This window comes from Gymnogyps californianus, chromosome 16 (assembly GCF_018139145.2).
Source record: "Gymnogyps californianus isolate 813 chromosome 16, ASM1813914v2, whole genome shotgun sequence".
NCBI lineage: Eukaryota > Metazoa > Chordata > Aves > Accipitriformes > Cathartidae > Gymnogyps > Gymnogyps californianus.
In genome coordinates, this window is record NC_059486.1 from 7,834,524 (window position 1) to 7,906,612 (window position 72,089).

The 72,089-nt window shown below is 38.2% G+C and overlaps 1 protein-coding gene across 3 annotated transcripts; it reads left to right on the forward strand.

Annotated features, from left to right (window-relative positions):
• Positions 1–17,930: 17,930 nt before the first annotated feature.
• On the forward strand, positions 17,931–60,423 carry TANGO2 (transport and golgi organization 2 homolog). 3 transcript variants are annotated; one of them, XM_050906602.1, is made up of 9 exons: positions 17,931–17,947; positions 30,829–30,950; positions 37,155–37,243; positions 39,191–39,310; positions 40,313–40,427; positions 50,276–50,346; positions 52,545–52,698; positions 55,515–55,619; positions 57,054–59,924. In XM_050906602.1, exons 2-9 carry the CDS (start codon positions 30,895–30,897, stop codon positions 57,172–57,174), a joined length of 831 nt encoding a protein of 276 aa, XP_050762559.1. In that variant the 5' UTR covers positions 17,931–17,947; positions 30,829–30,894; the 3' UTR covers positions 57,175–59,924. The 3 variants fall into 3 exon arrangements, with proteins under 3 accessions (XP_050762559.1, XP_050762561.1, XP_050762558.1); XM_050906604.1 differs by lacking the exons at positions 17,931–17,947; positions 57,054–59,924 and adding exons at positions 21,067–21,096; positions 60,243–60,423; XM_050906601.1 differs by lacking the exon at positions 17,931–17,947 and adding an exon at positions 21,067–21,096.
• Positions 60,424–72,089: the final 11,666 nt, after the last annotated feature.

A 72,089-nucleotide genomic window follows, 5' to 3' on the forward strand; every position in this document is an offset into this window, starting at 1 on the left:
AGACATGCCAGTGTCAGACAATATCTGTTACAATCAACTTGGATTTACTATTCCTACCATCTGTCTTAAGTCTAACCAATAAAGTAATACTGAACAAAAAAAGGGGATGAGAGGAAGAAGGGAATCAGAATACCACAAAGATAAGCAGGCAGTTATTTCTTACTCTGAATGCAGTAACAAGAATTCTAGAGGCCAAAATGTTCCAGCTGAGCTAACTATGGCTTCCTGCTGCTGTTACTAACATGGTATTGTAGAAAAGTAATTGCAAATATTACTGAAAGTACAAAACACCAAAAAGAAACAAACAAGATAATGGAAGAAACATGTATCTACAGGCAAAGCCAAAACTCATTCGAAGATTATATTCAATATGCTTTGAAGCCAGCTGTATAAAGTGACAGTGGAAGCCTTTAAATTTAAATAAAACTTTTAAAATACTTTATTTCACTAAAGGCAGAAGTTTGACCTTAAGTCTTAATTTAAATTGGTTAATTTAACTAAGTCAGTCAAAAAACCCAAACAAACTGGAGTTTCATAAATGCAGCTGCTAATGGTACCCTCAGAACTGCAGCCACATCCCAGCCTGACCCACAGCTCTGTCCATCCAGCTCTCCCTTCACAGCCCTTGCCCATGCTGGGAGATTCACTGATGGGTTATACTCACTGATGAGAAATGTAAAGGGAGATTGTCGTGCATCCCTGAAACTCCTTTCTGGGCTTCCTGCCCTTTGCACCATCAGGATCCTTGCAACTTTGCTTCTTCTTGTAGAAGACAGAATAATTTGAAGGATATTCAATTATTAACCATCTTATTTTCACAGAATCACAGAACGGTGGAGGTTGGAAAGGACCGCTGGAGATCATCTGGTACAATTCCCCTGCTCAAAGCAGAGTCAATTATGAGCAAGTTGCTCAGGATCTTTTCCAGTCAGATTTTAAAAATCTCCAGGAATGTAATCTCCACAGCCTCTCGCGGCAACTTGCTCCAGTGTTCAGTTCACCCTTACAGTAATTTTTTTTTCCTCAGTTTTTGATCGAAATAACACTTCTCCACTTTGTACCTATCAGCATATTAGGCTGTGCTGCCTGTTGTAGTATTCTTGATCAGTGGGAGCTGCTTAAATCAATGAGCTCTGAAAATGACAATGAGATGTATAACCATGAAATTTATTGAACATGCCTGCATGCATTAGTAATGACACAGTATGGCCTCTGGGTCCAATAACGCAGAAAGCTGGATTCCTTCGTCTTCCAATGACTGCACTAAATTCCCTAGTCACAAAAGGACATACAAAACAGGCATACATTTTTCACTCCTGGATATTACACCTACTTTAAACCAGTTGGGTTTTGTCTTGTTATTGTACATACCTGATAAGTTTCTTTCAATTTCATAGTGTTAAAGATATTTTAAATAATTAGTTTCTCACAAAGAATCTACTATTAATATTCCTTGCCTCCAAAAATACATGCAAGCAGTTATTCTGAGGTGGAACAGGGAGAAACCTGTATAAACTCAATGCTCTTGAGATTTCTATTAGAAATCAGTCACTTGATTTCATGTGAAATGACAAGAATGCACAAGCATATTTTTTGTTCTTTATTACAAAAGTCTCAGGTGATATTTGCTGTAAGAAAGACAATGTTAATGGGCAGTGAAATGTCAAAGGTTTCCCAAGGAGAAGTCAATTCTGTTCATGATTCTCCTCTTAAAACACGTAAGTAATGCAGGTGTATTCAGTCAAACGACATCTGTGTGAAGAAGAGAGAAATGAATACCAGGCAGTTAATCACTAATACTAAAACTGTGTAATTGTTATATTTGTGCATAATTCCTTTCTCATTTTATATTCTCTAGAAGAAAATGTCTTGAGAGATTTCCTTTCCCCATTAGAATTCTCCAACTTGCTGTAAATATTTTATATCTGTGCAGCTACTAAAGTCACTAGATTATCAATCTTGTACTCTAAAATAAGTCAGGCTATTCCAGGGTCTTGCCCCCCCCCCCCCCCCTTCTTCACTACAGCTATTTTCATTCTGGAGTCTCTACACACTGTGTGCACCTGTAGTCTGTATCCACATTGTATTAGTAGGATCCTTCTAATTAGATTTAATTTCTTCAAGTGAGAAAAAAGTGACATCCTAAGCCTGCCAGTTCTTTGAAGAATGTCCTAGAAGGTCAAATGGTATGTATATAAGGGCTTTGTGATCTGTTTGACACAAGTAAGATAAGGTTGGTCAACATTTCAGATGCCTTCGGTAATGAAAAGCAAAGTAACTGGTATTGATTCCATTCACATCAATCTCAAAATGGTAAACAAAATAATTATATTCTCTGTATAGCAGTCTCATGGGTACATGCAGATATACTTAATAGATCTACTGACAGTAGAAAGCTCATTTAAATCAGACACTACGTGAAATTCTAGTTTTCTTAACTGAGCTACTATGCAAACAGTAAAGCTTCTGACATCTCTACATCACTTAGCCTTTTGAATTTAACCAAAGGCAGAAACTCTCCAAAGATCGGGACTTTACCTACAGATTACAGCTCCGAAGTTTGTCTACTTCTGAAACAATAGCTCTGTTCTTTAACAGATACACCTGTATCACTGTTTTTGAAGCTTTTACAATACCAAAATATGTTGGTTTACTGCTTAAAAAAAAAAAAATTAAAAAAATTTAAAATAGCACTCTCTCCTTTGTGAGACCAGCTGCTTTCCCCTAGACTTCAACCTCTTCACAGGAAACAGTTGTGTTTATTCTGTAATTCTTATTAGTCTTTCCCTTCTTTTGTGGTACCATGACAAACTACAGCCTAAACTATTTTTTTTTTAGGTCTCTCAAGAGCTAAAAGGCTTCTCTCACCGGCCTTGCTTCCTGCATCACTGGTGGAACCACACAGTACAATCACATATACACTAAATCTCTAGCCTATAGCCTCCTTTTTCCAGCTGCATTACTGCAACAGACACATCTGCATTTGGCACCTGTAAGTTCTTTCATCGCAGTGATCAGTAACCAATTTGTTTAATGAAGTAAAACACAGCACTTTCAAAATGCAGCAGTATTTATTCATTATCGCACAGGTAGTAAGCCTGTAGCACAAAAGATAAAACCAATAAAAAGCCAATAGTCTTATTTATGCTTAAAATGTCTATTGCCAATTATTGCAGTTCTCTCAGTCCAACTAATGCCCATCTCCTGATGGGGAAAACAACCTCAATCTCTCTGTTCCCTGGCTAGTACGCCAGCATTCTCTAACACCCTGAGTAGTCTCTTAGTTCACATAAATCTCTCTGTCTTTTCTAGACATAGGGTCCTGAAATGGTTAGTGTTACTAGAATCCTCTCTCAAACTGGCCACACTAAAAGCAAAATGTCACAGTAGTGAGAAAAGGAGCAGAGCAGTATACTCCCTCTTAGATAAGTCTTAGTTATTTTATTTGAGTGTTAGTTGGGATATTCCCTATTTACCTAAGCTATTGTTTAATCTGTAGTGTCTGGTTCTTTGTACAAGCCCCTTCATCAAGTCTCATGGAAAAAGCAACAAAACACACTATATTAGATTATATCTGAGAACCAAAAAGATTTCTTTTGTAAGATATTTTTCATACATTTTCAGTAAGCTTAGGAACTGTAGACCTAGCCTGGATTTCTTCAGGAGAGAAGGAAAAAAAAAAGTATTAGTCAACTACATAAGAACTGGGAGAGCTCTACGTGAAAAAGGACAACATAATACTAAGATCTAACAGCGAACTATTTTCAGTAGAAGGAGAGAATTGCCAACACCAGTGGATGTGACAAAAGAAGAACTGCATCTGGAATTTAGCATGATATTCCAGAGATCCATATTAGAGAAAGACTGACTCAGCACAAATATGAACTACTGAAACTACCTGGGCATGGACTGCCCATTTTATGAGCAGAGAATAAGAGTTTGGATTATTCAGCCCAGCAAAACAAAGGCTGAAAGGAGGTAGAACTGTCCTCACTAAACATACTGAACATGCAATTCTCAGAGAGAGAAAAAGAGAGAAGCCATTGAAACACAAAACCAAATCAATATGAACTGGCTAAATAAAAAAAACAAATAAGCTGAAGTACAGAGAAATTTTTAACCATCAGAATGATCAGTTCTTGCAAAGCTGACATTATGTAGAAGAAGCTTAAAATGCAGAACAGCATAGCTGTCCAGACTCAAAGGAAAGCCCACACAGCTAAACTTCAGTGGAAGTTCCAATGTGAAATAATTTGCTTACTCTACAGCTCAGGTTTCTGCGATGACAAAGGAATGATGTAACATGCTGGCAGTTTAGAGAATATCCTTTTAGACGTAACTACTATATATTACTTTATTCCCCTAAAATACCAAAGCCAGGCACTTGGCTGTAGGAATGCAGATAGAGGTTATGGTATCTACACAAATTCATATTTGAAAGAAAAGGAAATAGTATTTTCCTTAAGTATAAGGAAGGGAAGGAAGTGCTAAACTCAGACTACTGTCCCACACCTACGAGGTTCAGAGGTGCAGCTGATGCAGGAAACATGACATATGCTATGGTAAGTATTATACTACCAAAATGAGTATTATACAGTTCATCATAATCTGAGGTCCCAGGAGCAGTATCTCTGCCCTTAAACACTTAAATCTTGAGAAACAGGGTACTCAGAAGTAAAAATAGCAGAGGCAAGTGAAATAACTTTTTCTAAAATTAGCAGAAGGGGTACTGGAATGAAATTCCAAGGTCTCCTCCTTGAATTACTATACAACATTACAGTTTGAAGCAAAGATTTTGTATGCTATATGAAGAAATCTTGCAAAAGATGGACCAGATGATCTGACAGGTCTTTATGATTTAACTTGCTCTGACTTGTTTTCTGTCCCTCTAGTTCCAAAGCTTTTCCACTCAGTGCTCTATTTCTTTAAGATTCATTGCAACATTAAGTTTTGCATCTTACTTTGACATGCTGAACAATGTGGTGAGTTCAACAACTAAAGATTATTCTCTATAAATCAATGTTAAACTTATTTCCTGATGAAAACAGAGAAGGAAAGAAATTAATTTCATGAAAACCTGTGTCTATTCTTGTTCTGGCTTCAGGTGGATGGGAGTTCAGAACACATTTCTTTCCCAATCAAAAAAAAAAAAGGGGGGGGGGGGGGGCGGCGGGGGGGGGGGGAATTCACACCACTTACTTTCCGAATCTAAGAGCTACAAGGTCTCCCTACTGAAACACATCACCTCCATGTAGCAAGAATGAGATTAAATACTTACTCCTGTTTTCTTAAATTGAAGTTATTTAGGAAAATGATGCAGATTATACTGTGAATGACTGCATCTTTCAAGCCTGCCAGCTACAGCATCAACTTCAATACATATTTGGATAACACACAAGTTTACGAAAGGAAACTGCAAATATCAATTAAGAAAACTAGACAAACTGTGAATTCAGTATCTTCTAAAGGTAATGCTATGTAGAAAGCTTACTGCATTTTAACAAGAGGCATTGTAGTCCTTGAAGTATTGATACATAAAGTGAGGTAAAAAAATTACAGGATCTATAGCTTTGGTTTCCATAAAAAGGAGATTTCTTTGTATTGCCCCTCTGCCTTGGTTGTATCTTTCATAAGTTTCAGAACATTTAACTTGTGAAACTTTCAAGTTCTTCCTATTCCTCTGTGGCACAGAGAACTGGCTTCTACTTATTTCTATATTCAGATGGAGAATGTGAAGCAAATTTCTTGTTTAGGACATAAAAAGATTTAATCCAAAAGAAAGGGAGAGAATACAAGGTCAAAATATAATGGGAAAGTAAAACATCTTGTAGGACAGGGCTTAAGACACTCACAGTTCTGTTGGCCAATGTTAAGGTTACCAACATCACTACCCTCCTACAGAGAGGGAAATGAGAAGAATTTGCTAAATATAGCTAGAACTGTTTGGAAGGATGCCTATCCTTATTTGTGCATTCATCTGTTTAATTGTGGGCAATATAGTCCACTAGACAGCCTGAGGCAAGTGTGGATGTTCAATATTCTCTGAATTATACAATCTCAACTGGAGATTGGACTTAATTACACAGTTTACAATAGTATAAATGGAAACTGTATTTTGAAACTCTTCACAGTTGTGAGTACCTCTGAACTTTTTTTACTCAGGTTTGGGAATGTAGTAAATGCCTTCAAAACTGTGTGCAGTTTTAAACAAGCATGGTGAAAAAGGCCACGGAATTCTTGTGTTTACTGTATAACCTCAAGTCTTCCAAATCCAAATGTATACAAATATACATTTATATTTTGACATCAAAAATCAAGTTTTATGCTAAAAGCTCCTCTTAGTTTGGTAGTCTGAGGAAACTGACATTTTTTCTCAAATTGATCTGCAAGTGCATTTTTAAAATAATTGCAATAATTTAATTCTTTAAACATACCTGTCAATATATCTTACAAAATTAATCCATCTTTATTTGAAAACAAAGCTGAAACAACCACACAAACCTAAAAGAAACAAGTCAAGGGAAGTTTATACCTGTGATCCAAACCTTCGGAAGGATTCCTAAGCCTAACTCCCTTAGTTTCGGTGACAATATTGTAAAGAAATATAATGGAATTTAATAGGCACTGGGTGCCTAAATCCCTTTAAGAATTTGGATCTAAATTCCTAAGGGATCACTAAAAGTCTCAGTCAAGGTATCAACTTATTTATAAATCACAGAGAGGTTCTCACATATTCCTTTTACTCAGGATTCAATCACCACTGATCTTCCTTCAAAGGAAATCTGAGCAAGCCAGGCTGCAAACCTCATCAGACCTCTGTTACTTGTTAGCAGAAGGTCCAACAGCTCAAGAAATTCCTTGGTGAATTTTTCATCCCCTCAATAAGGCTTAGAAAAAGTACAATGATAACTGTCCAGAAAGATCAAAACTTTCCATTGGGAAGACAGTGTGTTCAAACAGTCAGGAAGGAAAAATCCCTTGGAAAACAGAATCCTTTATTATCTCCTGATCATTTAAACGCAAATGCTTGCCTAGCATTGTGAAGAGATTAACCTTCATATAATTAATAATATTTAGAGTTTATGTTAATTTTCAATTTAAAAACCACTGCTAACAATACAAAACAAGAATTTTGTTATTGGGCTGTATATAACTAGACAAGTTACATTAGATCTTCCTGGAGAGCTAAACGAATATAACAAGCTTCAGTTCTGTTTAACATCAGTTCTTCATTCCCTTAAAAACTAAAGTTCCTGAAATTCAGAGTTATCATACTGCTTCTCTGCTTCAAAACAGTGAAAAGTGGTTTGTGGTGTCATAAATGAAATGAAGTGGTTACTTCCTTGAACAGATAAATGAGCATGGGTTGGGATTCAGAAACCCCACCATCAACACAGTAAGTAGTTTGTAAAAGCTGAAGACTCTGTTTATCACCTACAGGAACATACCATCATGAAACACTGGTAAAAAAGATAATGTAGCAAATATTCTTCCAAGAAAATATCCTCACTTTGTATAGGGCAAAATATCAGCACAAAACATGTTCTCAAGAACTAGGATACTATTCACGAGTTAACCCACTAAGAAAATTGTCTGGGGAACACCGTTCTGCCTGGATTCTTATTTGTCATACTTTGGGAGTTTTATCTCAGCATTAAGCAACAAAATAACATGTAATATACTATTACATAAAAAAGAATATAATATCCTACTTGAATTTGATTAGATTTAGTCCAATCTTGATATGGAAGGGTTTCCCTAAACAGGCCTGATGCTGAGCTTCTTAGTACTGAGTCTTGAACATTTGAAGCACAAACCAGTCCTTTTATACTGTAATTGTTCCTACAGCAGATAAGAGTTTTGGTATAATGCCACTAAACGGAAGACAGGCAACAAATAAGATCTAGAAGTCAACCAAGAACTAGGATTTTATTTAATCACCTGAAGAACAGCCAATTTGAAGACATTCATATTTCTCTGGACTACACTGAGATTACTCCTGTTGACAAATTGTAGCTATATTTGGACAGAAAGGTGGCAACACCATCAGAAATAGAAGGCTGTATATCTAGGAAGCCAGTGCGTGCAATAATTGCAAATTTGAGTTTTCTGTCTGACATTCAAATCAAGAATTAATAAAGTATACATGAATCTGTATGAACAACTGAATTTGAAGCCTCACATAGGCTTCACACACCAAGATTATTTGTGATACATTGTTTAAGTTTTCTTATCATGCTTAAAACCCACCAAGAGATTTTATTCTATTCAGTATAAATACACAGTAATTTTCCATTGGACTCATGGCTAATCATCTGATCAACAAAACAAACAGAGAGTTAGCAAGTAAGGGAATAAACATGTATCTCCAGGAAGGTAGGTATTACTTGCAAGGAACACTGGTATTCCCAAATTCTTGGTCATAATCTGTACCTTCTGTTCAATTTCACTGACTTCAGGCTTGGCAAAGAAAATCAGAGGATAGCATCAGTCTTTCAGAATGTGTTCCTCTAATAGAGAGACACACAGAAAGGTTATAGAATCATAGAATATCTCAAGTGGGAAAGGACCCATAAGGAGATGCATCAGTATTAAGAGAAAATTACATTCCAGTTTAAGGACAGAACTGGAATAAGGGTTACTGTTACTGATAAAGAAAGTCTACCAAAGGTTTCAAACTTATGGATTATACAATTGAACAAGCTTCCATTGCCACATCACATTAAAAACAGTGTCTTACCCTCCACCTCTAAAATACTGCATCAGGAGAGGGAACACGGTTTTTTACTTCCATTGTCTTTCAGCCTGCAGTAAGGAAGTGCCTTGGTCCTGAATCAGAACCCACAGGAATTTAGCGAGTGCTATTTCTGCTTGTAGTAAAATCTTCAATATGTAGTTTACATCTTGATATGTCATCATTTCTTGGTATTTAACTTAGTAATAGCTTCTCTAAAGTAGAGATTTTATTACGTAAATTATGGAAGTAGTAGACTGGGAGTAGTGGAGACAACATAAATTTCTGAATCAATACAAAATATATCCCTGGTAGTAGTTGTTATTCTATGCAGGTGTGTTATTGATTACAGTCATAATGGTCTCACTTTAGCTGCTGTCAATAACTCACTATTTGTATTGTCACACTGAATTAAAGAAGAACCAGTCTAAAAATCAGTGGAGAAGTTATACCAGCATGGCATGACCCAGCCTGTGGTGCAAAAAAGCACAACACTGCCAGTTTAAGTTAGGATTCATGTTTGAGACTTCACTTGACACTACATTGATAAAATAAAGTCAAATGTGATATTTATTCAGGCAGAAGAGATTATGTCTTGAACATACTGGAAAACTCTAAAATTTATAGCTACTGCATACAATAAAACTATGCTTTCAATACCTTGGGACCATTATTAGGATACACTTACTGTTACGCAAAACTGAATCAGTTTTATGGATGGTTATTGTCATTTAACTGATCAACATGACTGAAGCTTCCTTGCATCAGATTAAGAATTGTAGAAAGAATGTTAGATTATTTCACTTTTTCAAATAGAGTTCATTTCTAAATCAAAACTTGACAGCAATATACAACAGCAGAATACTAACCATAAGCCAAAGATGTGTGAAGTACTGAAAAGTTAAGTATAGATAATGTTATTACCACAATTGTATGAAACACTTTATTAATGTTAGCATATATAAGCATTTTTCTTTTAAATACTTCAGAGTAGACACATAGCAAAAGAAGAACACTCATTGTCACTGGCCTATCAAAATGGAGAAACAGCTCCAGACATGAGAGACAAAAGACTTCCTACTTCCAGCAATCTGATCTTTATGCCATTTTAACCCACTGTAGAAGATTAACAAAATGTTAGGATTATGTATCAAAGGAAAGAGCAGAATATTGTTTAAAATGTCTACACCAATAATTACAGTGTTCTGTACACACTCTAGAGAAACACTGCTTAAAAAAAACCCACACCATTCTAAAGGAACACTGTTTTTGTGAGACACTAATTGCACTTCCTATGTATCCCCTGTTGATACCAGAGGGATTCTCCTTGACAAGCCCCAATGTAACACCGTAAGTCATGCTTATGCCCACCTTCTCTCCATATGCGGTCTTGTCTAAGGCTTCCCTCTCTTTCCCAGGAAGAGCAAAACAGAAACAGAAACTCTTGCAGTAGCAAGCTTATGGATTCTACTAGACTGCTATGAGTGATGTTACGTCACTACACATCACAAGAAACTCAACCAACCAGCAACAGAATTCTCTCAAAGTTCTGACAACTGCACAAAATGACCAAAATTATTTTTTCCCCTTCAGCCTCGTACAACTAATCTCATAGGTGAGGTGCATGAACAGCTGTCTAAAGAAAATTCAACCCATCAATGAGTGATTAAAATACCCACCATGTTGAAGTTCTTCAAAGTTTTGATGTACACATAACAAGAATAATATTCATGCTGTCTCACTTTCAGCACCTGACATAGATGGTTAATTTAGGAAGCTAGTCTCCATATACTATCCATATTTGCTACTCAGCAGAGAGAGAGACTCCTTCAAAGTGCCAGTTAAAACATTTGATTCAAACTCATAGACTGAATCAAGCTCCAGAGAAGTCTGTCTCTATCCACTGTTTTTCTTTGCAGCCAGAAGTGGCGGCCCTTTCTAACTCAGGCATCTAATTGACATGCCTGAAGTTACTGTAACTACCCCAATTTAAGTGTCACATCTCAGATTCTCCTTCCCGAAGATAGTTCACAGTTTATGAACCATATTTGAAGTCACTCTGCAATTCACTTTCCTCTGGGGAATCTCTGCAACCTTTGCTACTCTGCATACTGTCAAAAAGACTATTATTTTTTCATTTAAAACCTGCAAAAATAAGTCTACCCAATATCACTACATACATTCAGCTCTCATCAAGCTGTGAATCCAGTAGATGTGGACACTGTTGATTAGTTAAACATTGCAATGCGCTTTCTTAGCCATAGGATTAATCCAGTAAAAGTCTGTGCGATCGCTTCTGTCACTGTTCTGAACAGCAGTTAATTTGGGTTATGTAATGATAAAATTTTAAGTAAGTAGAGAATGTTTACTGTAATGAGAAGGTCCCATGGAAGAGTTGTGCTGATATGCTTCCAACTCATGGGTAGAAATTACACCAGCAGAGCAGATGAAGAACAGTCAATTAAATCACTGGAAACAGTAGCTCTAGTTTCACTAACTTTACATTGCAACGAACGTAGATCAATTAAGAAAAGACTTTCTTATAGCAACAAGTTAAGGTAGCATTTTTCTGTACAAAAAACCCATGATCATTCCTTTTATGATAGCAGAAATAAGAGGGGAAAAAAATTAAGCTTAGAAAAGAAAAAAGGCACATGAGATACAAAGCCCGGATCCTGTAAAGATATTTTTTTCTGGCCAGTACTCCAAATTAAGCTACTGCTCAGCATCTCAAAGTCAGTCAATACCACTGCACCTGTAAGAATCCTTACAGGGGTTACTTCATTAGATAATTCAAAATATATCCAACTAAGAATGCAGGTCTTGATATCAATCCCCTGGAAAGTCCACTCTCAAGGATGACTGTGCAAAGGAAGCACTGATGCCTAATTCTGTACTCCCAAATTATTAAATTTTGAAAGAAATAAGGAGAAGAAGAAATATTTTGAGTTTACCGTAACTACACAATGTCAGGACTGGCCCCAAACTGATTTACTCACTTCTTCCCTCTCACTTGCTTGCAATGTTTAAGCTGTAACTCTTCAGTAATGTATTTCAGAAGACAGTAAATGCTTCACAACTCTTAAATAAACCATAAGCAGCTAAACAGTAACTGTTCTGGAGGACAAAGGCCTGTTGGCAAGGCACTAGACTTCAAGCTTCCGATGGCTTATGACAGCAATAATAAGGCAAACAAATAATAAAAATGAAATTGTGAAAGATATCTTGACAATGTCCTTATAATCTTCAGCCAACTTGAGATGCCATGTAAGCACTGAAGCAGCAAAGAGATGATACTGCTTAGATAGCAAAATCTCAATTTCTCCCTGACCTACAAATCATAAGCTAATAGATTAGTGGTGCACCAGCATATATCTGCACAGTAGCTCGTGGAAACCCCGTTGCAGCTTCTGAAACAAAATGCATGTGTTCTGAGATGCAGGAAAACCGTAATTATAAACAACATCAACTGAAGCATGCACAGAAGATTTTGACACTGCAGTCAAGGACCTTATGGAACAAAGATCCTAAATTGTCTAAGAAAGCTGTCATATCATGTAGTTCAGAAACAGAAAGGTCTTCCCACTGCAATATAAACTGGAGAGTGATGCACGGAAGCACAATCCTGCCCACATGTTCTTAATGGACCTCAGTACCTTGTAATACTGCCACCAGCAGTATCACCATTAGACAAGTGTTGGATGAAAATTACTTTCTTGGGCTACCCAGCTTGGAATCTGTGATCTAAATATTACAATTTTGCTTTTTCTAAATATACTCTATATTCAAAAGTCACTCAAGTTGTCTCATGGTAATTAATAGCAGCTGACTACAGAGGATTAAGACTTGCAGAATCAGACCAAGAGATCCTTCACAAAGAGGGATTTGGAGAGATGCAGAACTGCACATACTCAGGCTCACAGGTTCTTTCTTCATTGTACTATTGCTAGTAAACATTTTCTATCTTGTGCAAAAAGTCTACACTTGAGAAAACACAGATTTAGATATCTTAGAGAAGTACCCACTGATGTTGTTTTTCTAGGTTAACTCCTCAGAGGGCCTGATTTTGAAAGATATGATTAAGCAGATCCCTTGACTTCCTTGTGGCCAGCCTCTTAGAACCAACGTTAGATGGCTCTTACTTGGAACCAGTGACATTTCCATCAATTTTATCTAGACTGGACAACAAAATTGTAACTACATAGCAAAATATGAGGTATAAACACAGTATCAACTGTTACAGAATTTGATAAAGTAATCAGCTAAAAAAAAAAAAAAAATCAATAAAGCCAGTCATTTGAGTAGTATAATGGTGCCTTACTTAGTTAAAATTCATTATTTTCAGAAAGAGACGATTGTTTTCAATAGTGGTATACTCCCAGTAATGACAACTATTGTAAGAAAATATATTCAGTCATGTTCTTTGTAGAAATGAGTAGTGACTAGATATGAGCTTCATTAACTAAATTGAAGTGTTCCCTACAAGAGATTAAAATATTTAAAAATGCCACCCATATACACATTCCTACTGGGTCTCTTGCACATTTTTTTATCCCCAAGATTAACTGATGCTCCAAGAAAGGCATGTATTTCATTGGGTCAAAATGTCAAACTATCCTGAAATACAGTGGCAATCAATGAGTGTAATCAGTACTCTAAAATGATATTCTGTTTGATGTAGTGTGTATAAATTAATGACGAATAATAGATGCTGTCCACTTACTATTAAATGATTAGCCATTTACACACCATACACCAAAAATGCTACTTCTTGAAAATGTGACTGCTAGAGGGTTGACTGCCAGCCTTTCAAAAGATTGGATATTACCAAATTGAGCTGCCTGTTCTTACAATATTGCAGAAAAGCAGACATAAAAAGAATTAGATTCACTATAATTAGTTATTTGTCTTACATACTATTTAAAATGAACACGACCTAAGCTAATGCAGAAGATCTAGACCTCTAGAACCTCAGCATATAGAGCCAGAAGTAGCTTTACAGCTTGTTTTGGATTGCCTGTGAAATGCGAGGGTAGGAGTAAAAACGACAAACAAGAAACAAAAAACTTCCACCACAGTTTTTTGGGTTTGGATTTTTTTTTTTTTACAAAAGTTAGCTGAGGGAAATAAAAAACACTTCATTACATAAGACAGTTGCTACTTTTTTCAGACGCTGAGATAGGTGGCTAACCTTCTTGCTTCAGCACACATGAAGACCAGATCCTACCTGGAATTTAAGAGAATACTTCAAGATCTCCTTGTTCTTATTTTAATGCTTAAACCCATGATATTGCTAATGTCCTTTTCTGAAGAAAATGTGTTTGCCAACTTACATGTATACTCTAAATGTTTTGCATTATGAAAAGAATAGTTCTTCTAAAAATATGTGGATTTTAATCTTAACAGAAATCTCAATGCTAATTTCCAGGTGACTCATATGAAGTGTGAATAAGGTAACTGCACGCAACACATCTGACAAATTCTTTCCCTATCCATACTGGTGTAACCCTAGAGTTGGCCTTTTTCCTCCTTCTTCTGTAGAGACAGGCAATAAAGTAAAAAATTTTACCTAACCTTTCTGCTTTGAAGATTACTATAATGGCTATTAGGAACAGAATGCACTCACACTAGACAAGATACTGTCACACTCTGGTTAAACTGTAAAGACATAAGCTAAATGTAATCTCAGCTGCTACAGCATTTGTTTACAATGTTTGTGTCAATGATTTATACTCACACAATAAAATATTAAGAGCAACAAATTATAAACCTGGTAGCATAAGAATTCTAACAGGTTTTCCTCGCAGTGTATGAATTCTGACACCAACAAAGATACACCAAAAGCACTACAGAAATAAAGTGTTGGATTACATAAAATCAAATACAGAAGCTTAGTTTTATATAACTGTAATATGCATGCAGATGGTCTTCAGGATAAGATATCTTCTCTAAACTGCAGCTTGTACAAAATCTGAAGTATAAGCAAAAGGCAGGAATTTTGCCATTTCTAGTGCAGTGTCCTAACTCAATATAATGGGAATCTCTATTTGTAACTCCCACCAGTTCTTCCAATATTAAAGAATTGCTGAGACTGAAATCCATTGCAGAGGTTTTGAATGAATAGAGGAAAATCAAAGGGAACTACTTTTCATCCATTGTAGCTAAACAGTAGGTCAAATCTATGGTTATATTAATTGAAATTCAGTTATTTATGTTGACAGCACCTATGGCATAAAAATAAAATCAGCAAAGTCAACTTTACAAAGATCACCAATGTCAAATAAAATACATTCTATGCATTTCTGAACAATACACGAGGACAAACTATGCAGTGAAACTATGCAGTGAAAGTGTATTGTTCTTCTAAACCTTGCCCTCCTAACACATTCCTTTAGCCAAGCACAGGGAAAATAAACCCATTCGCCTAATGGGGCATATAATTTAAATATTTCAGACAAGCATTTACTAAGATGTTGCTTAAAATAAATTTAACAGCCATCCATCCAAATATCTTGCATGATGAGATCACAGCATAGTTCACAACTTATTTTTTTCTGTAGAAACTCCAAACTATCCAGCCCTTTCAGTTACTTTAGTCACCATGTATATCCTGTATTACTTTATTATAACACATCTTTTTTTTCCACAGCAGATTTAATATGAAGCTGCAATTTTTCTCTTTTGCAGTGCCTTGCAACATTTCTAAAGCCACTAAAATTTCAGATTTTACTACTGCACCATGCAGTCCTGCACAATTTTGTAAACAAAATATGTTTAAATTTATGGAAGCTTAAAGGGCTAATGTACTTAATACAGACTGCAGCACTTCATCCACAGGATGATACAATCAGCCAATGTCAATATTCTGTCATTTAGAATCATGATTTTTACCATAAAGCATTCCCATTAATACAAAAGAACAGGTTTTTTCCCCCCAAACTTGTATCTAGTGTTTAAGATACTATTAATATAAAAACAGGTCGTCACTTGATATAAAAAAAAAAATCTTAGGGGTTTTTTTTTTTAACATGCTAAGAATCACATTTTGTATTGTGACCTACCTAAGGCACAACAGTACACTGTAAAAAGCAAAGTACATGTTATAAGATTTCCCCCTTCCACATACACAAACAAGTACCTACATTAAAAAAAAAAAAAAGAGAAAGGGAGAAAGTCCTTAGTATTTGCATGCTAGAAGTGAACATTTTAAAGAGTTGATCAAGTTTTGCAAACATTAGATTTTAATCGTGTACAGGAATACTGCAGGGAAAACAAAAAAAAAAAAACTAACTTTGGCTTTTAAGTCTGTAATGGATTTCACGTTTGTGAAGAAAAAGGTTAGTTTTGTTTGGTCTTTGCTACAAAAAGACTCACCTCCTATGCATCCCACAAATAACCTGAGCAATGACTTCCCTCCATGACAAGAGCTGCCCATCATATTGCAGGATTAATACAATGTTGGTTTGTTTAGGGGTTGCTTGTGTGTGCGGCTTGCGTATGTAATTTTAGCTATTCGTATACATCAGCTCCTCGTTGCGTATCTCACAATAAACTGATGAACGCTGTCAAACCTTGAACAGCAATCTTTAGCAAACAAAGGCGGCTAGTCTGCAATCGTGATGCAAAATCATCCCAAACGTACTACACCCTGCAAGAACCTCTCAAAGAAAATAGCCCGGCAACCTCATTCATTCCCCCCAACCCAATGATCTGCTCACCATCTCCTCCGTCTTCTCTTATTTCTCTGTCCTCAGCTTATTTTCCTTGCTTCTGCTGGCTTCAAGGAGGCGGGTGTACCAAAAAAAAAAAAAAAAAAAAAAAAAAAAGGGAAAAAAACCCCCAACCCCAACTCTTCAATAAAATACGCCGCAACCGCTGGGCAGCATATCAACGAAAGCCCCTTGTCTTCCTCTCTCTCGCTTCCCGTTCCCCGGGAGCAGAAGCCCCCTCCGCGGTGCTCCCCGCCCGCCGCTCACGCCCTCCCCACCCCGGCGCAGCCCCGCGGGTGCCCGGCTCCCGCGGAAGGCGCGTCCGTCCCCCCGCGCATTCTCCCGGGAGAGCACCCGGGCTGCATCAGCCTCTCTATCGCCTTCTTACCCACCAAGACAACATAGTAAGCGGAGTCGGGCTGATTTTCCCCTCCCACCTCCACATTCCTATTTACAAAGGGTATCCAAGACCATCTTTATCCAACCGGGGGGGAAGGAGGGGGAGGTGGAAGCAATCATTAACCCTTTTCTTGCATTTACCTTTTCTACTATAATTTTTGGCCGCGCTTTTAAAGCGCACGGGAATTTCTCTTCTCTACAAAGCACATGAACTCGCTGCCGTCAGGCCCTCCGGGTCCCCGCTCCCGCACCCCAGCTTGGCTGCTCGCCACCTCCGGAGGAGCACGGTCCTCCCTACGGCCCCCAAGGCCGCTCCAAAAAAAAAGGTCCAAGGGCAATGCTGAAAAATGCGTGCCCCTGCGAAACTACGTTTCAGAAAACAACCGTCCGCGAAGCCGCCCCCGCCGAGCGTCCCTCAGAAGAGGCCCACCGGGAGAGGGGAACGCACTCCCCAGCCAGCCCGCCTTAGTACCGTCTTTCCAAGTCTTTTTTTTAAGCGGGGCGTTATCATTCCTCAACATTCACACCTGGGGGAGGAAGTACTAGCGGAAGGGAAGAGGCACCCTCGTCTGCCCCCACCCCATCGCCACAGCGGCCGGAGGGCAGCGAGGCGGCTACCCACACCCGCCAGCGGTTCCGCCGCCGACCCCTGCCTCGCGCTGCCTGTCTGCGGGCGGCACACAACCCGGCTTGCTGCTCCCACGCCGCGAATTTTCCTATTGGGTAGTTCCTTTGCGATCGCACCCAGCAACCGAAATCTCATTGGTGCATTTCCGCCCCGCTCCGCTCACTGGCTGGCCGCTCCGCGCGGCATTGGCCGGCGGGACTGTCCGTCCGAGCGGGGCGGCCCGGCCCCTCGGCGGGTGCGCGGGGCAGCAGCGCGCCAGGCGGCTCGCGGGGCCGGCGGGAGCGGGCGGAGGAGCCGCCGCAGCCCGGCGAGAGAGAGGCGCTCCCGGTGCGAGAGCAGGGACGGGGCTGCCCGGACGGCAAAGAGCGGTGCGCAGGGCACGGCACGGCACTGCCGCCCGCTGCCTGCGGGAGCGGTGCACTGACGATGTGCTTTCGGCGGGAGCAGCAGGGACCACTATGTCACCTCACTGGATGGGTACGCGAAACCGCACTAACCGGCCTGCAGCACTAAGCCCACCGACTTGCAGTACAGCTAAAGGTTTTCTGTTCTTGGGGAACTAAATGGTACTTTTCACAGCTGTAGACTGGGAGATTCTGGGCCCAGCTAATGTCTGAAATGCGTGCTGTGACAGGGCTCATCAGGTGCAATGCAGCCAGGTAATGCTGGCATGTGATCTCTATGGATTTGTCTAACTTGACCTTTTCGCCATTTGCAGTGGTCCGTGCGCTGTGATTGAGTCACATCTCAGCCTTCTCTTTCATAAGCTGACTAGCTTGAGCTTCCTACAGCCCTATTTTATATCTTGTTATCTACCCCCTTCCTTATTTTTATGTTCCTCTGAATTATTTCTAGTGTTCTTCCCCTCCTTCCTAACTGTGGGTGCCAGAAATGGTGCAGCGTTCCAGTGTTACTTGTGCTGTGGACAAAGGCAGTATCACTCCCCTGTCTATATATTCTGTATTTTATACATTAAAGGATTACATTAGTCCAGTTTACCACAGTTATTACCCTGAGAGGTCGTGTTGAAACATTTATATATAGTAACAGCTAAATTATTTTCTGAAGTACTTTTTGCCAAGCTAGCCCCCATCCTTGCATTCTTTATTTCCAGATGCGTTTGCTCACATTTTCTGACATTAAAAATGCATGTTATTGGACCGGGATGATTTAACTGGGCACATCAGATGATTCTGTAACTAATCAGTCATGAATTATCCACTCATCTAGTAAGCTACAGATTTTACTAGTAAAGATCTTACATCATCTAGACAATTGATAGAGACATCAAATAGGATCAGAGCAAGAACTGATCTCTAGAAAACTCTGCCTGGGTCACTGATGTCTCCTCTCTAGCAACTACTTTTTGAGAGCTCTCAGGGAAAAGCTATTTAATCTATTTAAGGTGTGCTTTATGCATTCCAAACAACATGCATTCCAGCACTTAGAAGATAGAACAAAGTTTTTAAATGTCAGGGCTATTTCTCTTTTAGTTTTTGAGACTAACTCAGGACAATTCTACAAGCTTTTCACTAAACTTCTGCTCAGTTTTTAGCTTTCTCCAATACAGGTTCTGTGCCGAAGGCCAGTACCACTCTCTTCATCAAAGATACTTCAAGTGGATACAGAATCACTGCCTACTTGCGATCAGGCTATTCTGGTTTGACAATCAATGGGAGCTATACACAGATCCCCTAGGACAGGGTCTAAAAGGGACAACAATAACCGAGCTGTTTTAGGCAGAACAAAAAGTAGACACAAGAAACAGAAGAGTCTGAATGGCCACCAAATCCTTGCAGCAGGCTGTTTTTGTGAAGACTCCTAAAAAAAGCTTTTAAATTACTCTGAAGTTATTCTAACTTCCCATATGTATTAAAAATAATGAAAAAATTAAAAATCAGTAAAACCTAACACTATTAAGTTTTAAGCCTATGGACAGTTTTCCTTTTCTTCTTCCCACAGACATAACTCCTACTGAAGGTATGCAGACCTATCATTTGAAGATTTTTAATGGGTATCAAGAATAGAGCTAAATAGTCTTTGGTCACAGTGATGAGTCTATACTTTGAGAAACAGAGTGACAGCAGAGAACAATAAATCGCATTTAATGTGCATGCATTTTACCAATTTTAGTGTAATGGAGATTAAGAGATTTGTATAATTTGTCAACTTATTCATCAGATAACTGTTTTAAATAACAACTCTGTACCTGAAAATGTAAATATATTTTAGGTTTATATGTATCAAGGTTGATATATGTAGGTAATAGCTACAATCTATTACTGTGTTTCAAAAGCAATAGTACAAATAATGATGATAATATACTTACCCAGCAATTTTCATCAGTAGATCTCAAAAGACCTTGCAAAAGTCAATGCTATCATCCCATTGTTGATGATGGAGAAAGAAAGTATTGAGATGAACTTGCTCAATGTCATATGCCAGACCAGTGGTAAAGCCAACAATTGACTTCAGGTTTTCTGCATCCAGGATGAAAGGTTTTGCCTCGCAAGCCACGTTACACATTCATATACCCCTGGGAGTTCTTTTCATTAGTGTTCCGTATCTTGTGTGTACTGTGTTTATCAGTGTTAGAACCTAGAGCAGCAGTCAAGGCTTTTCTGGTCTTCCCTTATAGGCTTCACCATAAAACATTTTAATTTACAGGCTCCACTGAAACCCTCTGTTGCCACCTGTGAAAAAAGTCAGAAATAAAGTTTGAAACTTTGTTTGAAAAACCCACAAGTAAGTTAATATTTCAGTATGAAAGGACAAAAAGGTGGCACAGATCCAGTCCCAGCATAAATCTGCACATCTAAGTAAAATTACTACATGTTTAATTATCAGTTCTGATCATGCTGTGCTTAATAACTGAAAGCAAATTTGACTTCGTCACTTGTGTTTTCCTCAATCCTCAGGAAAGCTGTCCTGGCCTGAATTCATACCATTGCAATCTCAGGGCTCAATGACTTTGGGGCCTTTCTGGAAGAGGAGTCTCTCCTGAAGGTTAACACACATCCAACACAGTGACCTTATTCTAGAAACGGATAAGTAGCTACGTTCAAACTCACTAAGATTGTGAACAACCCAGTCCTGGGTGTATCACGCCTCAGAGGTATAAGCCCTTTGAAGCTCAGATCAGGCCTTTGATGTTACTATTTCACACCTTGAAACAAAATATACTGGAAGCAGGCTGAGGCGGCCAAGAAGCAGCCCACGTACTATACAATACCAGAGATGACTTCTCCAATCCACTATGGCGGACATGGATACAGGGCTATGTTGAAGGTGACGCGCCTCTAGCACCCAGTACTGCCTCCTCTCGAAACACCCCACGCCCAGGTCCTCCTCAGGGCCGGGCGGGGAGCGGGAGGCCACGGCCCCTCATAGCGCCTCGCGACGCCCGGGCCAGTGGGGGGGAAAGGGAGAGGGCGGTGCCCACCGGGCACCTGTGTGCGAACCAGCCAATGACAGCTTGAGGAGGAGAGGCGGGGGAATCCGTCCCCCAATAGCGCGCGGGAGGGGCGGGGCGCCCGGAGCCAATAGGGGCGGGCGTTGTTTTGAACTAGCTGCGCTCCCGGAAGCGGTGCGGTGGGGATGTGCTGGTGTCCGCGGCGTTGCGGTGGGTGAGTGCGGCGGGCTCGCGGGGCTCTTCCCTCTGAGGGGGCTGGTGGGGCCGGGCGGCCCGGGTCCCTTCTCCTGCGCGGTCCTGGCGGAGTCACCTCGGGCCGGCGCCCCTCCTGGTTCGCGCTTGGGTGGGAGGGGTGGGGGCCAGGTTCAGAAATAGCCTTGAGTCGCTTCAGCTGTCACGAGTGGGGAGCCCGAGCCCGCAGCGTGGCCTGGCGGGGAGCTAACGGGCTCCTGGTTTGGGGGGGCGGGGGGGCTGTGGGTGCTTCAGGTGGCGGCGGGCCGGCAGGCCCCTCCCGGCCGAGCGCCACAGCCCCAGCGCTCCGCGGCAGCGGTGACTGCCTCCCCTCACAGCGAGTGGCGCGAAGGAAAACGCTGGTCCTGAGTGCCTTTTGGTCAAGAAACTTTTTGTCCTAAATTTATCCAACAGCAGCTACTGGAATACTTTGAAGTGTCAACCAACGCTTGTTTTCTTTGGTTATGCATTTTGTTCTTGTTCTGGTGGTGGCTAGTTGGTACTTGCGTCATGTACAAGAGTTTGATAAAGTAATCGTTTTAACATATGGTGACCCTTTGATGGCAGTTTCTCAATAGTCACAGAAAGAGACTGAAAATTACTGATGTTTCAGTTTGTAGGTATTGAAAACACTGGGGTTTTTTTGAGAGATTTCTTTTGTGATTATATGAGGCCAACAGGGCACAGGCTGTTCTGAGATGCGCTTGATTACTAGCTCGCTTTCCACTGTGTATCATGCTGTTATTAAAAGTCAAAATATACAGGAACTTGACTTTTTTCAGTTAAATTCAATAACTTTTTTTTAGGTGAGTTGTTTTCAGGCTTCCCATAGTTCTTAGCAGCAGTTTGACTGAATTGATCCTGGCTATATAGAGATTCGAGTATCTGAACTCTAACTGAAGCCAACTTGCTATATATTTTCATTATAAATACTCAGTTAATATTTTAAATTAAGTGGCTAAAGGACAGGCTAGTATTTTTCTCTGTAGTTGTTTTGGTATGTTTGGCAATGCTTCAGTGCAGTTATGCACCTCTCTTGTTAACTACTTAGACTTGTTCCAGACTCAATAATAGGATGTCTACCATTATAGCAACTATATTCTTGAAAGTGGAAACAACCAGACATATAACATACCTGCAGTAAAGTAGGTAGGCCTAGACACTACTGTTGCTCTTGTGAGAGCAATTCCAAGTGAACCTGCTGAATGCTGACAGTGATCAGCCAAATCAAGTTTATGGGCATGCTTTTTTAAAGAGCGCATTAAAATTACAATTAAATAAATAACTTTGTTAACAGCAGAACTAACAAAATTCTGTTGTCCTTACCTTATGTCTCCTAGAAGGATTATTTGAACTCAAAGCAATAAGCTTTGAAGCTCTTCTTGTGTTGCAATGTTCATTTTGTATCTGCTATCTTGAAAGAAATGAATGTGTTTTTTCTTATCTAAGGATACTTGTAGGACTTCTTTCATCTACTTAACTGCTGTGGGTTTGTGTTTTTTCTTGGTCCCTTCCTCCCCCCAAGTTTTTAGGATGTCTATCACCCCATGGCCCCTCTGAGTTTTGTTCAGGGTAGGTAGTAAGCTCAGAGTTACTGTAGATGAGGTAGGAAGAGCGGGAATAAAAACACGCTTATAAGTGATGATTGCAGCACTTCCGTCACAGGAAGTTAAGCTTAAGAATATAAGACCAGCCGTACTGGGTCAGGTCAAAGGTCCATATAGACTGGTATTCTTTCTCTGGGAGGGTCTAGGGGAACATCTCTAGGGAAGAGCATAAGAACAGAGCAAGTATATATGATTCTTCCACTAAGTATTTCCTCCAACTACTTGTAACGTAGACTTTCTATGAATAAGAAATGGAAAATAGATTTTCTTGCCAAAAAAAGGATTCCTGGCTGATTCCTCACTGAAGAAAACCTAAGAATTGTGAAAGCTAAAAATAACAGTCTTAGCCTAAAAGGAGGAAGAAGTCTAGCAAAAACCTCTGGGTCTGCAGATCTGTGGCAGAGGAGAAGCTAGCCCTCTTGAGAAACTGGGGGGAAGGCTGTCTTACTCCATCTCTTGCAAATGTTTTTAAAACGTGGTGTGGTGAAAGGTGATGTTTACTGGCCTTTGGTTCTCTTGGGAGCTGTACAGTGGACTTAACCTAGTAAGATGCCAGAGAGAGAAATTGAAGAGCTGAAAATAAAATTAGCTCATTAAACTTGGTGTCGTGGTTTAACCCCAGCCAGCAGCTTAAGCACCATGCAGCCGCTTCCGCCTCCCCCCTCCCAGTGGGGTGGGGAGGAGGAAAAAAAAGTAAAACTCATGGGTTGAGATAAGAACAGTTTAATAACTAAAGTAAAATAAAATACACTACTAACATAATAATAATAAGTGTAATGAAAAGGAATATAACAAAAAAAAAGTAACACCCAAGAAAAGACAAGTGATACACAACGCAGTTGCTCACCACCCGCTGACTGATGCCTGAGCAATGATCTGCTCCTCCTGGCCAACTCCCCCCTGTTTATATACTGGGCATGACGTTCCATGGTATGGAATACCCCTTTGGCTAGTTCGGGTCAGCTGTCCTGGCTATGCTCCCTCCCAGCTTCTTGCGCACCTGCTTGCTGGGAGAGCATGGGAAACTGAAAAGTCCTTGGCTTAAGGTAAGTGCTACTTAGCAACAACTAAAACATCAGCATGTTATCAACAGTATTCTCACACTAAATCCAAAACATAGCACTGTGCCAGCTACTAAGAAGAAAATTAACTCTATCCCAGCTGAAACCAGGACACTTGGGAATTGCATGCACCTTACATGTTATTTTCTGTGTTTTCATGTGTGTTCTACTTTGCATTGCTGTCTCTCACAGTGAAGACTGACTCTTCACCTTGGTAGGATTACAAACCCTAGGTTAGTTACAAATTGTCTTTATATGGAGCAACTTGAAAGGCCTCAGATCATGGATCCATCTATTCCACCTCATCTTTATCTTTAATGATTAGTATTACTACTCAGGAGCATGTGCTACGCAAGGGAAGTGCAAAAGCAAATTGGTAAAATGCTTTGAAAAATGCAACTGTGAGACACTTACCTGTGCAAAAAAAAAAAAGGTACATTACTTTTAAAAACTAATCAAGCATCTCTTATTTTCCATGATTTTAAAGTTCAGTATATATAAAAAAAAAATCTCGTTCCAGTACTGAAAGAAAATGCATCCAATTTTATTCTTTTATGGGTATGTGAGGAGTGTAGTGCTCAGTTTCCTTTGGACAAATTCAAAAGAAGCAGTAAAATAGTTTTAGACTCTGCTGACCACAAGTTATTGTTGTGTTACATAAAACTATCAGAATCCAGTGACTAATGATCTTTAGCTGTCTCTTAGACTGCATCTAAACAACAGTTTTGGATCAGTTGAGAAGCAATTGAGATCACTGTGGTAACTGACAGATGTTATTTATGATGCTTCATTTGTGAAAACAAAATACATAACAAATGGCTTCATTTTTCAAAGGCTGCTACTGGGAGTTCTTAAAGGTAAAATGGTTTTATGCCAAATTGTGAACTGATTGCTTCTAATCAGCCAAATGATGGTAGAACCCTATGAAAAGAACATAGACCATCTATCATGTTTTGGTCTCTTGATAGTCCCTCTAAATGCTACCTTATGCTGGCATGTATCCACTCAGGCTTTTAACAGATCGTTAAAATGAGCAAAACAACACACTGTACTGTCTAATAGAGTACAGTAGCACAGAATAAGAATGTTAGTTGCTTTAATGTCATTTCCAAATCAGCAGTGCCATTTGGAGCAGAATGCTTAATTACAGGATGTTTGTAGTTCTTGTCAAGCTGGTTTGTGTGTATTAGGTGTAAGTTAGACAGCAAACTAGAAACATTACAGAAATAGGAGATTGTTGCTATCATTTCATCCTTGATGACTGTTGTCTTATTGACTAGGAATAATCAAACTAGATTTTATAAAAGTTCATCCAGAGAGCAGTAAGTCTTCACTGTCTCCACCTTAGAGTGGAGGTTCCCCCCCCCCCCCCCCCCCATTCTGCAGACCTTGTCATGTTGCACAGTATGCATATTCTGGCTTGTATTGTCTTCAAAAAAGAAAACCAGAAGGCATGTGCTGTGCCACAACTTAGCCTTTTTTATTTGAACTTTTTTTAACTAAGCCGCCTCCTGCGTCTCTAAGGATAGTTTTGAAGACACATTTTCTGCTGAAATGGAGGTAGAAAGTCAGCTTTTGATCAAGCTTTGGACTTGCCGTAGGATCAAGTTGCAAGTGTGGAAGCCAGTGCTGACCTAATCTTTTTCATCTTCTCTCCTTGATCTGTGGGCAACTATAGCTGAATGACGAGAAGGCTGAGTTGAGCACATCTGCTTTGTAATGGCAGCTCTGCACAATATGCTTGTCTCATCCCCACAGTTGCAGCACCCTCTTTTATGTTAATATGAGCTTGAAAGAATGACACCTGTATAAAGATTTTTTGATTAAATGTTTATGTACTTACCATGCCTATGACAGCCTCTCTTCAGTTTTTTTCCTCTTAATGTTTGTTAATTGTCTTAAATTTCAGATAATCCAAATTTGAGTCTCACTTACAAGGTGTTTTTATTCAAGAATTTTAAGGCTAACATCCAGCCCTGGATATAAAAACACAACAGGTGTTGCAAATGCAATATCAGCTTTGATTGAAGAAAGTACAAAAATACATTGGTTACTTAATTGGCAAAGGAGGCATTGCTGCTATTTTAAGGGATAGCTCTGTTTTAGCTGGCTTAAATGCTTCTGTCTGAATTTAAAAAAAAAAAAAAAAGGCTGGACTGTTTATATAGGACCTATAAACACTTTTGCTTGTTTCAAGGCCGGCAGGTGGAGCCCAAGATAAATAATACTGTTTTGATATTTGGAGTTACTAAAATCACAAATGTAACTTAAAGAACTGTAATAACATCAAGCAGCGTTGATGGGGTGACAAAAAGATACTTCTGTCAAAGCAGTAGTACCCAATAATAATGAATATGGATTCTAGAAAGGCATTGAAGTGTTGAAAATATTTGTCCCTCTAGATAATTGTGGTGAGTGCTACAAACTTATTCTGCTGCTGTTTTCTGACTGGCAGTTTTTGTGTAAGCTTTATGTTGACCAGTAATGTTGCAGAAACAGGTGGACTGAATTGATTATTTGAAGGGAACTCAATAAATCAGCTAATGGAGCCTGAAACCTGTTTATTAAAATAGTAGTCTTATGAGTGATTAATTGTCAACAGGTTTTTTTATTGAGTAATCCATTTAATTATCTGGCAGGACACCTAATGAATACTGGGAGCCATATCTCCATAGTCAGCAAGAGCAGTCAGTGACAGTTGCCCATTAAAATTGTATTTTATATCCCTGCTTTCACCAAGTATGCTTCTTTGCACTTTGTCAAAAAAAAAAAAAGTTTTAAGGATTACTTACCATGTTCATGCTGATACTGTAAATGGGTACCTCTCAACTGTAGATTTGAAGGGGATCTCTTCTGAGCTATGAGTGGTGTTTCTGAAATAGTCTGGCACGGCTTAATATTTGTAAATGTCAATCTTGATGCTCACACTGAGGAAAAGGCGAAAAGAATGAAGCGATCATATTTCTGTCTTTGTGAAGTAGGGACCAGTGAACGATAGTGTACAGTATTATTCTAGTGTACTGCTTGCTCCATGAACCGCATTGTTAATGCATTTTATTTAATGTGTTTTATGGACGTAAGTTCATTTCTGATGGGCAGACAATAATATATCCTTGATAGTAGAAGCTGTAGCCCTTTACCTTCCGAAGGACATACAAAGTTGTAATTACAATGAAACTGCTTATTAAACTGAATTGTAAGTTGCTATCTTATTTTTATAACAAGTTGCTCAACAAACAGGCAAGAAATCACTCAATCTAGATTTGTTTTTTATATAGCTTTTGGGTACATGTCTTAAAGACAAACTAAAGCTCTCTGAGATTCTGTCCTTTATTTTAGCAAATGTAATCTGTCCATTTTTTTGTGGGCTTCCAAGGAAGATTTTGCAACATGAATTCTCAGAGCCATGGTTAGGATCAGTCTTGTGCTGCTGCTGCTTTTGCAAAGACTTTTCCAGTACTAATTCAGATACTTTTGACGTCATCAATGTGTCACGTGAGTCACTGGCTAATGCTTGGCTCTGCTGACTTTCTGGTTCAGAGACAAAAAGTTTTCTCCCCAATCTGCAGCTTACATGGGAAGTAAAGGAAAAGATAAGATAAAACAAAGATTTGAACTGTAAAATTGAAATTGCATAATTGAAATCACTAGCATGTGATAAACTTGCTTTTTTTGGTAGAAGTGCAACTAGTGATAGCAGATACAATAATGTATGTTAGAGTTTGCATGTTCAAAAATGTGACTAACGTGAAAGAGTGCCTCTTTAAAATGCTTTTACCAGGTTTAGCTTTCCTAACTGCTAATGTTAAACATGTCTGTTAACAGAAAACTCGTTGCTTTTCCTTTTTGGTGCAGCAGCTTATTTGCATCTTTACAGTGTGGCTTATAAACACAGCCTGCAACTCTTGTTGAGAAATTGGGGGCTGGGGAGAGGGGGGAGCAGTTGTCTACAGAACTCCCCATCTACAGAACTTGGAACAGGAAGGAGGACATCTTGCCCAGCATTGAGCCTGGTGCAGCACAGTTGTTCATTGACATTCCTCCTGCTCCCAATTTTATGTTCAGTCAAGTTGTTGTCAAGGACAGAGTGCCGTTGCCATTTACTTGTGGAGCTGTCTGTGAGAAAATTGCTTGAGGAACAGAACAGCAGCAGTCAGTCAGCTAAAATAAGCCTTTGTTCTTAGTTTGGCATTTATTGCAATGTTCTAGCTGTAATGTTGGGAGCAGGGGTTGAAAGGTCTCATCTGTCCTAATTTGAGTCTCTCATCAGTAATGACTTTAGCAAAAAGATTCACTTTTTGAAGGGGAAAAGAAAATAATCTCCTGTTTGATTTCTGTGTAGCCTGTGCACTAAGTTACATAAACAATAACCACCGTGAGATTTGCATCATTCGGAAAAGAGAGGTGACTTATTTCCCCCAACCTTGCTGGAGGCTTGTGTTATATAGGATTGTGCATCCCTGAGAAGATTATTTGGGAGCCCAGTCTTCTAATGGGGAAAAACTGCAAGACTTGACAATACCCCAGGTTGCTACAGTTAACCAATGTATAGTTCATCCGCTAGCTGGTTGGATTGACAAGTGTATGGTAGGGACCTGTTTGGAAGGTGCTGTAGAATGAACAGAAGTGAATAATCTTCATGACTATGTTCTGGCTGCACAATAAGCATGCTGAAGAACCTGAGTCATGAAGAAACCCGTGTTCCATGTTCTTCTGGGAACAGAAAAATTACCAAACAGAAAAATAGATGTCCAATGACAAAGCAAGTATCTAGAGGCAGAGTAGGTTTGGAGGTGAGAGAAGGACATAAAGCAAGACAAGAAGATTCTGGACCAAGACAAGACAAGGTTAAAAGAAAGGTAGCTGGTGCAGAGTAACAAATGACGTAATGTTCCAGAGGAGAAATCATGAATAGGAAGATCTGCAATTTAAATCCCTTCTGGTAGAAGCTATGGTATCCTGAATAAAGAAACTGAGGTAGGGTATGGCATATAGATACTGCCTGGATATCTGGACAGCATCAGAAATTTAAAGTAAAAAAATCAGTATAAAAGGTTCCAGAAATACCTAGAGTTATGTTTTAATTATATTATCTGGAAATGGCACTGTGCTCCAGTTCATAAGCTGTCTGTTGCTCTAGGAAATTTATGCTCTGTGATTTGAACTGTGACTAATTTTGTTTTGCTTCAGTTTCTTTTTAAGAGTTGGAGTGGAAGGCGTGAACAGGTCAGTGTTATTTATGTGTAGGGACGTAAAGCAGCTGGGGTACAAGATCCCGAGTTTTGTGAAAAGCTAACAAGATCTGTATGTAGAAGATCCAAGTCTTCCAGAACTGGTAGTTCGGTTGGACAAGTCCAGTGTGATTGCAGTCTATTGAAAATTCAGCAATAGGAGTCTGAGAAGGGTGATAACACCTTCTTAAAACTGATTAGATTTTCTAAATAAAGCTGGCTATGGATCTTTTTAAACACCTGGCTAGTAAATCAGTTATCCAAAATTCAAGTCTGCATCTTCAATTTATGATTAATTTCTAAACCAGTTATTTTGGGATTGACTTGTTAGAGGTGAAAAAAGCCTACGGTGTGATTTAATTCTGTTTTCTCTAATGCCTTATTGTGTAACCTGTAAAACAGAAAATAGTTGGGATAGCTAGGCTATTGCTGCTCTTAGCTAGTAGACTATGAAGTCATCTTGGGAGGGAAATTCCTTTTGTCACAGAACATAATTTAAAATACTTTGTGAGATAGAGATATATATACACACACACTCCCTTGCACAAGTTTTCTTGTGCCTTGGCAAGCGTGTCAGGAGTGTTGCACCTCTTTTTGAGTTATTTCATTTCCTGCAACAGAAGAGTCTCTTTGCAGAATATTAGATTGCAAGACTGAACTTCTTGTGCCATGACAGCAACAGCAGGCTAGTCGTAGTGCTGAACTGTGACTTAACAGGAGCCAGCAGCTACTGGTGAGCTGTTAATTAAAAAAATCTGTGTAAATGCTGCACTTGTAGCTCTACTTCTGGTAATATGAAACGTAGTCAAGGTCATCCATTTCCTGATATCTCTTAAGGTAAATGATGTGAACATTAGAGGAAGAGAGACACTTTTACATATCTGGAAGTATGGTTAAAAATTCTACTTTTTGTACAGAAGTTGCTTCAGTCACTGGGTTGCTCAAAGGGCTTTAGAGTTGTGATGTTGAATTCTGCCTGTCCCCCTCCCCTCTTCACCTACCTTAAACTCTTGCATGGAAAAAGCTCTCAGTAGCAGTAAAACATGGTTGTGTGGTTCGTTGGTAACATTCTGCTAATTGTTTTAGCAGCCACAAAAAGTAAAGATCAGGCTGCAGTTTTATTACCAGAAAAATTTTCATTGGGGCAACACAAAATATTTGAAAGCTGTTATGTGGTTTTGAAATACAAAGCACATTTGTCATGCCATCTGAGCATGGCCAACATTTTAAACATTTCACAAGTGCTGGAAACTATTAATCAAAATGTACACTCTGGTCCAGTATATTTTTGTTTGTACCTGATGGTAAACAATAATACTTTCTCCTGGACTTTAATAATAGCTTGGCCTAAAGTATACTTTATTTACAGGTTAGGGAGTGTAAAGCCCCCCTTTGATCAGGCTTTTTCCAGCTTCTGCAACAGTTTGAGTCTTATTTTCTCCTTTATTCTAACAGAAGCATTTTGCCTTACTTAAGACAGGGGAAAAAAGTAGTGGTACTTTATTGGTAATAAGCAGAAAATTACTTAGTAGTCTGTCTTTCATGTATTGCTAGCACTGTAGACTTTGTCGGTATTTTCCTGATGCTTGTTTCTTTCCTAAAAATCTGAATTAGCCAAGCATAACTTTGAAACAACTACCGTAAGAATTTTGGTAGTAAACCATTCATTGAAACAAATCTATTTTGGAAGTCCTGTTTTATTTATTTTTATTGTGAGCTCTTCGTAAGAACATTGCAGTCTTTAAGCTTCAACATAGAAGCAAGGTTATCTTTTTATAATTTGCAGTATAATAGATAATCTTTATTTACTTTGTAGGCTATTACAGAATGACCTTGCGCTGAGCCTTTGTGGAAGCAGCAGGATTTAAACATCGGTTCTTCAATGTGCATCCTTCTATTCAAATTTGACCCCCGACCAGTTTCAAAAAATGCATACAGGTAAAGATGGTTCTAGTTAAAACAGACTTGTTTCTATAATTTTTTATACAATTTCTTTTTGTAGCCAATATTTGAATTACAAACTAAAGTCAGTATTACGTGTTCAATTATGCTTTTGTAATGTTTAACTTCATGACTTTCCCCATTGGAGGACTTACTGTAACCTTTTGAGAACTCTTTGTTTTTACACTATGTCAGAAGACTCGGGCTTTGTAATCATGGACCTTTTGCTGGTGATCTATCATGTGGTGTAGGATAAATCCTTTAAATATTGTAATCCAGAGTTTGAAAGTCCTGACTTCTACTTTCTCATTTAAACTAAGGGGAATCGTGTTTGGGGCATCACAGCTATAGCTGTACCCTTCTTTCAGTAGGGTAGATATGTTTAGGGCTTTCAGTTTGAAACCAACAATTTGAATTTAGCCTGGAAAGTAATGGGCAGACAGTAGAGCAGAAGTATTGCAGTTATTAACCACTCTGTGTGTTAATTTCTCCTCTTAATATGTGCTGGTCCAGTCTTGTAAGCCAAGAGAGCAGTACACTGAATCCAAAAGGTACTAATACTGAAATTTAACTGCTTATGTACCTTCTAGTTTACTTTGAATTGCCACTTTGTCCTGTTTCCTCCCAAGGACGGTACCTTCTTGTTCATTGTGTAGTTCACCGCTCTGTTCCATGTTACATCATGGATACGACTGCTTGCTCTTCCACTGTTTTTGACAGAACTGGTGAGCTTGTGAATAGGTGCTTTTTAAAATATGGATAGATGAGGTCAAGATATCCTCACAGTTATTTATGCCTATCAGTTTGCTTTTGGGACAGGGTGTACTTAAACATCTTCAGTTGCTGTTTGTCCTAAAATTGAGTACTTGCAATTTCAGAAAATGCTGGAAATCAAATCTCACTGCTTTCAAACTGATTATACTCCTATCAATGTAAAACAAGTAGTGCTGTGAACTGGAGAATAAGGAACTTTTAGTAAGTGTGCTAGCCTTCCCCCTCCCCCAAATGTGCTTGCAATTAAAATTTTATGTAATAAACTAACAGTCATGTTAAAATTTTATGTAATTAAAATTAATTAAAATTTAAAATTAATTAAAATTTTAGGTAATAAACTAATAGTCATGTGTATGAAATGTTTAGCCAAAAGCTTAAGACAAAATAAGCATCCATGCTTCTAGGTAAGTTTTACTGGATGTGTTAATGTCATACAGTGAGTTTCCCAAACATTAAACTTCCTGTAGTAATTTTCTTTGTCATTACAGCCCTTTATTTTAAAAGTTCATATCCAGCATCAGTATCTTCGAGTACATTCAGTATGTAATGGAAAGATAGCACTTCAGGCCAGTAAGAAGACTGTAGAGTTCTATTGCTTTCTGTATTTATACATACTGTATAGGTTCCGTATTACTTTGTGGGGTGCAAGTATTGGTATTCATCCAGGAACCGTCAGAGTCAGTATGCTCAGTAAATCATTGTGCCTTTCATTGACTTGTTTTTCTGCCCTTTTGTATTGAGAAGCAGATGCCATTCTATAGAAAGAAAGGAAATGAGAACCGAAACTTCTATTGTCCACAGAGTGCATTCCTTTCTGCATCTGGAATCTGCCTAAAAAGGGTTTCTGTTTATGATGTGACTGGTGCTGAATTAATATATCCATTTATTCGGTCTGACTTTCTTTGTTTTGCTAGTTAGCAAAAGACAGATTCATCAGTTTTGATGCCTCTTGGGAAAATCCTTTAGATATAAACTGTAGTTGCTTGCCAAGTGAACTTTCTGCCATGATCAATATTTAAAAGTAAAACTTACAGTAGTTTGCTTGCTATAAAAAATTGCATCAAGATTGAAGTTATTGATTTATAGCAGAAAACAACTTGCTATCAGTGTCAAAATAGGAAAACACTTTTGAGATGTTTTGGCCCAAATTCAGGAATATTTAATTGTATTTAACTTTCTCAGTACCTTTTATTAAGCGATGTCTTGCTCTGTACCTCTGAGGTAAATTACTCCGAGCCATCTGTTTCGGTGATAAGTGCCAGGCCATAATGTTCTTGGTGTCAGATTTTTAACATCAGATATGTAACTTTAGTCCCCTCTTTTTTCTTTAACACACCATAACTAAATATTTTTGCTTTTCTTTATTTGGAAGAATGTTGAAGTTCTTTCTTCTTAAATTGTTCCTAAGTTTTTTTCACCTTTGCCTCAGCTTTCTGAAGCACATAGGTCTGAGTATCAGTTGGGAATGGTATCCACCCCTTCTAATTCTCTGAACAGTATTATAGCCATTAGACCAAGGTAGACCTCTCTATACTAGTCTCTTGCTAAGCGTAGTTCTTCCTGACAACTTGTGTGTGTTACTGTGCTATAGCTCTATTTATTTCACAGTGAGGTCTTGGAACAGTTTTCCCAACAGAAGGGGATTCCTGTACCTGCAGACATCCTAATTTGTCTGTCCATGTTAAAACAGGCATCTACAATTACTTTCCTTACTATCCTCTACTTTGCATCTCTAACTAAAAGAATGTCTAAAATAGGCATTAAAAGTTGAAAAGACAAACTGCATATCGTTGGCCACTTTCTTGTAGCCAATAAACTTTCTCAAACTAAATCATGTTCTCCATAACACTTAGGAGAATTTTCCATCCAGGTGGACTTTAGTTTCTAGAGCAGTACATTGGCCAAATTTCATGAGCACCTAATTAAGCAAAAAGCTTACAGTTCACCTTTGATATGCTAATGAATCTATCTTCCTGTAACCCTGCAACTTGCTGTGTTACCCTTTTTCCTCTGTGTTCTCTCTACAGGCCTATTTGTAGTAAAGTTTAGTGCGGTGTAACAAACGCTTTACTGTAGTCCGTTATTGTTGTCAAAGGTAATATGCTACCTTTACATCTTTCTGAACTATACCGTGTGCATCTTACAAATAAATCCATGTTTCAAGCTTCAAAGCTATGATCACAGAGTCTTTTTTATGGAACTGAATTACATTGTAGGAAATTGCTTTAATGGAATGATTTCTCATGTTTTCATCTCTCTGCCTCAACATTAAAATAAATCTTAATACATAAATCCTAATACAGTTGAATTATTTCAGCTATAAAAATAGCTGAATGGGCTTTTTGCAATTTATTAGAAGATGAGGGTCACTTAATATTGCTCCTTTTCGGTATGATTATGCTTCATAAAAGACAAAATGAAGATGTTTTGATTATAGTGATCCTGTATACTAGCCTTGTGCTAAATTTAGGAGTCTGTATTAAACTTGAGATGGAGAATATTCAATCACACCAGAAAGACTTAGCTTATTTTTAGTATTTAGATACTATAAACAAACTGTGGTGTCGTGTCAAGAATTATTGAAGGCAAAATATAATTGGAGCTTCAGGAATGAGAAATGCGCCTTAGCCAAACTATTTTTTAACAGTAGAGATGTTTAAATAAAAATCTGTAAAAGGAAGATGCATGCTGTAAATGGAGGATATTCAAGCAAGATGACAGAAATTTGGTAAACCAGCTGAAAGCCTCTAGGTCGAAGACTAGAATCAGCTAGAAGAGAGATAGTGCAAGTCTGAAAGGAACGATACTATGATTATTTGGCATTGGAAAGATACAAATGTACATACGCTGTGCTTTCCAAGAGATGCTATCTTTGTTGGGCAAAATACTAAGCATCTTCCTTACGGAAAGGATGCTATTGAAGTGTTAGCCTTTTTTATTTTCTCTATAGCTGATTATAATTCTTTGTAGTATTTCTAATGTGCAACTGGCACCTCATGACTGTATTTTAAAACATTGTGTTAATGAAGAGATGAATTTGCAGGAAAGTCCAGAAACCTGCAGAAAATGCCAGTACATTTGAATGCTGAGTAAAGTAGTGAGATTTCATTGGAATTGATTCTTGTGTGTCGTGGCTTTAAAATTGGAATGAAAATTGTATGGTCTCACTTCAGTTTACAGTAGCAAACTTGGCTTCTTCTGTGTAAATGTAATTGACATGTGGCTGGTAGGAGGAACTGACAGTGAAGAAGATACTGAGCTTATAGGAAACTGGTTAAGAAAATCCGCAGGTTTCTGAAAGATGACATTTCATTAAAATTAAATATTAAGCAACATAGCTGGAGAGAATAGGGAACACTCACAATCTTGCCTTTGAAATAAAGGCAAGGCATGTTATGGGTAATAATGACCAGGACTTTGGAAGCTCTAGCTGTTGGATCACGGTGTGGTGTGATGGAGTTGTGTGCAGGGGTGTCTGCAGTCACCTGTTGCCCTGAGTCTCCAGCATACAGCTTGCCTAGGGTTAAAGTTGTCTTTTGCCCTTTACTTGGATCAGCCAAATCCATTACCTGCTCTTCCAGTGAGGATGTTCTACCAATGAAAAACACTTTTTTTTTTTTTTTAATTCCAAAATAATGATTGAAAAAAGGCTGATGGAAGAGCAGCATCAAATGAACGCTCTTCTACAGGTTTGAAAATGGCAGTGTCTGAATGCTGATTCTCAGCATAGAAATCCAGTAACACTTCTAACTGCTTCTAACTCAAGCTTTTATTTATAGATAACCTGCATCTATTTGATGTTGCAATAAGTCATTAAATTTAGTTTCTGATGCTGTCTTCATTGCTTTTGAATAACAGAAAATGTTAACTTTGTCACTTTCAAAAGATGGATGTGCACAGTCAGATTAGCCTAGACTTTTCTTTCTAGTGTTCCAGTACTAACGCTGCTAATGAAATGACGGTAGCGTACATTCAGTACGGTATTTGTATGATCTGTAAGGGAGTACACCAAACAAGTTGCTTTGTTTTAATAACTTCTGCTGGATGAAATGGACAGAGAAACAGTTTTTGCTTTTCAAAGGCCAAGAACAGAGACTGTTCTAAATTCCTCTGAAGCTGTCTGGCTGTCCTGACTCTTTAAATCTTACCTCCTTTACGTTCACAGCCTGACTGGCTTGAACTGGTGTTATCATTGAATTTGACTGATCTGCATTGCTGCCAAGCCTGGAATTTTTGGGGAAGACCTATCCTATCTTGTATGTCTGCTGCTTCTTAAATATCGTGTTGAACTTGGTCTTTCAAGTCTGCAGGTGCCATTTATGATAATTATCAAAGTACAAAGCAGAGGGAACCAGGCATAGCTAGCAGTATTTTCTGTCACTGCCGTTTCCTAATAATGTCTGGTGTCTTTAATATCTGTTTGTTTTCTAAAATTATCAAATTTTAGATGGCAGTGAAGAGCTGCAGCACGCTTTTTGTCAGGACAGCACTTGGTCTTGTGGAGTGATGTGTTTATTTCTAAATATAAGTAATGGATTTCATCCAGCAGCATTTTTCAATTGCATATTATTTTTCATAACTTATTCCTACCTCCTGATTGTGTAGCCTCCAGGGCTGCTTGTAGTTTCTCTGCTGCAAGGGCTGACTCTCATTAATGATTCAACTGTTTTGTTCTACTGTTCTGGTAGAACCCAGATTATGCAAGCAACTACACATGCAAAAAAACCCCACAAAACAACAAACAACAGAGGGAAAAAGCCCCACCAAAATACCTCTTGATTGTTACAAAAACCTATGCCTTTTCCCTTTACTTCTCTGCCTCCTTGAGCACGCTGTTGTTTCTTCAAATGAATTTCAGTGGGGCTGGACCTTTGAGACTGTCACAAATTTATCTCTGTTCTGGGTACTTATAGACACAAGCATCTGACTTGTATCTTTGAACCACGTAAACAGAGCTTTAGGTGTCAAAGTTAGATTAAAAAATACTGTGACTACGTGATCCGAAGTAATGATCCAGTAAAAACATACTCTTATGCTTCAGATTTTTTTGATAAGTTACCTATAAATCTGTGGGTTACTCTTAAATTTTCTTTAATTAAGCTGTAACTTCACATGCTGAGGAATCTTAAGATTGCTTATGTGATCTTAATTCAATCTCTTGCGTTGTAAGTATTATTCTTTGAAAATAATAGCTGCCTCATTCGCACAAGATAGACTTGCTGAATGTCTCAAGACAATGAGAGAGAAGGCTGCTGTCAGATGTCATTTGACATTTACACTGAGTGATAAAGGTGAGATGGGAGGATAAAGGATGGTTTCATACTGAAAATGAGCTAATGCTGTGGCAAGAATTGGATTCTGTTCCTGCCTGTACTGTGAAGTTCCTATTTGTAAGTAATAGTATCTTTTTCCTCTTGTGTTCTACAGGCTTATTCTAGCAGCTAACAGAGATGAATTTTACCACAGACCATCTAAATCAGCAGATTTTTGGGACAGCAGCAATGAGATCCTTAGCGGTATGTATGCCTTGTTGTTTTGAGTGGTTTTCATACAATTTATGAGGGAATTACAGCCTGGATTTTTTGTTATTGGGGAGGTGGTGGTGCATTTCTAATAAGAAATATGCTTCTTCCCTATACTTCTGGGCAAAACATGTCGTAAGTTTGAAAGATGAATTGTGCTATTATTATCTTATTTGTGTTTTAATATCTTGTGGGTTTTTTCCGTGTTTTACGTTCTTTAACTGATTTCAGTCTGAGCAGTGCAGTGGAAATATATCAGATTAATTTGTCCATCACAAATGATTACTTTAGCTTTGTCAGATACACTGAAATACTTCTTAACGTAGGTGGAATTAGTTATTCCACAGACTCATTGTCTGTAATAGTGACTTGAAATCATTAAACTAAGCCTCAAGAAAGTGAAAACTTTCTCATTTCTTATCAGTTAATTTATAGGCTACGGAATAGTTGTAGTTATTGATCCATCAGTTTATTAGCTTTCATGTCTACATTTTGCTAAACTGATAGAACCAAACAGCTGAGTGACTGTACTCCTTTGTAGGGAATCTATCTGCAGTCATTTTTAAGTATAATCAATACTTCTGCCTTTTCTCAGAAACAGAAATGAAGCTCTGGAAGACAAAGCATTGTTTAAATGCAAGATTTTGACTTTACAAATACTCTTTGTTGATGCTGTGTGTTATTGTTGTTGGCAAGGAGGCCTGTGAGGATGAATTACTCCCACTGCACTACAACTCCCTTGCTTCTGAAGTTCTGGCTGACATTTCTGTTCCGTGGCAGACATTCTGGATGCTGCTTCCCCCGCTATGTAGCAGTTTAAAACAAACAAACAAAAAGCTATCCTGAAAACTGAAGGGCCCTAATCTTTTTTGTCTTTTATTCTCTTGTCAGCTCTGTCCATATTTGGCATAAGAAACTGGTATATTCTCCATCCAGGGGGTGTATTTGTGGAAATCCCATGTATATATGCCTTTGAGTTAATAATGTTATCTCAAATGAAAGCAGCAAGTTGAACCAAAATAAATCCAATTTATTCTTTGTGTGACTTCAAAATGAAAAAATATTTTGCACTTACAGCAATTTCAGAAAACAGGAATTGCTATATGTTAATTACAGGGCATTGGTCAACAAAGCTGTATGTTTTTCTTTTGCACGCCTTTCAGTTAAGGTAGAGAACAGTAGTAAAAGTATTGTGTAAAGATGTGATATGGCTAAACTCAATATTGAAGTTTTGGATACTGAAGAAAGAAAGGAGTTTCTGAATAAGGATCCAAAACCTGTTCTTTTGAGCTTCTAATGAAAGTTATCTTATGACGTGATGATTCGGAATTAAAAGGTTTCTAACACTATACATGTTATATTGAACTAGTTCTTGTTTTTCCATTAAATGCTTTCTGGTTAACATGAGTTCATTACAAATAGGTAGTGGGATTGTTTTTAACTTGTACTCTCTTTCAAGAGGTTTAGTTGTGGGCTTCACTTTTGTGGGTCCCCTTCCTCAGTGTAAATTACTGTTACCAGAGTCCAAGATTTTTATCAGTTACCTAGCTTACTCTAAATTTTTCTGGTTACTTGTGAATTTAAACTTGCAAATAACATAAATCTTCTGAGATTAGCTTTTGAGCTAACAAGCATTCTGAGCCTACTTAAAGTTTTATATGTATTTTAGCATATATGCAAAGCTTATAATTTTGCTTTTACGTTTCATTTTCTCATTCTCTCTCATCTATTATTGTAGTAGCTTGGAAAATATTTGATAGTGCAGAATTGGAGGGCAGGTAATTTAAGTGGGCTTACCGCACTTGTCCGGAAAGACAGTCTTGTACCTACTGCGTTTTATCCAGCCTGATCAAGACTCAGGATTTGTATTAAGAAATTCTGATTTAAGCTTGAGATTTCTTAAAATTAATGTAATAGCCGAACTCTTACTTATTCCATTAGGTCTGGATATGGAGGAAGGAAAAGAAGGTGGGACGTGGCTGGGAATCAGTAAGAAAGGCAAGATGGCAGCTCTGACAAACTATATGCAGCCGAAGATTGATAAAAATGCAAAAGGAAGAGGTATGAAGGAGTAGCAATAGAAAAAGAAAGTGGACAAACAAGCCCTGGTGTCATAGTAAAATAGTGATGATTACAGTATTAGTTTTCTTAACGCCACTTCATGGACAAATAAAATGGTTATGTGCTGTAAACAGAATTTGTGAACTGATGAGTTTGAGTACCTGTGTGGAGAACTTGACTTGGATAATGATACTCTAATGAAGCAGGCAAAAGTAAAACAAGATGTAGTGCTTAGAGCCTAAAGTTACATTCAGACAAGAAATGCAGCACCGTCTTCTCTTGAAAGTAATTCTAATAGTCAGAACAACTAGACAAGCATTGAGCTAGATTTAGATTACAGTAGACTTTTTTTAAATGTGTATATTCTTGTTCAAACACCTAAGTCAGGGAAACAATGCAACTTAAATTATGCTGGAGGTTAGCCTAAAAGATTATTGTAGTCCCTTCTCCCCTACATGTTGATAAATCAGAGGAGCAGATATAGGGGAAAACCTCTTCTGAAGTGCATCTGTGGGGTTTTTTAAAGTAAAAATAGGTCTGTTTGTAACTGTCATATGGTACTGCATTGGGAATATATTGCAATGGCAAAACATGTTATACAGAGAAACAAATGAACCATGTCATTTATATTTCATTTCAGGGTCATATATCAGGGAAATGAAGCAAGACAAAGAGTTTGGCAAGATGGGAGGAGAGGAAAGGCACATTCAGTATAGAACAGTTAATAAATATGGATTCTGTAGAAATTTTGATCAAGAGCTTTTGACTGAGTTCTTCAGAGTAAAAGTCAAGCTCTTAATGTGAACATGATACAATGCTGTAAGACTTTTAAAGGCTGGTTGTTTGATTGTTGGTTGGTTGTTTTTGTTTGTTTGTTTGTCTTTCCCCTACTGTTATACCCTGTTGGTAACAGGAATCTTGTATCTTACTGTTTGTTTTACCAAGCCTGTCAGAATAGTGAGGTCACACATACAAGTTGCTCTGTGTACTTCTCTTTCTTAGGTGCTCTTGTAAGAAACTTCTTGACTGCAGATCTGGACAGCTACTCTTACTTGAAGAAAGTTTCAGTGGAAGGACATCTTTACAATGGATTTAATTTATTAGCAGCTGACTTGAAGTAAGTCTACAAAACATCACAGTTCAAATGTCAAAGGGAGAAAGATAATAGCAGTGACGTACATATACTTCTTAGCACAGAAGTGTAACAATACAGAAGCCTGTCACAAACTAAAGCTAGAGCTCTTCTTTTTTGCTAATTGGCATGTAAGGTCCTAATGTTACTCTAGTCGTAATTTCCTTTGTTATTTTTTTCATCTTTCAAACACTGGAGGGCTATCCTGTATTCTAATCATTGCTTCCCACAAAACTTCTTGTGACTCTTTCCCTAATAGGCCATAGTCAATCTTTACCCTGAAGGCTGTGTGGCTTGTGTTTTGGAGAAAACAAAACCTTGGCTCCATAATTTCTCAGAAATTTTTTTTTTTTTCTCTGAGAGGTGGCATGCTGTGGCAGGATTAGAATAGCTGAAAGCTTTCAAGCTATTATTCCTGTCAGAGTGGCTGTATCATTAATCTTTGCTGAAACATTAAAAAAACTCAGCACAGAACAAATACGTTAACTTCTTCAAGTTTCTGTACCTGAAGAAAGGACCTTGGATACTTGGTTATAGTGAATGTGGTTGGCACAATCCTTTCCACTGCACGTGCATGTGTGTCTGCACAAGTGTATATGCTGACTTTTTTTCTTTGCATTATGCCTGATTCGGAAGAATGGAAATCCAGGGCTAAGTCATCTCCAGGCTATGTATCAGTTCTCAGTTAGATGCATACTTCATGACCATAAGCAGGTATAAATTGCTAAGAGCACACTACTGCTTTGGTACACGTTCTGCAGAAGCATTAATCTTATGAGACAACCTGATGGTGCAGGGCCTTCTCCCACTCAGCTTTTCTGCATGCTTCTGGGAAACTACATACACTTAAAGCAGAAGGTCATAGTGTTTACTGTTTTCAGTGAAAATAATTTCTAGCATCCTACCACTAACTGGCCTTGTGTTTACATTTTCACTTTCTGTATTAGACCACCTTCAGCTGGTGGTTCAGACTTATCAGTCATTTCTTCCCTACTCTCCCACTTTTCTGCAAGTGTTTTGTCATCTTTTTTTTTTTAAGAAAGGCCTTTATTTCAGATTCTGCCAGGCTATTAGTTTTCATTTTTTAATTTGCTATGATATGATGGGAAAGTGAAATGAAACTTGTATACGTGATTGAAGTCTAAAAGGACGAATACAGAAAGGCAGACATGTGCCACCTGTGAAGATACCAGGAGTGTATTTCTGCTTGGTGGGCCCACTTAGAAATAAGCGTATAGGTTATGTTTCCAGAAGTTTAATCCAGAAGCAGATTAGGCAATTGCAGGGTTTGCTGCTTTTCTGTTATTTTTACTGTCTACTTTCAGGTGGGATAATGAACTTTGTAGACTTCCCAAAACTTTTCTGTTGCTTAAATTAATTTTTACCATGGTCGGAGGATTTGACTTTTTGTGCTCTCTGCTGCATGTTGCTGCCTGGCTAGCTTTCATAAATTGGAAGGCTATCTGTAACTGAAAAGATAACAGAAGAAATAGTCTTACTATGTTTTCAAGCAAACATGATATTAAAGGTGTGACCTAGCAAGCAGTAAGTAAGTTTGAGTTTCTTTATTCTAATTTAGGTAAATGGAATAGTCATAATGGCTGCTAGTATAATGATATTAAAGTAGATTTGATTGACATTATTTGTTAAGGCAATCATTCATGTGTTGGTTTTGTTTGTTTATTCCTCCGTGCTAGGCTGATAGGGAATTGTATGCTCAATCGAATAGTCTTTCTGTAGTGATGCAGGTCATAATTCCTTGTTGACTATCACTCTGAAAGCTGTATGTGTTGATTAACTTGTCCATTTTGACATGTCCTTAGCCTTGGATACTCTGATGAAATGAAATTCTTGGCAAGCTAATGATGCAGAGCAATTTCTGTAAGATATGTAAACTTGTCATTTTAGGAAATTAGAAGTACCCCTGAGAGAAATGTAGTCTATAAATGGAAGCTACTTTTCTATGTAAATAGAAAATGTTACTGTAGTTGATGCTGTTTTGTTGGGCCATGTTACTGCTCAAAGTAAAGATTGAAGACTATTCTTAACATGTTCTTCTGTTGTGTAACAAATCGTGATCGGCTCTGTTAGAGTGGCATGAAATGGAGAGGAAACTCAAATTCCAAGTGTAAATGAAGCACTGTTGGGGAGGAGTATATCTGAGCACATGATATTGCTGACTGTAAGCAGCACATTTAGAGAGAGATTTGCAATGTTTGAGTTTTCAGGTACACATTTCAGGAAAAGAAATTTTTATCTTCTCTGTATTATTATGATGACAGTATGCTAGATCATACAGGTGCAATGATGTGAGAAGGGAGAGCTGGAAGCCACCTTATGGGTTGTAAAATCTCGTTGTTTATTTCCACAGCTTTGTGTGACTCTTATTTTAAACATGCATGGGTTTTGACACTTTTAGTGTAATCTGTTTGCTTTGTGGCATCTCATGATGTCAATTTAAACACTATTCACTACTTTTTTTAATATGAATACTGTATTGGAAAAAATACTTAGTACTTTTAGTTTTCTAATCTTTTCAGTTTATCATCTTGCTGTACCTGCTGAGTATGAGAGTCATGAATACTTATCCCATTATGCTAAATGTACTTTTATGTTGAATGTATGGCTTATGGCAAACAGGGTCTATTTGGAGTCTTGTGTGGCTGCAGAAATTAGCTTCTGAGAAGGCAGTGTTGCTACTCCTCCAATTTTTGACTATCAGCAGGTCTGATTAGAGAGGAACAAGGTTATCGGAGGCTGGACTGGTCTCTAAGAAAATATCTGCTTAAGATTCAGAGCAGTTTTCTTTCTCCCTTTGTGATAATATCTGAATTAATAGTGAGCTGCTTTTGTTGATGATTGGGACAGCATTTCTGTCGTGGGGAAACCTGTGTTTATATCCAACAGATCTAGTTGCTACAGTTGCTCAGACTTTCATGGGTATCTCAACTTGCGTTAGGGCTGTTGTGGCAGCATCTCACTTGCGTTCCATACTGCCAAGTGTGTAATACAGACTGCCCTGAAGGACAAACTGAAGTGGCAGCTTCTTGTCACTCTCCCAGCACATTTTGAATCTCTGACAGGTTGTCAGTTAGAGCCCATATTGTTTATGTGCAATAAGATCCATGTGTAATAGGAGTGAATCACTTTCTTCACGAGGAATAGATGAATTGTCCCTTACAAAACAAGTCAGCTGGAGGGAGCTGCAGAAAAAGGCCTTTCATGTAAGCTGTTCTGCTCTTCCCTGTGACAGGCAGTTTTCAGTCCCTCCAGGGGAAATGTAGTAAACTATACCATCACCTGCATTGACTAATTTGGTAATGTATTGAAAATGGAGATTATGTACTAGAATGTATTCTTCATGTTCTGATCTGGAGAGTGAAGTTTGGTTAATAGGTTTTATCCTTGGTGTGATGATGGATAGGACTGAGTTCCAGTTGAAACTGCAGATCCCCAAAACAATGGGGTTAGAATATGTGTGTGGAGAGGGCAATAGATACACAAATATATAATATAAAATACATGTTGAAGTGTTTATGTATATAAATTTTATATATATTTATATATAGACTGTATATTTTTTTCTTTTTTAATATGGAAATCTACAGTTGGTTAGTTATATAGCAACATCATTGATAAGGTAAAAAAGCAAACTGAAGAAAAGATCTTTGGGAGAAAAGTTAACTGAACTGTTGATGGTGCAGGGCCTCATAAGATTAAAACACATGAACAGTCTGACCAGGTTTCAGAAACATGGGCTGTCTCATTCAGTATGGTTATCAAGACAAGGCTATGTGGGACGGATTTGATTGCTCTCCAGAGATTAGACTTAGGAGCCTTTCCAGTGAAAAGTGAGAAAGGGTCAGACTGCTGGTGTGGAAAGAATGTAGATGGGCAAGTCATCATGATTGCTCTGTAAGCTCACTTACATTTCTTCTCGTGCATTGTCTGTCCTAATACCACCTTCTGCAGAGTACGTCTGTCTTGCTCCTTGTGACTTCCTCATGAAAATGAGGTGTCCAGGTACTTCTCTAATGTGTTCTGTACTACCACCTTTGAAATATTTCTGTGTAGATCCTCAGTCATTTGCAAGTCTAATGAGATGGACAGTCCAATGTCAAGAGAAGGAAAAAAGCTTCTGAAAAACTTTTATTTTATCTTCTCCCTCTGGTGTCAGTTTTTGCATGGCTCAAAAAATTAGGACAACACCAAAGAAATGTTTAGACACTGACAACAAAATCAGAGTAGTGCTTTAAAGCAGACTTTGTATGCTGTGAGTATCCAGCAGTATTCTTTTCACCATTTTATTTGATGGTAGGTAGTGTATGTACAAAAATGTTTGGGCTTTATAGTTGGTTGTTTGGTGTTTGCTTGTTTGTTTTTAGCTTCAGAACAGAAAGTGGTTTCTGATTAGCTTATGAACATTGAAGAAAAGAAAATTAATCTGTGAACCATACTACTCATTTGAAACTAGTGTTCAGCATTTCAAGCTGCCAATTTAATCTTTTCTCCTTGCACAAAAAATACATGCACACGTTATTCATAAAACAATCCAATGTCCTTGTTTGTAAAATACTCACCCTGTTAGAAGATTAGAGCTCAGTGCCCAGGGGAGTGATCACTTGGTGATCACCACACCCTGTGGAGCTTTACTGCCTCATTACTTTTCTTCTTTTCCTTTCTATCTATATTTTTGTTGAACATGACTTGGAGCACCTTGAAGTTGAAGCAGGGCAGGGGTGCAGAAGGACATTGCTTATATTTCATCAGCATTAAGAAGTAATTGTGGCAAACTCTGCATGGCTTTCATTTTGCTGTGAAGCATCTATTACTACTGAGATTTATGCTGCCTAGAATATTTCCTAGAACATTAATAAATGCTTACATTTTTTGACAGAATGATGTATCTAAGAGCATAATTTTTATGTAGTTTTAGTTTTTTCTCTTTCTGCTGTCAGCTATGGCTGGGATTTAGAAAAAAACATATATATATATATATATATGTCTACTGGGTCCTGTTGTCATCACTTTAATTATGCCTTTATTACTTCACCAGTGAAATCGGTATCTATACTTGTAAAGCTGGGAGGGAAGAAAATCTGAGTCCAGGCCAGGATTTTGAGGCTATTGCTGTGGTCAAGCTTACAGTGATTTTTTTTCATCTTAGCTTTTGCCTTGATGTTTGGTACTGAGTATCTGTAAACAGTAGGAAGAGAATAGGCAGAGCCAAATGATAAAAGAAAGAGTAGCTGACTGGCACAGTGGACTAAATTTTGGAAGTATCCCCATTTCGGAAGTCTCTTGGAAGGCTTCAGTCCTATTTTGACAGAAGACAGCAGCAGTGTTGCAGTGGAGGTAAGTGTAATAGAAAACACACATCTGGGGGAATGTGGAATGTAGAAACAATAAGGTACAGATGTCCTGAATTAGTGACCCTGCAGTTTGTATGTATTCCTCATCTTTTTGTTAAACTCCAGGGGACCTTTTTACTGAATTTGTCAGTCACAAGAATCTCAGAACAGATGCTAGATGATAATATTCTTTCACATAAAAAGCCATTGCTAAAGGAAGTCAGTAGTGCCTACTTATTCAGCATGCGGTCTCATTTATGACAGGACTTGTCTTACAGCTGTGTTAAAGGGCTTGTTTACCTTTCCATCTAAAACTCTGTCTTTTGAGACCTCAGGTGATAACAATTGCTCTGATCTTTTCTCTTCATAGACCTTCTATAGCAGATACAGGTTTGACAATTTGAAAAGAGAGTATTTAATGCACCAGTAGAATAGCTTGTGTAATTGCTGGTGTCTTAACTGAACAAACCCTATAATTACCTTAATGATTTTGCTTTATTTGCTTAAATATATTACAAGCATTTGGGGTATTATAATTGCCACTGTAGTTTTAATTTTTTTTTTTAATGACCCGAGTGTTAATGTTAAAATAGGCCATTAGCAGCCAACTACTTTTTTCCTGTTTTTCAACTTTGGTTTATTTGTTCTCCGTGTGCTTAGTTATTGTCTGTATTGTATTAATTCCAATTTTTGATTGGATTAAATCCAATAATGGATTTTATTTATGGATTATATTTTTCAAAGTACTACTTCTTGCCTTTGAGATACAATATAAATAGTTTGCTCCATGAAACACACCAATTCAGCAACTTCAGGTGACCTAAAATACTTTACTCGCACATTGCTTTTTCTATGCCCCTGTTCATGGAAAATGCAGTGTGCCAGTGTACTCTTACGAGTATATGACTTCTTGTATCCTAACATGTGACTGGGACCAAGAAGTCAGACTGGTCTATTCATGACAGCTCAGCTCAACGCTCTCCTTTTTTAGCTGCCAAGGGGTTCTTTCTGGTGTTACTACTGTGTGCCAACTCTAAATGTACCGAACGGAACCAGGCTTGTAGGAAGGTGGCTAACTCCAGTTGGGATAGACATGCATCATACATGTTAACATCACTTTATGCTAACCATTAACTAGCCATAAAGATAATATAAAGAATGCTGAGGAGAGGAAAGACCTGACTTTGCTAAAATGGCCAGCTGGTCCTAACCAAACATTAGTAAACAAGGACTTGAGAACATTAAGTATAACTTCCACTCAAGGGCCATAACATGCTTTGAGCAAGATGATTAACATCATCCTGTGTTCAAAGGTTTCAGTTTTTTAATAACTGAACTCATACACCCAGATCTCCTCATAGAAGGTCTGTTGATCCTTTGAACTCCATTCTTTTTTTACTCCTGTAAGGTCCCAGGCATCTTAGATATGTAGCTTAGTATTTGCAGCCAAATGAAGTATGGCTCAATTTCTCTGGCTATCTAAAGTTTTTCCTGTCTACTTGAAGACCTGGCAGAATCCAGTTCAGGGAAGAATGTATGGGAATCTTATTTGATATTTTAGAAAATTTGTAATGGCGTCCATCTAGCTTAAAAGCAAAATATCTTGGTAATTTAACTGAAGGAGCTAGTAATAGGAAAAAGAGTCAAAGACTTCTCATTGTATATGGCATGACTATAAAAATAGTTTCAGGAAATACACCTCTTGCTCATTTTTCTCTTAAAAATATTTCTGCAGACAAGTATACTGGCACAAAAGTTTGCTGAACCAGCATAATAGGTGAATATTTCATTAGAGATTTTTCCCACTCTTCCAATAATTTATTTCTAATACTTAACATTTTCTTTGTTGAATAAGCTTATGTGTCCAGTGAAAACAGCTGTTGTTTTGATTGCTGTGTTTACCTGCTCATGAACAAACTATATCTTTTTTTTTCCTGTGTAACTTTTAATTCGGAACTTGTTTGTACCTGAAGGAGTCTCAAGAAATAGAAGGGAAGTTCAGGTTGTTGCTTATAGAATTTTTTTTTCTTCCACCTGTATTTTTCAGCAGCACTTTCATTGAAAATGCTATATTTCTCTGCCTTAGTGTGTTTAAAAATAATAATTTAAAAACCCTTTTTGTCTCTGATTAAGAAAATACAGCTCTTTTAAGAGATTCCATAAATGGGTCACACACACAAGTTAATCTGTGGTAGTGGAACAGAAACTTGCATCTCAAGAAATTAAGGAAAGAAAATTCTAGTCATATCTTGTGTTTTCCTTGTACTTTGTTTCAGCTGCTTTCGTTATGGACTATCTAGGTATTCCCAATGCAAATACACCAAATGGGGTAAAGAAACAAATGGCCTTTTCACTGATGTACTTTGGTTGGTTGTTTTTTTTTTTTCATTGATGGATAAGAATATTTTTACTGAATCACAGGTAATACATTCAGATGAGAACTCCAGCAGAGACTAGTAAAAATCTTCAGTGCGTAAGAATTAGGATCAGAACAGGAAAGGAGTGATCGATACTCAGTGCCCTGCTGAAACTAAAGCATGCTAGTTGTGACGATTCTGATGTGGGCAGTTGTCTGTGGAGAGTTGGGGTGGTCAGTAAGGAGTCTTGAGATGAGCATGAGGTAAATTTGAGCAAGGATATTACATGTTGCAAAGAAAAACAAAGATAAGGAAAATAAATGTCTTTTAAGCCACTAGAGGAAAGTTCAGAAAATGCCACATTTCTTTTAACAGTAGCTAAATTGTAAATTGAATAACTGAGAGCTTCTTATATGATGTTTAACTATAAAAGCAACAATACACAAATACCACCTGCTACAATTACTCTCTTCTAACTATGCTGAAAAACTTGGACATCTTTCTGTAAGGCACCAGAAAAGTCTCATGGGTTTGAGAGGAGGAAGAGTAGTGCACAGAAGAGGAAAGGCAGTTTTATTTTTGCTTTATGAGTTTTTTGTATTCCTCCTCTTGCCTCTTCTGACTTGTATAAATAATAAGTTAGTATTTCCCTCTTCATTTAGCTGTCTTGCAAAGGATGCTGTAGAACGTCTTGCAGAATGGCTTTTTAAGAATAATATAAACAGCTAAATCAAGACTGTTTTGCTTGTTATTAAGGTTTGAGTAGCAGATGCAAACTTACGCAGAGCAATTTAACTTCCAGTACATCGTTAATGAGATTGCATTCTATATACTCTTATTTGCATCAAGGCACAGATATGTCTTTTTATCTTAGGAAAAAATGAGGAGCTAGAAATGGCTTCTCTACTGTATTATGTTTTATGCTACTCAATTCAAATTCAATCGTAACTGCAAGTTTTGTGTGTGTTTGGTTTTTTTTTAAATTCAAAAAGTCTATCTGCTGTCTAAGGAGCTAGAGCTTGGGGGACAAATTAAAAGCTGAACTACAGTCAGAACGTATTTGTTGGTAACTGGAATAATACTTGTTCACAGTGGAAGAGAATAAATCACTAGGGTGAAATACAGAATTACATGATCTCATGGCTGTGTCCTGGCAAATTAAAAAAACACACACAAAAAAAAAAAGAAAACCACCAACTGGTGGCAATCTGAGGAATCACTATTTCATGTCAGCTGAAGGGATTGAGGGATGTTGAGAGTGAGCCATCTAATGGCAATCCATTCCCCACCTTCCACTTCCCACAAGACACACAAGGCTCACTGACTTCCTTGATTCCCCCCCCCCCAACAGTTGATTTGGTATTTTTGTTGTCGATATCAGCATAGATTTTTTTTTTTTAAGTAGTCATACTATTCGGATATGCTGATACCGTCTCTGCCAAGTGAGAGTTATTTTCAATGTTGGAAGCTGTCTTTGAACGTTATATGAGATCCTCCCTGCTAAACTGCGCACAAGAGAGAGCGAGGGCTGAAGCCAGTACCTACAATTAGAGAGAGCTTACAAACAGTAACTAGAGTTATCTGAAAACAGCCTGAAAATGCATATCTGTCACTTAAAGGACCCAACTGTGTCCTACAGCATTGCCGTAAGTGGGCCTAAAAATTTACTTCTGCCAGATAAAACTGCCCACAGTAGTCAGCCTCGTAGAATGCAGTAGCGATTCAAAAGAGTTGATGGGAAAACGTTACTTGCTGTGATGGACTGTCCTTTTGTTTTAACATGCCCCCTTCCCCCAGGTAACTAAATTTCCAGTTATTCAAAACCATGCCGATTTTTGTCATTAAGCCTGGCTACTTCCCATGCAGCAGTTCTGGGTTTTTACTGAATTTTATTACAGTTATGTTTAAAAATGATAATGGTACTATTTGACAGTGGTACAGCTAATACAGTATTTTGAGAGGAGGAGAGTAATATAACTCATCAATTAATCTCTGGGCTGTGGTATCATAGTAGTAACAGTGGGAGAAACATCTTGCTGTGTTTGAAGATTGCGTGAAATTAGAGCATAATCAAATATAGAAACTGATGTTTTCTCAAAGAGAAATTCGTATTTATATTTTTCAGTACCACCAAAGGAGATGTAATTTGCTACTATGGAAACAAAGGAGAACCAGAACCTGTTTTCCTAAATCCTGGTAGGTTTTCTTCAGAAAGGTCTGAATATTACACTTTGTTATTGTAAAGGAGTCAGAATGTAGCTGTATTGCTCTAGTAATTTAGCTATTTAAGTATTGTCTTCACTAACTTTTTCTTTGCATTCTTTAAAAAACAAAACAAAAACCTAAATGTCCTTAAATGAATTTAAGTATTTACTAATAAATTGCAGTAAAGAATCAATAGTTCATTAAAAGCTTCTATCCATGTCAGTGTACCCACCTGCACTGCAATTAGTGGGATGCTCCTTAGGTAACTATGACTGAAGGACAGAAGTCTGTCTTGAGGAATGGAATTTTCGAAGGTTCATGGACTTGACTCTAACTCTCCTTACCCAGCAGTGTTAAGGGCATAGTGTGACTATGCTCCCCTAGGGACAAACTTGGCTTCTTAAATTTTTTTTTTTTATCTGTCTTATCAGGTGGATTGATTTAAAATATTTAAAATCTAGTCCTTTGCTAGCCAACTGCATAGAACAATACTCCAGAATTCATCACCAAAAAAGCCAATTTAAATGGACAAGGACACATAGAAGGCTCTGAGCAGTGTAGCTGGTTGATAACAGTTAATGACAGTGGCTTATTTCGCCTGCTTAAGTTAATGGTCAAAATGTTGCTGCCAGTAGGTAAATAGTTACTGTAGCAATTACAGCATAAATTCTTGGAAACAGCTGTTAGTTTTTGCACAGCTACAAGCACAAAACAGGTTTTAATACAAACATTTAAAAAATAAATTAAAAATGTAGCTGCTTGTTGTAATGAGAAACTGAATCACAAATTTTAGGTATCTGTAGGCTGTAGCAAGGGTAGTTCTGGTCTTCATGCTTCAACAACAAATTCCTTTTCTGTGTACATGGCTGCCTTTAGGGAGAGAGATGCAGTTTGGTAATGTTTGTGCTTATTTGTTTGGATTGTGGTGAGAAATATAGGGTACCTCTAAAGAGAAAGCTCCTTCTTGTCATCAGATGTTGCTTTGCAGTGTTTTTCAAGAGTAAAATCAGAGGCAAAAATAAATTATTATTAATATAGCTAAACTGGAAAAGACTAGACTGCAAAAAGGATATAATTCTGTTGTACCTTTTTTCATAGTTTAGCAAACCAGAGGTTAAAAGTAACTGCTGCAAATATGGATTAGAGTAAAACTGTGAAACAAAGTACTGAATATTAGCACAGAGGAGTGTTTAAGCACAGCCTAATGTGAATTGCATCCCTGGTGTAGTCCCCTGTTTAGGAATGGGGCATGTGTTTTACAGCATACTGCAGATAAAGGTTAGCTGGGGAATCACTTAAATTGTATTAATTTGTGAAATCTGTAATGACAACTGCAAATCGCCAGAATACCCTTTCTAATTAAATTGATTATTCCCCCCCCCCCCCCTTCCTGAACATTATTTAGTAAGTATGTAGATACTGTGCAGCTAGAAGTGGCCCACAGCAACTGGTCTGTAAACAGTTGATTGTTATTGCTTTTAAATCTTATCACATAACCTCCTTATTACAGATTTCATTAATTTTATGACATGTAAAGCTTGAAGGGTTAAAGTTGCTTTACAGAAGTACACTCAACAATATCATGATTACAAGTTATTTTGTGCTTAGGTTATGTAATACCCTAATGTTTCTTAGTGTTATGTTCTGGAGGGAAAAAAAAGGCTCTGATATTTCACCTGATTTCACGCCACGGTGTACATTGTGTTAATAACAGTGCTGAAAATCTCAAATTCAGCTAACTTTAGTAAACTTAAAGCAATGGTGCACTGAAGTGGGTGTTTGGGGGGGGGGGTTTATGTGTTGGTTTTGTGGTTTTTTCCCCCCCTAAAACAGTTAGAAGTAGTGGTCCAGAAGAGTTGTTGAGAAGTGGTTATGTTATTTTGAGTTACACACCTAGGAGACTTTTACTATCTGAAGGGGTGTTGCATTTATTTTATCACGATATACATCTTTGATACATAGTTTAATGACCTCACTTATTTTTGAAGCAAAATGAAAGCTGGCAATAGGATGAATAAGCAAATTATCATAAGAGATTCATGATGAATTTGCTGATAGCATTTGTTTTTGTCCCTCAGACTGTGTGGGATAAAAATAATTATCAAGTTATTTTTTGCATAGTACAGAAGTTAATTTTCTTTGCTCCAGAGCTTAATAAGTTGTTTGGCGTTTTTTTTATGTGTATATAGGAATATATGGATTGAGTAATTCTTTGTTGGATACACCATGGAAGAAGCTTCAATATGGGAAGCAACTTTTCACAGAAGTGGTCAAGAGAAGTCAAGACCTTACCAAAGAAGACTTGGTGCAGGAGCTTCTTACAGTGATGAATAATCAAGAGCCGTAAGAACACGATAGCCAGAGTTTACTCAAGACGCGATATGACCAGTTTAAAAATTGCATATAGAAACTATTTTGACAGAAAAGAAACTTTAGCCTTGTATTAATTGACTAAAGCTGGGTAATGAAGGGCAACAGTAGTGTTCCTTCTCTCCACAGAGACTGACTTTCAACAATATTGATTTTTAAGCAGCGGACAGAGTAAACATTATTACTGCAGTCTTAGTACTCATAGACTGTACACTGATTTCTCTGGGCCCTTTTAAAGATTGCACTTCTCTTAGTAAGGGTAATGAGTGGAAGCCAAGGGATGTGTAAGTTGCTTGCTCTAAGCTTTGTGAAGGCTCACTGTAGGGTAAGGGTCAGTTTCTTACTGCACACAGAGTAAGCACTTGTTTACATGAGCAGGGTTGTGTTAGTAGCTGCTAGCTATTCTGTGTTGCTACCCAGAGTATAGACAGAGGGTGGAGAAGCAAGCTATTTGCAAAGTAGAACCAGCTGCCTTCCTCAAAAGTGCAATTGTTTTAGGCTAAATGGGGGAAGGAGATAAGGGAGCATTTGCACAGTTCAGCTGTAGGCCTCTGGTCAAGGAAGTTCCCAAAAGATGAGTTTGAGTATCGAAGTAAGGTTCCTGCACCCACTACTGGCTACACAGTGAACCTCAGCCCATAAGCTAGATGTTTAGAAGTAAAGGAAATTGATACCATTTCAGTGTCCAGAGATGGAGTAGGGTAAAGGAGGTGCTGTGGTCTAAATTCGTATCATTGCTCACTGTCCAGTAACTTTCATGTTTAGCTTGGCTTTTACCTGTCTAGGGAGTGATCTGTGTTGAAGCAAAGCTGTTTCTGGTATATAGATCCAGTTTCCTGACTTTATCAGTCAATTTTTAGTGCAAACATTCATGTTTGGCGTTTTTCAGTGGTTCAAAATAAATGTTTGCGTAAGAACTCGGACATCTGAGCAATGAGTAGTAATTGGGAAGTCTACTAAGCCATCTTAATTACCTTTTTCATCTGATATCAGATCAAGTGATTTTTCAAAAAATTGTTATACTTTACCTTTCACTAATAAAAAGACAAAGGTATAAGACACAATACAGTCCAAATGATCTTCCCTTAATGTTCAGTAATTCAGTATGATCTCATCTGAAATCATCTGACTATAAAATGGAAATATTTACTTAAAAAAGCAATATTTAAAACTAAGTCTGTAATCTTTGCAAAGCACACTTCAAGATGAAATGATCTTTTCATAATAAATATGAATACATGGATATGCACTAGCTTTGAACTTTCTTAAAACATCTTACTGCATATTACTTTATGATCACTTTGTGTGTGTGTGTGTGTTACAGGAATTAAGTGGGTACAATGGTTGGTTTACTCTTAGAATTCCCTTCTTTCCTGCTGGATACAGGTTTTTGTCCTTTACCCCCTCTCTTCTGCTTCAGCCCAGCCTTTGACTGTGATCTCAGGGATGTACTGCTACTCCTTCCAGTCTCCTTATAACTGCTTGGGGTCATTAAGCTGGAGAGCAGCCTGTTGTGCAGAGCGTAACTGCCAGTGGTGGAGTATGAGAGAGAAGCTGACGGTTCTCACGGGCTGAAGTGCCCTGCTCTGTGCCTTCTCTGCTTCATCATGGTATGCTCCAGCCATATGCCCAACACAGGAGTCAGAAGAGCTTAGTTGCTCTATTCACACTAGAACTGCACCTATTCTTGCTTCTCCCTGAAACACCCGCAGGTCCTCTTCTCCACCACAGCAACAAAGAAAATGATCCCAGTTAGATGTAAAGGTCAGTTACAGTATAACAAATTGTACAGTCTCCTCTACGGATCAGGATGAGCTCTGAAAATAGGGTTGACTTGATCAGTCTGTTTTGTTCTGCCCTCTTCCCCAACATTCACTGTACAGCTGATAGGCTGCTGAATTATTATTTTATAGGTGCAACTGGGTCTGTGCTAGGAGGCAGAAACGGGATTATTTCTTGAAGATGGAAGAAGCTTAAAAATCAAACACAAAAACCTGCTATAATAATAGTTAAATTGGACTGATAAATAAAATTGGAATCTTTAATTATTGAAATAGGAAGCTGTACTTAGGGCTAGCATTTGAGAATATGTTCTGGTGACGTGAATGGAAAGCCAGGGATGTAGGGTTGCTGCAGTAACCTTTGTGACCTTAGCATCTCTTCTGTGGGATGCTAATAGTTATTTAATTACAATAAATGAAGCTTGGTATGCTTTATAATAAAATTATGTTTCTAAATATCTTTCAGGCTTCGATAGGAATATATGTCAAGAAATTTGGGCACAAGCTCACCTTGTCCTCTGCTGCATCTTCACAAATTTTAAGGATTGTCCTAGGTATTTTCCAGGTATTCCAAATAAGATTGAAGGAAGCAGAGAGGTCTGTCTTTGACACAAAAAGAACTCCTGGAGTCTAACTGGAAAAATGCTGGTTTATGTGATGTGCCTCAAATTACTTGATCATTAATGTCTTAATTGAGACTAAAATACAGAAGGACAGACAAAGAATAATAAGGAAAGTAAAAACTTGTCAAGATATGAAAAATATTTCTTAAAGTGAGACAAAAGTTCAAGAGCTTGAAAGAATCTCTATGGGAAAGAGCTTACAAGCTGTTTTATCTTTGGTTTTCTTCATACTTTAGTTTTGAACACAATTCACACTTTTGTACTTTTTGAAACGTGATTGTTATTTATCAACCACTCGGTCAACACAGCTTGGTTCAAGAGGGATAAATGTGTTAATATTGGAGAATTCAGGGTTTTTTTTAATTACCTTACTACTTTTTTTCAGTCAATTACCAGACCCTGCGATTGAAGACCAAGGGAAGGATTATATACGTCCTATATTGAACAAGTATGCGGCTGTATGTGTTCGTTGCCCAGGTTATGGAACAAGGTAAAAGATTCATACTCAGAAATAGATGTGTACTGGATCAAAGCATATCTCAAATCAAAATTATGCTACTGTAAGTTTTAATTCTATAGTGACTGCTTTAAATTTGTTCAGATATTAATCAAGTATAATTCAGTAAAGTATTTCCTTGCTCAGTGTTCTGGTCTCTTAGATTTGCTACCGATGAGCATTTTAAGCACACGTTATGGTTCATGTGAGAGATTCTCACTTTCTGCTCAGACTATTCTACCAAAGCTACAAGAAGAATAGAATAATGCAATGCATTTTGCATTTAATCCTTGATGGGACAAAATTATAGGTGAACCCTGTTGCTGCTGGGAGGGAATTCCTACACTAAGAGTCTGCCATATTACTTCCATTGTAGAGACGTAAATTGATAAGCAGAGAGCACTCACTTCTGTAAGTATTCTAAGTTGGTATTCTGAGAGAAACCACTGCAAAAACTCAGTATCTCTGTAAAATGTATTCAAAGAACATCTTAAATATGGGATAATGAAGACTTAAAATGGTAAAGAAGCATCTTCTTCCCCTTGCTTCACAGGTTGCAGTGTAGCTATTTCAAAGGAAACAGGGATAACTCAGTAGAAATACTGACCTCTTACTGGTGAATTAACACTGTATTTCAAGTCTTCCCTGCTACTATAATTGTATGCTCACACTTATCTTTCCCTTAGCAACATGGCTTAGTGAATAGAGATTGTTAATTAGGCCTCATGATATTCTTCTGAGGAAATTAAGCACTGTTTTATGTGAGTGAACAACTGTGAAATTACTTGGGGAAGGCCACTGTATCAGGATGGCGGGAAGTTCCTACTTCTGTCAGTCATCTCTCTCTGGCAGGGTACTACAGTGTCCATAGAGAAATGACAGCTTACACACAACAAAGTTGCATAGATGCATGAATGGAATCTGCTTTTCATGAAAACAAATTTCCTCTTTGGAAGGTTCCTAGAGAGACAAAGTTTTTCTGTGTTTGTGTATCAGTGTCCTATGATAATAATTAACGATGTTTAAATCTTAATGGAGAATTGATTTGAAAGCAAAGAGTGAAAGAGTACTATTGATATGAATAACCCATCAGGGTACGTGTAGGCTGTGAAGAAAAACTTGGTTTTATGCTACTTCTGAATGGAACACTTGGCACTAAAAAATTTAACTTTTTATCATACTCTCTGTAAATGAGCAGCTTTGTGTGTCAGCTGCTGCAAGTGCAACAGGGAGTCAGAGCAGTGGAGTGACAGAAGAAGGGACTGAAAATGCCCATTTGAACTTGCCAGGATGATTTCTGCCCTGCCAGTGTGGTGATGATACGGTCAAGAAAAAAAATGAGCTAAAACCTTTGGGGATGAGGGATGGCACCCTGCAAATTTATGTAACGGGGACAAGGCTTAACCTTCTACCCTTACGTTGTTTCAGGACTAACACGGTCATTCTCATTGATTCAGAAGGACGGGTTACTTTCACAGAGCGCAACATGATCAATGCAGATGTCAACCAGTGGAAAACAAGCACCTATGAATTCAAACTGCACACTTAACAACTTTCCATTTGAATGGTTTGTAATAATAGCAATGAGAGAACAAGCCATTAAGCTCTAGTAAATGTTTTGTGCCAGCTGCCACAAGCTAAAAATAGCAAGGAAAGCAAAAGTTTAAATAAACTGGCAGCATACCCTATCAGGCTCACCAATCCTTTGGATAAAACCAAAAGAAGAAACTGTTTTTACATTAAGTAGCAACTTATAATCAGAAATAAATTTTTAAATATCAGCCTGCCTCCAGAGCAAGGCCATCTTTGCCCAAGACAAAGTCATTGGTTTTTGTGGGCGTTTTTTTTTAAAGATGTTTTAAGTAGACTCTTAAACATGTTTTGAGTTTTGAGGAGGGGAAACATTTGCTGCTTTTATTTTTCTATCTGAAGGTTTTACCAAACTTTGCTTTCCCTTCAACATATGCTTTCAAGATTGTATAGCTGATGCCAATGTGCATTGAATGTATGTTACCTTTGTAGCATTACGTGCTTTAGTAACATTTAAACTTTTCAGCAGTGCCACGGTGCAATGTTCTGCCTGGGGAGGGCGGAGCAGGGGGGATTCTTTACATTTGTTTTCCTGTAGATAGTACAGCAATATATCTTATTTCTAAAACTTGATTTGAGAATAGATAGGAAAGATAGTTCAGTCTCTGTTCAGTTTTACTGAAAAAATCATGGCAGCAGAATTGCTTATGTTTGACCGGAATAAAATTGTTTGTATTGTGACATCTTGTTTCCTGATCGTCTAATTGGCAATGTTGGTTTTCTTATTCTTCGCCAGCAGGCAGGTGAGGAATAGGTATCTGTTTGCAAACAGAAGCTGAATATGAGGTTTACATATATCAGCTGTTTTGTACATGTGCAATTTTGGTTTCACTTCTTTATTGGTATAATATGTTAAAGCCTGGAGTGATGGCTCATAGATTTTTAGTAAAAATAGCTATTTGTTGTAAGGTGACATTATTGCAGTCTTATAATGCTGAAAAAGTTGGGTATTAAGATGCATTCCGTATGTTCTAACATCTGTGAATTAAAAAGCTATTTAAATGCATGCTTTTTTCAATTATTCAGTGCCAGTGTAGGTAATAGAAGATTCTAGCTAATATCAAGATATTTTAAACCCCTAAGTTATTTTGCTGCTATTGGTGTTCTGTTTTGACTTATTTTGAATGCTGAATATTAAGTTAGTAATGGATCACTGCTATTTTTTTCTCTATATATGCTGAATATATTCTTTTTACAAGCCTCAGATTATTAATTAATTATTACAAAGTAGCAAGATTTCTGATGCTTTTCACAAAGATATGCAACTAACTATTCTTCAGTACTCAAGCTTGTGTGTTCAAGCATTCTCACTAGTGTGTGTGTGTTTGTAGTGGAGGCAGCAGTAAATTAGAATTGCCATTGAGGTGAAGTACTGTGGAAGACCATTCCCAGATCTCTAATTGCCAGGAGATGCTAAAGCAGCATTTAGTCAATTATTTCCTTTGTATTTGCATACTTAAATAGCTTCTAGATACCAGGACTACTTGCATGACTAGTCACAGGGTGTTGATTCAGTACTATATAAATGACTTTTTGACCACCTTGATTGCAAGACGATCAATGCAGTCTTGTTCGGTTGTACGTAGTTTCAAACTCGGAGCCTTCCAGACTGTCTTTCTGAGCTGTAGGAAATGGTTAGACTTTTTTGGGTTTTGATGACTGTTTAAACCATATATTTGTATGAATAAAAATGTTACTGTTATTTTTAGATGCAGAGAAATAGCCATAGCTGTCTTAATTTGAATTTGACAAATACATATTTAAAACCAAAACTGCTTCGATGGCTTGCTCTTACTTGAGAGTTTGTGTAGCAAACTTTTATATCTTAAGAAAAAAATTACCAGTGTATATTTGAACAAGACATTCTCTTTGAAGACATTATCTAAATGGCAAGCAAAAGGTTTGCATGCCGTTTCATGCTAAAAGCGTTTATAAACCTTAGTTTTTATAGTAGTCCTGTAATAATGAAAATTTATTCTTATTTTTTACATATAGGCAAAAGAAAAGCAAGTCAGAGCTTAGATGTAAAAACAGATGATGATAATGTATTTTGCTTTGCTTGAATCAAAATTCTAAATCTGGGATTTGTTTTTTTTTGACAATTAAAATAAACAGTAAAGAACCAAAACCTCTGATGTTGGTTTTTATTATGGCAGAATAGTTAACAAAGTGAGCTTTTTTAACTTCTTCTGAAGCTTATAAGAGTTTTGTCATTGGCTTCAGTGGAAACAGGATCAGGACTGCAGTGCAGATATCAGCAAATGGTGCTTGTCCATAGGAATGATCAGGTATTCATGAAGTGCATAATTTACTGTGTGCAAATTGTAGTTGCAATGAATCCACTGGAAAAAGTAAACTGTAGCTAAAGTTACAAGGAAAGTATTTTATTTTTATAAAAGTATTCTTAAGAATAAAAGGGGATTTTAAATATCAGTTTCAAAGGATATAAAGGAAAAAAGTGTATATAGGAAACTACTGCATGGCATTTTACTAAGTTTGCTTATATATAACATCTTTTCAAAGTCATAAATTTGCAAGAGATTTTTGTTTCCTGTCTTTTTTCTATCAAAATGGTAGTGGAAGAAATTTTTAAAAATATGTAAAAACTCAATTTTTTTTGCTTGAATTTATGAAACTTGTTTCATAATTGTTGTTTACATGTGTGTTCAAAACTAGAATCAGAATAAAGTCAATCTAGTGACCAGTCTTCGTCAACATTATTAAAGTGTGCATTTTTGCACATATGTTTATTTGCCTGTAACTTTGTGTGATAAGATGAAGTAAAATCTTTCATGAGGTATTAGCAATGAAAGAGCTTTAAGTTAAGTCAATTTCTCGTACTCAATTCCTGTTTTAAGAGTGCTGTATTTTTCTGGGGGTTTTGTTTGGTTTTTGGTGTTGTGTGTGTTGGATTTTTTTAATTCTATGCTGTTGCATGGTTATACTTGTCTTATCCAGGTAAGAAATTGGAAAATATTTCTTTAAAGCTAATAATCCAGTTTTGGGATGTTTTGCTTTGTTTTTCAGGTTAGTAAACAGAATGTATTGACTGGCATGTTCCCAGACCAAGTGTCAGAGTAATCAATTCTCAGAAATACTCTCCAGCTTCTGACAACCAGTATGTGCCCACCACCTCCCCTCCCAAAAGCAAATGTCCTGTTGTTACTAGCCCTGGCTGGATTCCACTCCAAGCACAGCAAGATCAGGTAGAAAACACAACAGTTCTCAAACACTGAATGTCTGAAACAATGTCTGGAGCATCCCTCTTCCTGCCATGACCTCCGGTTACTTGGAATCTGCCTTCTCCCTTGCAGACTGGAGTGGATCCTTCCAATCTTAATACCAGAATGTGCCAAGTAAGCCCTTAAAGGAAGAGAGACTGGCATATTCTTGCCTATAAAATGGTGGAGCCATCTCAGAGCTAGTTTTAGCTTTATAAGCAGTGACCTTTTCAAACTGACAGTCACTTTGAGAAGACAAGCAACTGGTATTGTCATTGTTAGGGTGGCAACCCAAATGAAATCTAGGAGAATTCCCAAAATCTGCAAAAAGAAAAGCTTTATTAACTCGCAAGCCTCAAGTTGTCACTGCCAATTCTTGTCTATGCAACAAGATAAATTTGGTCTGGATTACTGGCCTTGAAATTAGGTGGTTGCATCGTATGTTTGTGGCAAGAGAAGTTATTAATTATCAGGCACCTTGAAAATTAGTATAATGATAAAAGTTAGAAGTACTTCGAGGGGCTCAGGTTCCCCCCCAAAAATTGAAATAATCGCAGCAGAGATACAGTACAGGTAATAGGAAGGAAAGAGCAAAACTAATGCTTCATTAGTGAAAAGCCAGAGCCTCACAAAATGCTACTGAGGGGCAAGAATCCAGGTTCACTGTGGAAAAAGTCCGGATCCTGGGCAGACCTGAGACTCTCTTGTTACTCTAAGCTGAGACTACCTTAATGTTCTGCCATACCTGGACATTGCGGTGGAGATGTAATTGTCTTGTCTCCCTGTTACCAGTAGCTGTAATAAATACACTCTTAACAGACCAGAGAATGAGTTAGGCCTTTGGAGGTCCTCAGTATGTTCAAAGCTTAACTGATATTTATTGTTACAAATTAAATATACCAAACTAAATATTAAGACAAAGTATTGGTAAGACTTGGAACACTGTTTTCATAATATCATAAGGAAACAAGTAATTGCAAAATGAATTGATAAAATACTAAGCAGTAATAAGGCAATAATTAAAGCATCTCACATTTCAAATTTAGCTTGAAGAACTTAATGCACATTTATGGCTTAGCAAGCATCCCTATTTATGGAATATTAGCTACTAGGAATTAGTTTTATATCATTCAGATTCATGTGATAGAACATTGCTAATGTTCTTCATCTGGTTCATTTTCTGCAGAGAAGTCTTGTTGATAGCTTCTGAGGATTTAGGAAATGGTCTTGACTTGGTGAAAATAGAATCTGTATTGTAATCAACTGGAAAGGCAACAGAATAAACAGAATTACATAAACCATCAGTATGACTCATGCTGTGAAATATAAATTAAGGTGAACAGAGTGAAGAAAATGTTGAAAAATGAATATATAAAGTAACTATCTCTGGAACATCCTGTATCAAGAACTTAGAAACTGAATGAAAAAGCAGTATCAGATTAAGTACTCAAATTTACCATATCTTTTGAAATAGAAGACATAAGGACTGAACTTAGGATCATAGATGAGGGAGAAAAATAATAATTAATGTAAACTTTTATATTAAGTAGGATCGGCAAGAATGACAATCTAAGTCATACACAACATGAATGAGAAAAAAGCAATTTCTCTGCTGATTCACATTACATTTCTGTGTCTTTGTACTAGAAAGATAAATGGAGAAAAACAAATGCAAACTAAAAACAGATCAGAAGTTGGAGAAATGAAGTGGAGGAGGCGGCCATACTTAATTTAACAGAGAACAAATATAATGAAGAAAATCCGTTATGTTGAAAGATGTTCTGAAGATTATCTGCAAAAGCTTGAATGGAAAAGGAGTGGCTGTTTTACAAGTAGACAAAGATGGACAGTGTAGCTTTAAGACATCCAGGCTACATCAGGAATATTTACTGGCACTCAATATTGAGGCCTTTATTCTAAACATGAAATTTTGTGTGGCCTGATTAAGCTACTGTTTATATATACAGATATAAACATAGATTTATAAATTATATCTAAAATACATATTTACAAATAATTTGGTGGAGAATTCAGAATCATCATCAGACTGGAGTATCTGTTCTAATATAACTTGCATTCAACCATGCCAAAAAGGTCACTCTATGTAGAGAGTTCTGTAACGTATTGCTAGAGAGTGTATGTTTTTAAAAGTGGTTGTAACACAAAGGTAAAATAAACAAGTAGGACTGCAAAGTTGAAGAATTTGATAGTGACTTCAATGGAGGCATTAGGTTTAACAGGTGAGTAAAACAAAATAATCTCCATATTCTGAGTATCTTTGCTAAAATGGCACCTTTTTCAGCATGCATTTCATTTCCATCTCCTTCTATGATTTATCTTATTTTCTTTCTTTGTCTTCACTAAATATCAGCTTGAATGGTCACATTACTTATTAAAACTGTAATATTTGCATTATTAAATATTTGTCTCAACAGGCAAACCCTTGATTTTTCTTAAAACAGTATAAAAATGCACATGAAGTCCTGATCTCTCTCCTGAAGAGTTTGAGCTGGAAGTGGCATTCAGTGATGTATTCTTTTGATCAAAAAAAACCCCAAACAAACAAAAAACCCACCACCAAATGTAAAACCTCAAACCAGAACAAAAACCCTGCGCACAGATTATAAAGCTTCCACTGAAGCTATGATTGTTACATAGGCATAGGTTTGGGATTTGAACTTCTTTAAATTATTTTGAATAGCATAGAAATAACTGTTATGAAAATAATTTATGTGGAATACATTTTTATCTATGAAAATTAATGTGAAATGTAATGATGATACTGTATGCTTGGTCTCTGCAATTATGATTATGTAATAGTAACTTCAGAATTTAAACAAATATATTAGCTGGCCTTTACATGAGCACTTACAAGCATATTTAGTCCTCATTTCACTTGCTCTGAATTAATGGGACTTCAGCACTTTCTTGATAATCATTATATGCTTAAATATTCTCAGTAAAATGTTCTGGAACTGGTTTTATGAAAGTTTATTTTATGAGCTTGTTCTTTTTGTGGCCTCTGAGAACAACAGTGCCTACTAATGCAATAAGGTGCTTTACAAGCTTGCCTCTGGTGACAGAGGAAGTGTTTTCAATGGATATCTCATCTGACATACCAGCCCTTACAGGCACAGAGCCAGCCTTGGTCAGTAACTTACCAGATTGTGTAAACACATTGATTACTTCTGTTTGGTGGAGGAAACCACATCACTTTTCAGACATTAATTAAGATAGATTAAATAATAAAGTGGAGAATATGTGGAGCCAATAGTGTTCTTGTGGTACAACATTATAATTAGTATTCAATAATTGAGGCTTTTGCCTCTCATTGAAAGAATGTGCTCTTCCAAGAAAAAGGTGAATGAGAAAGCTAGGTTTTTTTCCTCTCCCCGTACTAGCTCTGCTGTGAATAGCTACTGGAAATAACCATAGAACCAAGGTCTTAAGTCAAATGCTTTTATCCATCTCATGTTTGTCATGTCTCACTTGAATGGCTGGCATTTAGAGAGAAATTAACTGTCCTTTCCATTATGGATGGGTCTACATTAGTACCTTAGTTTGATTAGTAGTGCCCTTACATGGTTTTTCTGATAATCCCTATTTACTGTGCTTTGGCTGACATTTCAGGGCAACCTCAGACTGTTTTCAGATGGAATGGAACTGGTAGATGTGCTTCAGGAATGCACTAAGTACTCCAACAGGTAATAGGTTTAGCCTGAAGCAAAACAGTCTGAAATGCACGTAGCATGGAGATTAAGTACTCGGCACCAATTGTTTTGCTGTATAAATCTCCTTATGTTGGTCTGCTTTACTTACAGATGTAGCATGTGATAGATGTGTGTTGTATTGGTATCCTTACAATATGGCAGTTGCAAATTTTTCTGTTTTCTTTAGCAATATATTGTGCCAGTCAAGTCTGAGTACTCTCTTGGTATAAAATGCACGTGTTTAGACTGGCAAAGCAATCCCAGAATGGCAGTTACATAAAAAACGGCCATACCAGCACAATTATGCTTTCAGAAGCATAACTTATTTTGCCTCTGGGGAAAACAAAGGTACTGACATTTATGGTTTTGCTCATATAAGTGCAACTACACCTGGATTTTTGGCAGCCAAAGATTATGCTCCTGATTCATGTCTGCGTGCCACCAGTGGTATATACAGTAGACCAAGCTAAGGAACTGGAGCAACAGTTCTTAGCTGTAGTTCACAGCAGTCCTATGGAACAACAAAGTCACTTGGTTATCACAGGTTTGAATTTAAAACATCATGACGTATAATGACTCACAAGAAAAACTGCCACTCAACAGAAGTCACTAGCTGGAGAAGTTCGGGAGAAGCCAGAATGTCTAAAGTAGTAGTTGTCAACAGAGTACTACTGTAGCTCTTGGAAAGTGAGATTGACTTGCAGGGTTAGTTTAACAACTGAATAGTAGCATATGGTAGAGATGTGTGACGTGAAAGCAGCCACAAGGCTGGCTCAGAGGATTTTGTTTTCTTTTATGCTTAAGTTTATCTTTACAAATAGCAGATAAATATTATCTATTCTAGAAAAGCGCTCTGAACTATTTGGATGAAAGGGCCCATAGAACGCAAAGTATGACGATGGCTATTCTGTCCCACATGGATGTTGTTTAGTTTTTTCTCTAATATTTTCATAGATAAATTGAGTATTTAAGAATGCAGGATTTTCAGCCGTAGGAACAAGTTTGTTGTATTGTTCTATGTATCAAGAACAAGCAAGGGCAGCCTCGGTCACTGTACAATAGCACCAACCCAGGTCCAATTGGCAATTGCAGAGAATGTTACTTATGAGTGACTTGTGCAGTCCAGTTTCTAATGTTAAGGTCACCTAGTTACTTAAAAATCAGCATCTTTTTTTCATCCAGATTTGGAATATCTTTTTTTAAAAAAAAAAAAAAAAAAAACCAAAGCAGAAAAGGTTAATTAAACTAAATTGGTCAAAGGCAGATTATTGAATGTGGAGTTAAGTGCTCTCCTCCTGCCGGTTAGAATTGCATGCAACAGCATGCATATTCCAGGACAGATGACCGGGAAAGAGCCTTGCTGTTGCACGTCCTGTGTTAAAACTGCGGCTGCATCCACCTTCTAAATTTTCCACCAAAGCGGTAGCGGATTTGATTGCTAGAGTGACTTGGCAAGGTCATGCAAAGTGTATAGCAGGCAGGAATTCAGATCTCCAGTGTTGTGCCCAGATGCATTTATCACAAGAACATTCCATATATAAAATATTTTAATATAATGATAGAGTAATTCAGGTGGGAAGAAAACCTGGAACAGAAAATGACTTGTGGGCTATAACAGGGAGGAGTTGTTACTTTTTATTTGACCTCTTAGTCATCATATCCCACTTTAAGTAATATAGTCTTTAGTAGAATGCCTGCCTTATTGGACAAAATGCTAACACTAGTCTGAAACGTTAGAGAAGTAACCAATTGGCTGAAGTTTCTCCAACAGAAAAATCAGAAGTTAGATGTGCTTCTGTAGACAACACAGTTTAGTTTGCCTTAAATCTGCATGGATGCCAAGTGCAAGATTAGTAATTCCATGGTTCCACTGAGCCAAAGGATGTGTCTACTTTGATTATCTTCCGGAGCAATCAATCACCTCTTTTGACATTAGAAGACTGGTCTGGTCTGAGCTTGCTCATGGGGTCCTTTCGACATCTTCCCATGGCTGTCAGGTGATGACTGACAGAGGTTAGGTTGAGGTGAGCAGATTTCAGCAAAAAGTGAGACAAAAATATATAATGCAAGCAAATACCAGTTTACCAGTACCAAAAAAAGTAAAAAGTTGCAAACCAACTTATTTTACTGAAATAAAAGTAATGCGGGCTGAGCAGAATTTGTCTTCCAGTAGCTTTCACTGTTGGAACAGCGCAGTATGTGCTGCAGTTACTGACATTGTAACTAAGAATATGAAAAAGACACTGGCTCCACCTAATTTTCATTCCGGTGAATGCAGCCTGTTAACTTTATTAGGAAGCTCGTAGTTGTTTTCCTTATAGGGTTGTTTTTTGTATTTTATGTTGACAGCAATTGTTTCTGTCCAGCCTTCCTATATCTTGTATATGAAAATCTCCTTGTCATTAGGAACTAATTTTTTTTGTTGATAATGTTAGTTCATGATACAGTTGTAAATCCTGATTGCACTATGCAGGTGGACCTGCACACTTCTCATTCAGAAGTCGGGATGGAAGACAAGATTTTTGTGCATGTTTGACAAGTCTTTCTTCAGAAGTCCAGGTGATCAAAATTTTCAGCTGAATTTGCAACTTGTCAGACATAGCAGATCAGATTTAATTCTCCAGAGGTCACATAGGCCTTCTGGGTTAAAAATTTAACCATGATTTTAACATTGTTTTGATGAAATAATTGTTTTGCTACTGAATTGTTATTCTTCTGTTTATAAAAAGTTAGACGTGTATTTCCCTGTAGTGGCAGTGTCTCAAAGAATCAGCTGTTGCATCGTTGCTTTAAGTCATAGTATTATGATTCTCTGAAAACAGATGTACAATGGAAAAATTAACATACTGGTTATTTTTTCACTTTCAAAGCACTGCAGGCATTTTAATTCTTCCAACTCTATGCAAAAATCTGTGTGTTTGCCTCTTCTGATCCTAACTGAAATGTTGCTGTTTATGTACATATAAAAAATTTAACCTATTTTCTGAAGCGTGCAATACTCTCAGTGCAATACTTCAGTTATACAGTCACATAAATTGGATGCAAATGACTCATGATACTTGCATTTTCATATACCCTTTGAAAGGGACAATCTTCTCCTGTCACAATGTTAGCAATTTGAGGTGACGTGACACAGCTAGTTTACAGCAAATGCCAACATCAACTCAAATTCTGTACTTAATCATGAGATCTTTTTTCCTCAGCTTTGAAGGTTGAAGCGTGATGTAAATGGCTGTTTTGCAAACCATGGGCACTTACTAAATATGCATTCTGAAGTGGTTTGTTTTAACATTAATAAAAGCAGTCGTGATTTAAAAACCACTCTAAAATAATGGCTTTGAGTGCAGAAGCCTGTTATGAGGAATTAAAAATTAGAAACTGCTTTCAGTTTTTTGAGGGCAGCTTGCAAAGATTTAAACCAATTTCAGTAACCTTATCATTATGTGTTGATACAGTACCATGACATTATGTCCATATAAATTACCACCATATCATTAGATACGTTGGTCCAGTCAGACAAATACAAGGATGAAAGGCCTAACAGAGGTCTTCAAAATATGATTTTAAAATATTATTAAAATGTTACTGTTATCTTTCATAACAGTATTTGGGGACCTCAAAGACATGAGATGAGTGAAATGTTAGAAAAAGATTCTCATGTCCTGAAATTGCATATGGAAGCAAAGAAAAACATTTTTCATAGTTAAATGCTATTATACTGTCGGTGATTAAACCGATATGTATTATGATAATACTTTGTGTCTGATGTTGATTTCAAATCAGTATGATAGTGAAGGACAGAAGAGGCAACACTTAAATTAAAGTGTATCAATAAAAGCTACCATAGTTCTCTATTGGGGGGGGGGGGAGAAATATATCAAATTATAAAGTATCAGAGCCAATTAGAACAGTGAAAGTTCATTAACCCTTTAGAAGTAATTTTGCATAAATTGTGTAAGATGTTTTCTATAATTATTGAGGAATTGTGTCTAAATCAGATTTGGGGCTTATTCTGTGAACTGCTTGGTACATATGGCATGAAAGATGGTCCTACTTTGATTTATCCTTTTTAAGTACATCAGTTTTGAAGGGGTAATGCTGTAGTTGTGCTCCTTAAAGATATAAAGCAGAGTTTGTAGGAAAAAGTGGCTGGGTTTTTTTTTTTTTTGTTTTTTGTTTTTTTTTTTTTTAGCTAGCTAGTATAGCGGGGGGAAAAGCCTTGAGCAGTCCATCCATCAGCTCTGATAAAAGGCAATTAACTTTCTACAACCCTTGCTTCTGCTATATTTTTTCTAATTTAAAATAAGAGCAGCTTAAGTGAAAGGACAAAAACCATTAAGAATCACCTGGACCCATAGATTATCAAATCTCACACTATTACAATAGATGAATGAGGTAAGAATCCTGGGATGGACGATTCTCTTACTTGCCCTCTAAGTGTAAGGAAGCCCCACTGGTACGTGCTGTACCGCACGCATGCCACCCGCAGCTGGGCTTAATCACGCAGCACCCCTGGTCACGGTGGGCACCGTCTCTGCCAACAGCGGGTCTGCGTTAGCCTCTTGCAGCACAGGCCGGGCGCGCCTGCAGCTGCGCGGTAAAGAGCCTCGGTGGATCTGGTTTGGATGCGATGAAACCGGAGGCCGTGCCCCAAAGGCCAGGCAGGTGGCGGGCCGGTGTGTGCCGGGGAAAACGCGCTGCCGCTCCCTCAGCGACACCGGGGCTGCCCTGCCCGTTCGCCTCAGCCTCTCTGCCTGCCCGCCCGTCTCCCCTCAGCGGCCGCCTTTAACGATCTCCTTCGGCACCGCTCCTTGCTGCTGAGGATTCCTCCCTCGACTGGGTTGCTCTGGAGACGGCGCGATAGCAGCGGTGCGGCGACCGGCTCGGGGCCTCCCCGCGGCTGGGCGCCTGCGGCGACGGCTTCCCCGGGCACCAGACAAAGGAGCCCGCCCTCCGTCGGGCGCAGCTCTCCCTCGGCATGGCCGGCCGCGCCCTCCCACCGCCTCGCTCCCGCCTCCGCCTCCCTCTCATTGGCCTGGTACTGTGAGGGTGTATGCCTTTTGCGTCTCTATTGGCAGAGCGGGTTAACATGCCAGGTAGTCTACCACTGGCTACCGAGATTTCAAAATCGTGACAGAAGAGACTGGGAATGCAATTGGCTTGGCGAGCGCGGAGTCCCGCCTGCGGGGACTGGAACGGCTCGGAGCAGGCGTTTAAAGATGGCGGCAGCGGCGCGGAGTGGGGGACGGTTTCCGTGAAGCGGCCGAGCTCACCCTTACCACCCACTCGCGGAGGAGCGGCAGGGACACCGAGGATGGCTCAGGTGGGTGCTGGCCCTGTGGGGCGACGGGGAGGGCGTGCACGAGTGGGGCTGCGCGGCCCACTTGCCGCCGCGCGGGCAGTAGCCCCTCTGTCCCCACAGGCCGCGACGCCTGCGGGGGCCGCCCGGCCCGCCGCGCTCCTCGCCGCCTGTATCGCGCGGCCCCCGGCCTCTGTGCCGGTGCCGTGGGTAGAGCTGCGAGGAGCCTTTCCCCGAGCAGTGGAGGCGAATGCACCGACATCCTGTCGCTCGAGCGGGCAGGGGGCTGCCCTCTTCGGCGGGTGTTGCCGTGCGGCGCTTCCCCCCCGCCCCCGGCTAGAGCGTCCTTCCCTCAGAGCTGGTGTTTTGTTTAGGGTTTTTTGGGGGGAGGGTTGGGTTTTTGTTTCCCGCCCGCCCCCAGCCACCTCCCTACTCGCTCCCGCCGTAGAATTGCATTCAGGGTAGTAGAAGGAAAGGAAACGCCATGTCTTTCTATCCTCCGCACGCCTCCTTGTCAGTGGGGTGATGGGGAGTATCAACTCTGGCATGAGTTTCTACACCGCATTGTGTCTCACGGTACGTGTGTGTGTCTTAGGGTAAAGGGAGGATGAGAGGGAGGATTTCCGCTGGACACATCCGTTTATACAGGGGAGAAGAGCGTGTATCGCCTCCTGTGCAAAGTTAGGAAGAAAAGGCAGCCCTTCACCAACGTGTGTGTGGATGCCCATTCACTTTTTTTAGTTCTGATACGTTGGGACAGTGAAGATAAGGTGGTGTGTCTATCCATAACTCTCAGGATTCTTCTTTATGTGTTCTTTCTGTTAATAGTGAAGTACAGTTATATTTTCCTCTAAATTATCTTGTTCAGTCTCTAAAAGATTTATTCTCCTAACTTTCTTCACCGTTTTTTGGCTGGAAAAATAGAGTTCTCTCTTTTGGACCTCTTTTCCTTAGACTTCAGGTTTGTCTGTAAAGTCTGTTTGCCTGCTGAGAGGGTGGATCTCCTAACATCCAGGCATCACTCCCTCATAAACTGGGATTGAGGACTTGCAGGGTGAACCCATTCAATTTCTTTACTCCCTTAGGTTGTGAGTTAGAGATGTTGGAATTAGATCTTCAAGTTTTCTTTTGTGAGTGTACCTCTTTTCCCTTCTATTTAGGTAATTAAACTTAAGGGTTCCTATTTTTAATTCTGGATGAGGAGTTAGATCACTAGTTCTTTTGGGCAGCTTCTTTTGAGTATCAGGACTATTTTGCTTTTTTAGAGAATGAGAGAGAAATTTGGTTCCTTATGTTTGTTGTTTTTCTTTACAAGTAAGAAGTTATTTGTGAAGTGAAAGGAAGAATATTTTTTCTCCTTCGTAGGCTCTGATTTGCAGATTTTTAAAAAATTATTTCCTGTTTTACACCATTAATTGAAATCATCTAAACCCTGCCAGAAAACTGGTCAGGCTATAAAAGCAGCAATTGCTGTGCCATTTTATGGCAAAATTATGCACTCTGTTTGTTCTGAAATGGGATGAAGTCTTATGAACTAGAAAAGTTCTTTAGCCTTGTCTGTATTTGCCACTGATAATGTTATGGTTGGGCCCTGACATTTTCTTAAACTGCCTTGATGACTTACACAAACTGGTTGTTTCCTTTAGAATCTTTCTATGCTAAAGCTGATAATGGGGAGGGAAACAAGTTCCTGTATGTAGTAGTTAACTTACAGAATATTTTTCTTTTGAGACTTCCTGTTCTGGTTTAAAGAAAATAAATTCAGACTCCTTGTTTTTTTGGGTTTTTTTAGCAGTTGATAATAAATAGGATTAAGTTATTTTTAGGACTGTATGTATCAGAAAGATACAACAGGTATAATAAAAAGAAGGTAGATGATTGTGAGCAAGGAATTACTTTGACAAGGGTTAAAGCTGAGTGGATCTTTAAGCATGATCAGTGCCTCATAAATTCTGCTCTGCAGAGTTGCCATTTGGAGCCGGAGAATGAGGAGGACAACTTTGTATTTGGATAGCAAATAAGGAGAGTTTGCTCTGAGCCACTCTTCCTTTTGGGGTCCACAAAATGTGAAGTAAGCAGTTTCTGACGGGGAATCCAGTTTTTTTTAAAAAGTGATTTTTGAAGAGAGAATCTGTGGTATGCTCTTCCTTGTTCCTGATTGCAGCTACAGGTATTCATGAAGAAAATATGTTCTTTATTGAACTCACTTGTAAGACTGCTGACATGCTATACAGTGAATGGAGTTCCTCTCTGAGTTTGGGCAGTGCTGGTTACAAATTTTAAGATTCTGGTTTTTTTCCCGTCTTGAAGAGAGACACCCTTTTCTCTGTGTACTTCCCCCCACCACCCCCCCATCCCCCCACCCCCCCCGTTGTGATTGCAGGAATAGGCAGTGGTACTTATTAAACAGATAAGTAGGGTGGTTTTTTTTTCTTTCTGCCAAGAACATCTATAAGACAACCAAGCCAAGACACTTGCTTTTGTTGGGACCTGTGCAGTTTGCTACATTACATTTAGATGTCCATTGTGTGTCTGGTTCTCTGAGTTTACTTTGTGACATGAAACTTTTTCATATTATCTGCTAAAATAAGAGCAAGTAATTACAAATGTGAAATTTCCATGTATTGGTGATCTGCAGAACATG

Excerpts from the sequence above, each read along its gene's own strand:
- TANGO2 (XM_050906602.1), top strand. The coding sequence starts at position 30,895 with ATGTGCATCCTTCTATTCAAATTTGACCCCCGACCAGTTTCAAAAAAT. Across the intron at positions 39,311-40,312 it reads TAAAAATGCAAAAGGAAGAG|GTGCTCTTGTAAGAAACTTC; the intron begins GTATGAAGGAGT and ends TCTCTTTCTTAG. Across the intron at positions 55,620-57,053 it reads TGCCCAGGTTATGGAACAAG|GACTAACACGGTCATTCTCA; the intron begins GTAAAAGATTCA and ends ACGTTGTTTCAG.